Here is a 72,089-nt window from a genome sequence, read left to right as displayed (position 1 = left end):
CAATTCACCTAGACTTATCCCTAAATCGTTTTACTGGTTCTCTTCCCATGGAAGTTGGAAATCTTAAGAATCTAGGTAAATTAGATATCTCAGAGAACATTTTATCTGGTGAGATTCCAAGCAGTCTTGGCAGTTGCATTAAGCTGGAGATTCTATTCATGGGAGCAAACTTCTTCCAAGGAATTATTCCGCCAAGTTTTGGCTCTTTAAATGGACTTCAAGAATTAAATCTTTCTTGGAACAATTTATCAGGAAAAATTCCCGACCTTCTTGTGGACATGAGGTCCTTCCAGATTTTAGATATATCATACAACAATTTTGAGGGGTCAGTGCGAACAGATGGCGTTTTCAAGAATTCTAGTTTAGCTTCAGTTGAAGGGAATGTTCAATTATGTGGGGGAATTTCTGAGATGCACTTGCCTAAATGCAACTTCAAAGAGCCTGGGAATACAAAATTGACCTTAATATCTACGAAGTTAATATTATCTATAGTTTTGGGGATACTAGGAGTAACTTCAGTGCTATACTTTTTGTTTGTTTCTTGGTTGAGAAAGAAATGAAATGTGTCAATAGCAAGTTCTTCAGAAAATTTGCTTTTGAATATATCCTACCAAAGTCTCCTAAAAGCCACTAATGGATTTTATTAAGCAAATATGCTTGGTGTGGGTGGTTTTGGATCAGTCTAAAAAGGAGTTCTTGATCAGAGTGGAACTATAATTGTTGTCAAGGTCCTCAACCTTCTACCCCATAGAGCCTTAAGAAGCTTTCTTGTTGAGTGTGAAACCTTGAGAAACATCAGGCATAAAAAATCTTGTAAAGGTTCTTACAGTTTGTTCAAGTGTTGATTACCATGGCAATGATTTCAAGGCTCTAGTCTATGAGTTCATGGTCAACAGAAACCTTGAAGAATGGTTGCATCCAACTACTACAGAAGATGAAAGGCATCAGGACCAAAGAAATCTAGATCTTTTTCAGAGGTTGGATATCGCCATTGATGTTGTGAACACATTGGAATATCTACATTATCATTGCCAAACACAAATAATTCATTGTGACCTAAAGCCGAGCAATGTTCTTCTCGACATTGAAATGATTGGACGCGTGGGTGATTTTGGGATAGCAAGATTCTCTCCTGGAAGCAACCATAACTCTTCTACCACTAACTTTAGCACTATTGGATTAAGGGGAATTGTTGGCTATGCTGCTCCTAGTGAAAAAACATTTCAATCCTTTCTTTCTTAACATAAATACTCCTTTTTTAGAACTAATGTTGCATTATAATGTATTGTATGGTTCAAATTGCAGAGTATGGTATGGGAAATGAGGTGTCAACCCATGGTGATATGTACAGTTATGGGATCCTTTTATTAGAATTGTTAACAGGAAAGAGACCCACTATGACATTTTTCAAGGCACTCTAAGCCTACATTCCTTTGTCAAGATAGCCTTGCCTTAAGGAGTAATAGAGATTGTTGATCCAAATATTTTTCAGGAAAGGGAAGAAGAGACAACTAGAAACACTGGCCAAGACAACAACATTACAAGAAGAAACAAAGGTCAAGAGTGCTTGGTTTCGATTTTTCAGATTGGAGCCACATGTTTAGTTGAACAGCCAGAAGAACGAATGAACATGAGAGATATTGTAGTTGAGCTTAATTTAATCAGAAAAAAATTTCTTCAGAGTGGAACCAACAGAGTCAATTGAAGAATAAATGGACCATAATCTTAGTAGCTAGTATTGGTGTCTTTGTGATATTTATTGTTTGGCTAGTATAGGTTGATGTGGCTTGTAACAATAAAGTTTTGTTTTTGTTGAGGCTCCTCATCTTTTGTTATGACTTTTCTAATAAAGAAACAATCTTTGTCGTATTGTGAGTTTGTTACTATTGACTACTCATTACGTACTTACACTTTTCACTTCCCCTCCACTTAACTCTTTTATGGAACTCTCTATATTCTTACCACTTAATGTTGATCTTCTACGAAATATGAAAATGATCATTTCTCTTATTATGTGAAGTAGTTTTAAACATATATGACTGCAATGTAAAAATGCATTTTAGATGTGTCACTTTACGTCTTTCATGTTTTTGGAAAAAGAAGATTACAAGAAGATTAGATGTGTCATTGATTTCTGAAGTTTGCAAAACTCCTACTAAGCTGAAAACAAGATGAGATACTCGGGCTTAGAAGCATAACTGAAATGGACTTTTTACTTCTTTATTGGCTTGGGAGCTATTAAGGCCTCACCATTCTATGTTCCCTTGGCATGAGTTTATTTGAAAATCCATTTTGCCCTTGAAAAGAAAACTAGTGTCTTCATCTTGAAGTTGTGGCATACTAGGATCCCTAAGGATTCTAATATTTAAAGGCGTGGACTTTAAGGCTAGGTTTAGTTACAAAGATGGTTTTAGATCATCTCAACTCATCTTATCTCATCATTATAATTTTTCCAAATTCCTATACAAAATATAATAAATAATTCAACTTTTTCAAATCCTAAAACGTTAATAATATTAAAAATAATATTATAATAATATTTTATTCAACTTTCATCTAAAACCATATCATCTCATCTTAATATCCAAACCTCACCTAAATGGTCCCTAAATGCAGCAAATGTGTTGTTGGAGATATTGAATCGATCTGATTCTCATCTCTTGTAAAAATGTTCTGTTTCAGGAGCAGTTTGGCATCACTTCTCATGTCTCTTTGAAGCCTTGCATAGCTTATCCATGCTTTAATTGTTTGGGAGCTTTGGCTAACATATAATGCTACTACATATAACAATTCCTTAAAACCTGTTGTTATGAATTGTTTAATCCTTTAGTGAAGTCTCTTTGGACTTTACAGAGAAAAGGTAAAGACATTATTTAAGCCTTGTAATTGAACTTACTACTTAGTTAAAGTGCAAAACCTTTGTTGGTCTAATGGTTGTTACCTCCTTAAGGGAAGTTGAGAATAAATATTGATCTAGAGGGGCTCTTAGATCTTATGAGGGCCGTTTTCATGCTTTTTGAATCATGGGACAAATGTGCTAAACTTTCAGCCTTACATACTAGTCTTCTTAAATTAATAACCATGATTTATGTCGGCTGAGTTGAGATAGAGACTCTTACATACATACATACATACATACATTCATACATTCATACATAAAGACATATATCAACACGAAAAGTACTTATTTGTTGTCAATTATTCTTACCAAAATAAGTATATTCTCATCACAAATAGTTATTTTTGTCACAAACAACTCGTTATGACTCTTTTTTCTTGAAGAATTAGTTAATGTAACATAATTCAAAATATTTTTTCTAAAGATAGCTCATAATACGACTTCCTCATTGAATTTTTCTTGAAATCTTTTAATCTTTTGTTGAAGAAGTTTTATCAGGTAGTTGTTCTTCAATTCTTTTGTATTTAATTTCTTCCTTTAAATAATTTAAATGTTTCTTCTTGTTTTCAACAATGTCTAACCTTTTGGATTCGTTGATAATGAACATAATCAACCTCCTTTGTTTATGTTCGATGCGAGTGATGATCAAAACATTGGAGGTTTGGGGGAGTGTTTGTTGCATGTTTATAGAGAATACGGCAGAACATCATGAGTGCCCATAACTGCCAAATTGTGATTTTTCATTTGTCGAGGAATTTGAGGAAATTACGATGTTCACAATTCCTGAAGATATGTAATTAGTATAGTAGAAAAACCATTTATCCAATACCTATTTGTTCAACTTAAAACTTGTAATATTTAAGATATGATCAGTTTTATTTAATTTGTATGTACTTTTCAAATTGTGACACCCTAACTCTCACATACAGAAACACGGGAATCAAGGCATCGGGATGATAACAACACCGGTCACGCACCCTAACGACAATTACTAAGTATGTGCGCATGCAACACGTATAAAATAAAAGACGCAGTGAATAAGTTAAAGTCAATCAACTAAATACTAGAAATTTAAATACAAATTTACTTAAATACAAGCGTTTCAAAAGTAATACAATTATCTGATTAAAACATAAATAAACCAAAATATAATAACCAAAAGCGGAACATAAATCCAGTCTCACGAGAAATTGATCCCTGATCACTCTTTCAGTGGAGCCGCATCCTCAGGCTCTGCATCCTCAGGCTCTACATCCTCATTTGCATCAAAAGTTGTGACACAAAGAAACGGTACTGCAGATAAATAATAGACCAAACAGCTCAAGAGATAAAAATACATTAATGCAACAACAAACATGTGTGCATATGATGAAATATGCATGAGACGGCAAAACCTCATTTTTCCAAAAAATGATTATTTGCCAATGCATTCCAAAATCTCATTTTTGCCCAAAACAAATCCATTAAACATATCCACCATTTTCCTAGAAAACAGCCTATGTGGAAATTCACTATTTTCCTAGAAAATGGTCCACATGAATCCTTTTATCATAGCTCACCATTTTTCTAGAAAATTGCCCATTATCCAATTATCCCGTATGCACCATGATCTTCCCTAGGGACCATTTGCACACCCTAGTTCCCTATGTCACACCACGGATACGACTGTGCATGTGTCTTCGTAACGAGCGATGCCCAATTCTGCACCCAGCGCGTACATGGCCAAGCATCCTCTAGCCTCCGCCAGCAAATGAGCCATGGAGTCGGCACGAGAGCATTACCATCTCATCCAATCCCATTGTTGCCTAGCGACAATTTAGGAGACGTCACTCAGTATATTACGCTCACGAGTGACCATATGAGTTTCACCGAGATAATACCCCACCTCGGCTTAGGGTCATAATACACAAGCACCCAAAAATTCTTTTATACATGAAAACCTAGTTTTCAAGTATACACATGAATATGCATGCAATTATGTGAAAACCCAATTTTCATTTACAAACATGAACATGCGTGCAATTATGCAATGTACATGACACGACACAAATAATCAACAGCCAACAAATCCTAACATAATCCAATCACACAACTAACTCCATCCTCCAATCCAACCGACCCCCAAACTCCGCGGACTCAGTCCGGCACAACCAACCAGATCACAAAGATTTGTTAATGCAAAATATATTTAAATCTTAAAAGGTTATTTGGAAAATACTTATAGCATTTAAAAGTCAAATTCTAAAAGATCAAAGGGCACGTCAAAAGTGGCAAAGCAATTGTAGACAGCGGTTTCCAAGCAACAGCTGTGGGTCTCAAAGTGGGAATTTTGAAGGGGAGCTACGGGAGGCTTGGGTTGGCCATGAAGGGGCTTATGAAGGTCGGTAGAGTTTATGGTAGTGGTTGGTGGCCGTGGGACACGGTGCATGGTGGAGATCGGCCATGAAAGGTGGAGAAAGGTCGTTGGAGAGTGAGGGAGAGTGTGTCGGCTAGGGGTCACGGTGGGGCATGAGATTGGCTAGGAGAGGTCACTGATGGATGGGAAAGCTGTTGGGAGTGATACGGTAGTCAAGGGGTTGCAAACGGTGGTGCTGGGTTGTTAAACTCGTGCGTGTGAAACCCATTTTGAGATGAGAGGGAGCGGCGTGTGGGTGCCTGAATGTGGCTAGGGTTCATGGAGGTGGTCGAGGATGGTCCGACGGGGCATGGGTGGCTATTGGCGGTGGCGTTGGGGCTGCGTTTTGGAGGAAACGAATGGGAGGACCCATTTGGGTGGGGCTCACATGAGGGTGAAGGGGAATTGCGTGGGGACTGAGATCGGTCGGGTTGAGTCGCCAACGTGAGAGGGAGCGGTTGAGCTATGTGGTGAGGCCAGACGGTAGTGGGTTGGGGGAAGAGGCGCATAGAGAGAAATAGGGGGAGGGGCAGTGGCTCGCCTGGGTTGGGAGGCAGGAGGGAAAATGTGATTGAGCTGAAATATTGCATGTTTTAGCTATTTAAAACCAATGTATTTTAAATTCTTCATGACACTATTATTGGTTTTAAATGAAAAAAATAGTTAATAAGCATAAATACGAGTTGCGATTTTTAATTGATTAATATCATGTTTATGCTTAATTTTATAACTATGATTTAATGGGACAATATTTCCTCACATATATAGTTTATTTGTGATAATCTATTTTTCTTTTAATTTATTTTTGAGTGTTATTTTTATTGTTTGTGAACAAGTGACAACCATATGTGCATGATGCAGTGTAGGTGGTGATATTGAGTTGGAAGAAAGAGAGCTAGAGGATGATGGTGAAGAAAGTATGGGCCCTAAGATTGATGGAGAAGGATTGAGTTGGCTCAAAGCTGGATTGAGAATAGGCTAGGGAACGTGAGTGGGTTCGAGTGGCTCAAAGATGGGCTGAGACAAATGTGCAAAAGGAAAATGTTTTTCATTGTGCTTGATGTCTTTTGAAATGTAAATGTGGGCAGTGGGTACATGGTAACAAATAGATCCTTTATGGGCTGGACTAAAACCAAAATAAACAAACTAAATGGCCCTATATTCAAACTTGTGCTTATTAAAGGGCCTAGTAAGTGGCCAACAGGCCGAACCAAAACATGAAGTGTTTTGAAGTCAGGTTCGGTTTTATGCAAGGAAACTCACATGGACAACACACATGCAGACATGCAGTGGACGCACACATGCACACATGCAGAAAGCACATTGACAGCAAAAGAAATGCACATGCGGACAGCAGCAAAGCAAAACCATGCATGGGACCAACCTGAACGTGCAGCAACCTCATTCGGACAGCACACAGCAACCAACTCACACCAGCTCACACAAGCAGAACACTCATTCGGGCAACACACATGCAGAAAGAAATTCACACGAACTTGCAGCAGATCGGCAGAAGAATAAAGCAGCGCCTGGCCTTCAACTTTGACAGAACAGAACCATGCACATGCAGCAGCAGATTTGTTCTCTCTTTTCCGAGTAGCTGGACGTGCAGTGGTAGCCTTTAGCATCTGGGGCAGCAGGAGAACACATGGGTTAGCTGGAGCAGCTGGACGTGCAGCTATTTATAGCTGGTAGCAGCAGCAGCAAAAGGGGGAGTTCGATAGCTTAGCTTAAAGCTTTCTTTCATGCTTTTCGTTCAGACATAGAAGAAGCACGGCAGTTGCAGTTTCAGTTCTTTACTTATTTTCTTTTCTGTTTAGAAGAAGCAGTTTTCAGTTTTAGAGTTCAGTTTTTGGACTTGTTTTATTTTCTGTTTAGAAGCTAGTAGCAGCACCACGTAAAGTTTTAGTTTTTGTTTACTTGTTTCACTTTCATTTAGAAGCTAGCAGCAGCAGCACGTTAGTTTTAGTTTTTTCATTTATTGTATTGCTTTTACTTTGAGACCTCATGAACTAGGCGGTTGGAAATTATTTTCTTGTATTCAATTTTGTTTAGTTCAGTTCTATAGTTTTACTTCTCATATTTAGTTTTTATTCTTTTCGGTTGTAGCGTTGAGCATTTCTTTTTCCTTTCTCTCGTTTGTGTTCATCGTTTGGAGTTTGCAAGTTTATTTTTCTTCATGCCATTTTCTTTTTTTTAAGCTTGGGTTGTTTTAGATTTTTAATTTATTGCAAGAAGGATTTGGTAGAGAGCTTCTGTTTTTGTTTAAAGTTGGGTAATTTAATTGTTGTGTACTTATTTCATGTTATGTATTTTTATTGTTTCATTAAACTTTCATTTTAATAGTGATTACAATTGTTATGGTTTAAATTGAGAATTTGTGATACAATGATAAACCCTAGAATATTGGTTTTATGCATTTTCAATTTTCAATGCATGTTTTGTCAATTATTTTCTAATCTAGTTTAGTTCTTAATTTAGTTTTATTAATCTCTGAATTTAATTTGTTAGTCATTTACATTTCAATCCGACAATCAAACATCTAAAAATATGAATCCAGTCCATGACTAGTAACCTCTTCCATCCATTGTACATGTCATCCTATTGTTTTATCTTTGTGAAGTTTTTCACATTTTTTCAACAAGTTTAATTTTAAGCAACTTTCCCTGTGGATTCGATCCTGTAAGATACTACAACGCTTGTATACTTGCAGGTAAAACTGCACTAGATTTTTTATTCATTAATTTGAGTCAAAGTTTAGTCGCAACAAAAAGGAAAGAAAAGAAAGAAGAAAAAGAGAAAAAGAGAAAAAAGAAAAAAGAAGGGAAAAAAGTTGAGATCCAACCTTTTCAAGTTGGGTCTAAAAATTGATCTAACGAAAATGATTTAAAACGATAACTCAAATTAAAATACAGTAACTAAATAAAATAAAATAGTAAATCCAACAATAAAGTAATTTAAATTAAAGAGTAATTTAAATAATAAACATTAATTAATATTAAGAATGCACATTTAAATAAATTTCACAACTTAAAAATATAGAATAGTCCAACGATTCACACATTAAATTTAAAACAAGAAATCCACTAATTATAATAATTTAAATAATCATTCAATAAAAAAACAAGTACAGGATATCACACAAATTATGTATAATTTTTTACCTTTCTTGTAATGTTCCAGGAGGAAGTTATTATGCTTGATGTACCATATACATATATGTATATATGTATATATATTATACATATATATACATATACTCGGCGTATTACATTATAATGACAAATATTCTATGTTAATAACAAATTAAAAGATATCATTGGTTCCAAAATATATATCTACCGAAGAAATATTAAATGTTAGAAACAACCAGATAAAAGCCGGTTTAGATTGCGTCATTTTAATAGGTCCCATCGGATTTTTGGGTCATATGCACAACCCTACAAGAGAGTATCTTTGTTTCCAACTCCCATTCCAGTCCAAATTGAAAGTTACCCAAACAGTCTTTTTCATTTTTCTTGGCCACACTTCAAATACCTTTTCCAAATCAAATCAGCTTGCAACTTCTTTGATCAGTACATACATGGTCTTGTAAACCAAAAGTAAAACCTATGACTCCTGCGTGCAAGGCTTCATTTTTCTACCTAACTTAAAGTTTGTCTTGCTTTGTCTATCTTCAGGTTAAAAAATGTGCAACTCTCACCTATAAGAGCGTTCATCTGAAAATTGAGAATTGAGAAAAGAGAGCATAGATCTCAAGATATATTTCTTCTATATATAAAAAGTGTGTATCAAACGGAATTTCTTGTTTTAACAGAAAATGGTGTTTTACTGTTAGTTTTCTCCTTCCCGTTAAGCAGCAGTTAAGCCACCGTTTGTGGCTATTTGTGTAACTTTATTATCTAATTATAACTTAAAACAAGATATAATATAAATGGAAAGAGGAAGAAGCAGCAGCAACAACGAAACGAATGCGATTCCATCCCCCTAATCAGAAAAGCACGTCCTCAGAAAATCTGCAGCGGCAAGATTCATCTTTGCTTTGCAAAACCACAAGCTCCGAATCCAAACGTTCAAGAAATGAGCATACGACATGAAGTGCTTGGTGGTGTTGTTACGTTCCTCCTCGAATACGATGCAATTAATCAAGAAACTAACCATGAAATCATCGATACTTATGCTGGGCATCTCAATCACTTTGCGTTTGAATCTCACCGATAAGAAGCTGCTCTCTTTGACTAGATTGACCTTAATTCCCGAGCGGAGGAGCTTTCGAGATGCAGAGAATAATTTGGAGGTCTCGTCCGCTACCCTTCTTCCGTTGCTGCTCTTGTTTGCGTGGGAGATAACTTAACCGAACCAAGTCCAGTAAATGCAAGCAGCTCTCTTTGTAATTGCAAAATCCATCTACAACTTCCTAAGGCCGGCGCATTACATTGTTGAAGAATTGCATAGCGAGAAAGGGCAACGGCTCGCGGTTCTTGCTGTAAACGAAAGTGTTGTACAACTTCTCTAGAACGAAGAAGGGGATCTGATTGTGGAGCAGAAGAAGATCCCGTAGAGATCTGGAGATGTCCATAACATCCTGGAAAGAGGGTCATCGGCCTCGAATTGTTTCAAAGAATTAACCCTAAGAAACAATTCTATTATAAAACATTAGATTGGGAAAATGAGGTTGCAGAAGGACGCATATTTGTAAGGATAGGGAGAGAATAAAAGAAAACAGAGGAAGAAGAAGAAGAAGAAAGAGGAAGCAGCAGCGCCAGCAGAAGGAAAGAAAGAAAAAACGAAGCCCTAAGGGCTGGACCGCAAATGGCATTGTTTTGAGGGAAAAAGGGGGCCAAGCTTAAGGCATATGGGCTAGGCTCGAAAACTGAAGGAATTTGGTCCAAAAACAAAGAAAAATCTACTAGAACAAAACCTATCCGAAATTAGAAATTCAATAAGGTAAAAAGGCACAATAAAAATCAAGAAAAATTAAATAAAAATATTACAATTAAATTTTAATAAAATAAAATAATCAAAACCCACCAACAATAAAATAATTTAAACTAGAGTGTAATTCAAATGTAAAAATAATTATTAATATCAAGAAAGTACATTATTTAAATTTTATAATTTAAAAATCACAAAATAATATCTTAAAAATCACATTTGATATAACTAGACAAACGTGCTTTACACGTTATTTTGATCTAGTGAATAGTTAATGTGGTGTTTTCTCTTTAATGAGATTGTGAGACTTTGGTGTATTGAATTCTTAAAGAACAAAACAACTTAGATAATATATATATAAGAAATGGAAATAAGAAATACCAATCCACTTTATAAAGTAGACCAATTATTTTTACGTAGTTTATATAAATGAAGAAATTGTATATCCACCATGCAAAGGTCTAACCATCCTAATAAATAGGACGGCTAGAATTCATACACGATTCGTAACTCTTTTTATGAAAGATGGGCCTTGGGCCCTAATCCTAGGCCCTAGTTTGGATCAAATCAATATTGACTCCTCAAGCACTTTCTTTTTTTATAATATTTGTTCTCAGACTTTAGCACTTTGCAAAACCCAAAATTAATATGACTGACCGAAAGACTAAAGACATAATCGTCGTTCGAATGTGAATGGAATACAAACTCCTTGGGCCGAACAAGTAATAATAGCAGATTTTTGGACATCCGCCCGTTCATCAAGTTTATGTTTTTTTTTTTTATTTTTTAATTGAAATAATAGATCGAGAGCTTAAATAAATTGCGGTGGATTTCATTAATCCACATCTCAACAAATTAATAGAAAAGTTTATGGAAGGGTCTAATTCGTCAAACCTTGTGGATTTTTGAATATTTGACTCAAGAGCCTTCTTTCCCCACTGCTCACGTACAAGACCAGACTTCACCTCTAACCCATTTTAAGGTCAAAATCAAACATGCATGTGTAGTCTTCACGCGTTGGAACATCTAAGCAAAAGGATACTGATCATGCCTAATAAAAAGAAAAAAGGAAAACAGAAACAACTTAATTATCGATATATATATATAATTTAATTTAAAAATAAATATTACCAATAAAACAAAAGAATAGCCCAATAGCGGTCAAATTCTATCGAAGTTGATCCAAATTATAATCTATTATTTTTCATTCTTGTTTTCCTTATTGTATAATAAAAATAAAAAATGAGTTCGTCTTTTGGACGATTATGTCTGTAATGGTTAAGTCCTTTATTTTTATGAGGGGTGAGATTGAGTTTTTATTTAGGTCGAGTGTTATCTCTTAGACGTTTATTTATAGAGAGTACAAGTAACAGTGAAGTCCAAGCCAGTCTAATAGTGTACTGGTGGTGGAGCTATAAATGATTCATATAAAAATATTTCTACGTCTATCTAATTATGGATGTAAGTTTTTCTTAATGAATGAATGAATAATGACATTTTGCTTAGAAAAAAATACTAATAGATAGTTTTAGCAATTAATCTATCACAAGAAAATGAGTTTTAATATATAAAAGAATGATCAAATGAGAGAGAATAGTAAAACCCACGTTACATTTCCCCTGCTTTGTCCCACCTGACAATCCAACGTTAACTGAATGCTAAAAAGTTGGGTAAGACTCGTAAGAGTCTTCAGCCTTGACGGCCAAGTTGAGCCCATCTAATATATTCAGATAAGAAATAACTTGGTTAATATATATATTTTTTTGAGTTAACCACATTTCACAAACATGACCTATTGAGGGGGGAGTAACAGATCCGCTGGCCTAATTTGTTTTAATTAATCTTGTCCTTCCATTTCAAATAGAACATAAATTAAGGAATGGTTACGATGTTGTCAAGTTTTCGTTAGAAAAAAAATTTAATTTAAAAATAAAGATTAGCAATAAAGCAAAAGAATAGCCCGATGACTCCAATCGGGTTTCGGGTGGGTGGCCAGACTAGTATTGCCTCTCTCATCTTTTTTTTTTTTTTTCAAATCTCTTCAATAAAGGGTGGTCGTTCGCCTTTTACCCTACGCAATGGTTAGAGTCATCGTTGATCGGCTAGTTTTTTAGAAAGCTCTTACGGATTGGACCAATTGACTATAACCGAAAGCCATATCTAAAAGAGTACACAAAGAACAAAGAGAAAGTTTGAACTATAAATATTTTTAAATATAAATTTATAAATTGACGTGATTTAATATATTTCGTTTTATTTGATCACGTGAGTATATAAACTTGTTACTAATAGAGACCTAAAACTTATCAAAACTCAAAATCAACATGACTGACCAAAAGACTAAAGACATAATCGTCGTTAGACCGTGAATGGAATACAAACTCCTTAGGCCAAACAAGTAATAGCAGTTATTTGAATGTGGATTGTTGACTTGATAAGGACATTAAGATCTACATTTTCTCAGCTCAACTCCATCACACATTGTTCTCTTCCCTCTAACTCAGTCGCCGCCATCGACTCCACTGCAGATTGCTCTCTCGGGCTCCATCGTCGTCAACCCCAGTTGCACCTCCGTCGATCTCCACCTAGATCCACTGCCACGCCCAACCCCTCATCGGTGAGCAGCTGCCCGAATCCCTCTCTCTCTCTCTCTCTCTCTCTCTCTCTCTCTCTCTCTCTCTCTCTCTCTCTCTCTCTCTCTCTCTCTCTCTCTCTCTCTCTCATGTTCATCTTAAATGGTTGTGGGAATATGATGTTGTGCATCCGCATTATAGTTGTGGTGGGAAGTCGACGTGTCACTTAACCATTGACGGGCTATTAATTGGGAATGGTTGGACGGACTTGTGCTAAGGTTTTTCATAAGCAAAAGAATCGGCAATGGATAATAAATACAATTAAAACAGCCACTAACAATTAATGTTGATTCAAAGAGCACTAAATTAAGCCGGAACCAAAAAGAAATAAATTGTTTATAAATTTCAGGATTGAAGCATGTAAACGAACTCTCCAATCTTAATAAATGAATTTCAAATGTTATCATAATACATGAGTAATGATTTTTACAGTTTTAGAATGTATAAATCTATATTTCTTTTAAAAAAATGTTATTAAATCTGGAACCTACCTAAATAAATTAACCAAATTATATTTTTAATAATGAACCTTGTTGGGAGCTAGTCGGACACAGAGATGATTCTAAATAAAGGAGGGACGAAATTTAACGTGGTTTGACAATTGCCTACATCCACAGCTACTGTAATTTCACTATGAAATAATTTTTACAAAAACCTCTCTTGTAAACTCTCTCTGCTCACCCACTCTGTTTCTCTCCCACACTTTACACAATTCTGCACATTTAACTTCTATTTATAGGAGAGCAGGCCACTTACGGTGCAGCAATCTGCTGCAGAAACTAAGGGGTGAGTGCCTAATAAAACAAAGAGAGAAACGGTGCTGGGGTGCCTAGTATGCCAAAGGAGCAAATGGTGCATGACTCACCGTTCACCGTTTTGTCTCCACTCATAACAATCTCCTACTTGGAGACAAATGAGTCTACATATCTTCATAGCAACCATCACAGCAACTTCAAGTCATGCCTTTTAAGTACGGAGGCCAACTGAAGCTACACACAACTTCAGTTTGTCAGCAGTAACTACTTTTGTGAACATGTCTGCTGGGTTCTCTGCTCCTCGAATCTTCTCAAGTATCAGCTGTCCACTATCGAGAAGAGATCGGATAAAATGGTATCGCAACTGTATGTGTTTTGTTCTGGAATGAAAGGCTGGATTCTTTGCAAGAAAATTAGCACTCTGACTATCACTGTGCAGAATACCTTTTTCATTCTTCTTTTCCAATTCCTCCAAGAATGACTGCAACCAAACCATTTCCTTCCCTGCTTCAGTTATAGCAACGTATTCCGCTTCTGTAGTTGAGAGAGCAACAATCTTCTAGAAGCCCACGATACAGCTGTACCACCTAGCGTATACACAAATCCAGTAGTACTTTTCCTGCTGTCAACGTCACCTACTAAATCAGCATCTACATATTCCTGTAGTTTTAAACCTGCTTTTGTAAAGCATAGTGATGTATCTGAAGAGCCTTATAGATATCTTAAAATCCACTTGACTGCTTCCCAGTACTGCTTTCCTGGATTACTCATGTACCTACTCACAGCTCCCACTGCTTGTGCAATATCTGGTCTTGTACAGACCATGGCATACATAAGACTACCAATAACAGATGCATAGGGTATTCTGTTCATGCATTCTTGCTCTTCCTCCGTCTTTGGCAACTGATCCTTAGTTAGTCGAAAGTGACTAGCTAAGGGTGTGCTCACTGGTTTCGCCTTGTCCATGTTAAACCTTCTGAGCACTTTCTTCACATACTCCTCTTGCGAGAGCTTAAGAGTATCATTAGACCTGTCTCTAATAATTCTCATACCAAGGATTTGTTTTGCAGCACCCAAATCCTTCATCTCAAACCTTTTTGACAACTGCTTCTTTAGTTTATTGATCTCCTCGATGCTTGACCCTATAACCAGCATATCATCCACATACAAAAGTAGGATAATATAAGAGTTGTCAAAGTTCTTCATATAGCAACAATGGTCAGCCTGCAGTCTTGTAAATCCATTACTGCACATGAAGTTGTCAAACTTTCGGTACCATTGTCGTGGAGCTTGTTTTAGGCCATACAAGCTCTTCTTCAATTTGCAAACTAGATTCTCTTTTCCCTTTACTGAGAATCCTTGTGGCTGGTGCATATAGATGTCTTCCTCCAAATCACCATGAAGGAATGCAGTCTTCACATCTAACTGCTCAAGATGTAGATTCTCTGCAGCCACAATTGCCAACACTAGCCTGATCGTGGTCAATTTTACAACTGGGGAGAAAATGTCTGTGTAGTCAACACCTTCCTTTTGTTGAAACCCCTTCACGACCATTCTGGCTTTGTAGCGTTTGCTACCATTGTGTTCTTCCTTAATTTTGTACACCCATTTGTTGTGCAAGGCCTTCTTGCTTTTTGGAAGCTTAGTTAGCTCCCATGTCTGATTTGACATTAGTGACTCCATCTCATCTTGCATGGCTTTCTCCCACTTAATCGAATCTTCAATTCGTAGAGCTTCATCATAACTTTTCGGTTCACCACTATCTGTTAGCAAGATGTAGTGTAGAGATGGTGAGAACCGCTGTGGTGGCCTGATTGTCCTTGAAGATCTTCGAATAACAGTGAGTGGTGTACGTTTTTTGATCTGTGTATCATCATTTTCTTGATCCTCATTCTGATCAGTGTTGACTCGAGTAACATCAAAGTCAACAACCTCAGGTTTCTTTGGCTACTCCTCAGTTTCAGCTTGTAACTTAGCTTTGTACATAATCTGCTCATTAAATATCACATTTCTACTTCTGATGATTTTGCGATTTTTATCATCCCAAAATCGATAGCCAAATTCTTCATCACCATAACCGATGAAAAAATATTTTCTAGATTTGGCCTCTAACTTGTTACGATCAGTAGAATCTATGTGAACATATGATAAACAGCCAAAAACTTTCAAATGGGAAAAATTTACCTTCTTTCCACTCCAGACTTCCTCTGGTAGATCGAACTTTAAGGGAACTGAAGGTCCCCGGTTAATCAAATATGCTGCAGTGTTAACTGCATCAGCCCAAAAACATTCAGGCAATCCTGAATTCAGCCTCATGCTTCTTGCACGTTCGTTGAGAGTTATGCGTTCAGCTATACCATTCTGCTGTGGTGTCCTGTGAATAGTCTTCTGAAATCTAATCCCATTTGCAGCACAGAATTCTTTGAACCCTCCGTCGATGTACTCTCCGCCATTGTCTGACCTCAGACATTTTAACTTCAAGCCTGTTTCATTTTCAACCATGGCTCTCTACTTCTTGAAAGTATCAAATGTGTCAGATTTATTTTTCAAAAAATAAACCCATATTTTCCTGCTTGAGTCATCAATAAAGGAAACATAGTACCGCGATCCTCCAAGAGAAGCGACTGGGGATGGCCCCCACAAATCTGTGTGTACCAACTCCAACTTTGTAGACTTTGGAGTTCTAACATTTTTCAGGAAATTAACCTTTTTCTGCTTCCCAAAAATGTAACTTTCACACATGTCGAAATCAGTTGATTCCAACTTTGGTAACTTCCTCTTGGATAATAGTATTTTCATTCATTTCTCACTCATATGACCAAGCCTTTGATGCCATAGGTTGGCATTTGCGTCAGCAATTGCAACAGTGTCTCTAATGCTTGAAGTCATGTATAGAGTACCTGTTTTTGTGCCTCGAGCTACTACCATAGCTCTCTTGTTATCTTCCACGTGCCACTGGTAAATAGTACCGAATGCCCATCAGCGTCAAGTTGTCCTACAGAAATCAGGTTCCTCATGAGTTTGGGAACATGTCGCACCTTCTGTAGCAACCATGCACTTCCATTGGGCAGATTGATTAGTACATCTCCCATGCCTTCGATTTCCAACGCTTCACCATCTGCTAAGTACACCTTCCCGAAATCACCAGTGACATAATTCTGCATGATTTCTCGGTGTGCTGTAGTGTGGAATAAGGCTCCTGAATCTAACACCCAAGTTTCAATTTGGTTGTCGACTGAAAGGAGTAAGGCATCTTGGAGATCTTCTGTTATGGCATTAGCAGAGTCATGCTCATTCTTCTTCTTTGCTTCCTTGGAATTATTTTTGAAGTGGCCAATCTTGCCACAATTCCAGCACTGTACTTGTTTTCTGGACCTAGATTTACTTCTGCCTCTTTGAGATTTTGACCTGCCCCGATTTGAACTTCTACTAGCTCCTCTACCTCTCGTCTCGAGGTTTAAGCAGAACTGGAAGTTAATGCTTCTCCTGTATCTCTTCTGCGAAGTTCCTGGCTAAGAATATGGTCCCGGATATCTTGATACTTCATCTTTGTTTTGCCATAAGAATTGCTAACAGCTGTTCTCATAGCCTCCCAGCTTTTTGGCAATTGAGCTAGAGCAATCAGTGCATGTACTTCATCATCAAATTCAATCTCCATTGAAGCTAATTGACTGATGATGGTGTTGAATTCATTCAGATGTTGAATAACTAGAGTTCCGTCTACCATTCTCAAGTAGAATAGCTTGTACATCAAATGCACTTTGTTATTGGCTGATGGCTGTTCGTACATGTCTGATAGACCTTTCATCAAATCCTCTGTGGTCTTTTCCTTTTCCATATTGTGTACAATTGATCTTGACAGTGTTAGTCGAATGACTCCCAACACTTGTCTATCAAGGAAATTCCAATATTCATTACTCGTGTCATCTGGCTTTCTTCCTAGGAGTGGAAGATGTAGTTTCTTCCCATAGAGATAATCCTCTATCTGCATTCTCCAGTAGGCAAAGTCTGTACTGTCAAATTTCTCGATACCAACACCTTTAACTTCTTCTCCAGCCATAACTTTACAAATGAGTTCAAATTTAAACAAACAAAGATCATTGTTGCCTCCGAAATAGTCGAATTAGCTAGAAACGAGTCCGGAATGATCCAAATAGTTTGTCAGCACTATTTGATCATCGCGATGGAACTCCAACTGGCGTGATCTAGCCCAAAATGATCTGCAACACGTGGATGGTTCAGATCAAATGTATTGATGGTGAATCTCAAAATTTTTACCGTACGGATGAGTCCGGAATGATCCAAATAGTTGGAAAGCACCATTTGATCGTTGAAATCGAACTCCGAATGGCTTAGATCTAGCCCAAAAAAGATCTAAAAAACTAACGGTTCTGATCTGTCTGGCCGTGGGATGCACGTGCTGCACAGTGCGAGTGGGCGGCAAGTGGGCGCGTGTATTACACTCGCTACAGCACTGTGTGCGCTTGGGGGAGAGTGAGGAGCGTGTAGTACATGCGCTGAACCTCTGTAGGGCACGTGGGGGCGCGTAGGCGCATGTCCTTCACGCGTCTTCAACCTCTGGAGCGCGTGGGGGTGCGTGGCGCATGTGGATCACTCGTCTTCAACCTCCGATGCGTGTAGGGGTGCGTGGGTTGCAGCAGATGCACGTGTCGATCTTCTAGGGGCGCGTGTGGGCCCGTCTGACCTTTGTTTTTGATTCTGTTTATGGCAACGGATTCGTCTCAACGCGAGGAACACCCTGGAGTTGTCAAAAATTGATTTTGACCAACTTGAATTTTCGGACAGCTCGAACCAGAGCTTTGATACCAGTTGTTGAGAGCTGGTCGGAGACAGAGATGATTCTAAATAAAGGAGGGACGAAATTTAACGTGGTTCGGCAATTGCCTACGTCCACAGCTGCTGTAATTTCACTATGAAATAATTTTTACAAAAACCTCTCTTGTAAACTCTCTCTGCTCACCCACTCTCTTTCTCTCTTCTTTCTCTCCCACACTTTACACAATTCTGCACATTTAAGCTCTTCTATTTATAGGAGAGCAGGCCACTTACGGTGCAGCAATCTACTGCAGAAACTAAGGGGTGAGTGCCTAATAAAACAAAGAGAGAAACGGTGCTGGGGTGCCTAGTATGCCAAAGGAGCAAACAGTGCATGACTCACCGTTCACCATTTTGTCTCCACTCATAACAAACCTCACATTTTTTAAGAGAGTGTGCGAATTTGCACACCTTAAGATTATAGTTAGCATTATTTGTTTTTTCTATGAAATATCTAGTATTACTTAATCCTATATTAAAAAACCTTACAATTTATAAATATTATAATATACTCACAAATATAGAGCTCTACAAACTGACAATTTGACAGAAATGATCTCTCCTTCCGAAACCCTCTCTCTTTAAAATAAGCCTTCAGATCTGATTTAAGCTGAGGAGGAGGCCTCAGCTTCTCCTTCTCCTTCTCCTTTCTTCTCATTCTTCTCCCTCTCATTCCCTCATTTCTTAGTTTATTTTTCTTCCTTTAAGGCTAAGAAAGTCAGATTTATAATTTTTCGGCAACTTTCGAGAAACACACGTAGCACAAGAATACTCTCATGCTACAAATCATTCAGAGGATAGTGGCAATTTTGTATAAATCACTGCGCGTGGTCCTAATGTGCCATCCCTTATGGTAGCCTTCCTCACCACATGCGCCGAATCACCAGAATAGCTACCATCAAATCTTTCATATCTAACTTTTATGGTTGAAAAGAGAAACATTTGTTGCCTTCACACTCTGTCAAAGTCTATCGGAGTTAGTCCAAACTGTAATCCATCATTTTTCGTTCATGTTTTCCTTATTCTATAGTAAAAATAAAAAATGAGTTCGTCTCTTGGATGGTTATGTCCATAGAAGTTAAGTCCTTCCTTTCTATGAAGGGTAAGGTTGAGTCTCTGTTGAGGTAAAGTGCTATCTCTTGGACATTTGTTTGTAGAGAGTATTAGCAGTAGTGAAGTCCAAACTAGTCTAGCGGTGTACTTGTGGAATTCCAAATGGTTCATATATAAATATCTCTGCGTGTATCTGATTATAGATATAAGTTTCTCTTAATTAATGAATGAATTATGATATTTTGCTTTTAAAAAAAAAAATACTTACAGATAGTTTTAGCAATTCACCAACCATAAGAAGATGACTTTTAATATATAGAAGAATTATCAAAGGAGAGAGAAAAGTAAAACCCACGTTACATTTCACTTGCTTTGTCCCACTTTAGAATCCAACATTAACTGAAGGCTAGAAACTTGGGTAGAGTCTTCAGCCTCGATGGGCCAAGTTTAGCCTATCTAATGTATTCAGATAAAAAATAACTTGGTTAAAATATATTTTCTAGTTAATTACCACATTCCATAAGCATGACCTATTGAGGGGGAAGTACTAGGATCCTAGGCCTACTTTGTTTTAATTAATCTTGTCCTTCCGTTTCAAATAGAACATAAATGAATGGTTATGATGTTGCCCAGTTTTCGTTAGGAAAACAAATGCTAATCAAGTAAGCAGAAGGATACCGATCATTCCTAATAGAAAGGGGAAAAAAAAAAGAAGAAAAAACTTAATTATTGATATCCATAAAATTTAATTTAAAGATAAGATTAGCCATAAAACAAAAGAATAGCTCGACAACTCCAAGATCGGGGCTGGGGTGGGGGGTCGGACCATTGCCCCTCTTATCTTTTTTCTTTTCAAATCTCTTCAATAAAGGGCGGTCGTTCGCCTTTTACCCTAGCTACGCAATGGTTGGAGTCGTAGATCAACTATTTGTTTATATATTTTTTTTAGAAATCTCTTACAGATTGGACCAATTGACCATAACCGAAAGCTATCTAAAAGATCGCACCCCAACAACAAGTGTTAAGCGTGTGTACATACAAAAAGTATATAACAAAGGTCACAGCAGATAAAGGTTAGTGAACTAAGTACCAGAATTTTAAATACATATTTTCCAACATAAAATGCTTTCAAAAAGTTATACAGTTATCTATTAAAAACATAATACAAACCAAAATACATAACAAAACTAGGAAAAAAATCCCAATACATGAAAAGCGACCCTAAGTCACTCCTTCAGCGAAGCCAAAGCCTCAGGCTCAACGTCCTCATCTATATCAAAATCCACAATTCCATAAAACGAAACCATAGGGTAGGAATACCACGTGAGATTATGAATTTCAATAAGTAGCCAACCAAACAACTCAAGAGATAAATATACATTAATGCAACTAACATATATGCATTCATGTGCTAAAATATGCATGAGACCCAAAACTATCGTTTCCCCAAAAATGATTATTTTTCTAACGCACACCAAAATTTCCATTTGGCCTAAAATCAATCTATTAAAATAAACAATCGCCATTTTCCCATAAATAACTCACACATATCCATTTAATTATGAATGCACTATGGTCTCCCCTATGGACCATCCACACACCCTAGCTCCCTTCTTCACACCAGGAGTAATGACCGTGTGTATGATTTTGTAACAATCGATGTCCAACTCCGCACCCAGTGCGTTAGTGACCCAGCATCCTCTAACCCTTGCCTGCAGAGGGGCCAAAGAGTTGGCACGAGAGCGTTACCATCTCGTCCGATCCCATTGTCACCCAGTGATAACCCAGAGGACGTCACTCAGTATATTACACTCCGGATTGACTAGATGAGCTCTACCGAGATAATACCTCATCCCAGCTAGGGGTCGTGATATGCACGCACCAAAAATCTTTTCTCATGTGAAAATCCAGTTTTCATTTTTTTAACATATGAAAATGCATGAACATAATGATGAATGTCATGACACCAAACACAACATATAAAAATCGAAACATAATCCAAGTTCCACAAACAATCCCATCCTCCTATCCGACCCAACCTCCATACTCCTCGGACCTAAGGCCCGACACAACCAAACATACTGCAGAAAATATATTAGTGTAAAAAAAATTTAAATCTCAAGAAAATTCTTTGAAAAATTACCTACAATGATGGAATAAAAATTTGGAGGATCAAAGGTGGTGTTAAAGGTAGCGTTGTAGTGACGGAACTGTGTTTTTCTAAATATGGCCGTGGGTCACAAAATGGAAAAATTTTGAAGGGGAACTAAGGAGAGATTGGGCTTGCCATGGAATAGCTAAGGGAGGTCGGAGGATCTAAAGGTGGTGGCTGGTGGTCGTGGATGGTGGTGTGGGCGGCAATTGGAGGACAAAGTGGTGAAATTCGAAAGAGAGAGAGTGGCTTCGAAGGGTGCAGATCAAGACTAAGGGTGGTTAGGTTAGGTGGCTGGATGGTCACCGGTGGTGGAGTGAAGAGCTGGCGGCATGAGGTGGCTCCACGTCAGTGTTGGAGCAAAAAGAGGCTGTGGCTTGGAGGTGGGCGTGGGGGAAGGTGGTGGCGAGGCAGGGGCTGAGATTGGAGGGGTGGGTCGCTGGCAAGTGGGGAAGACGATGGGCTGGGTGGTGACAAACGTTGGTGGTGCACGGCAGGGCTGGGGGAGAGGGCTGAACCCATGGGGAGAAGCAGAGAGGAAGCTCGCATGCGAGCGGGAGGAAAAAGGAAGGAAGAAAAAAAAAAAAAGAGGAAGAAAAAAAAAAAGAGAAAAATGAAAGGAAAAGGGTAAAAAGAAAAAGGAAAAAGAAAAAAGAAGGAAAAGTAGATTCAATCTTTTCATCTTGGCGTCTCAAAAATGATTCAACGAAAATGATTTCAAAATTGTAATTTAAATAAAATAATTTAAACACAGTAACTAAGTAAAATAAAATAGTAAAATCTACCAATAAAATAATTTAATTTAAAGAGCAATTTAAATAATGAACAATAATTAATAACAAGAAGATACATTTAATTAAATTTCACATTTATAAATCATAAAATAATTCTATGAATTTCATATAAAATTTAAAATAAAAAAGTCCATAATAATAAAAAATTAAATAATTATTTAATTAAAATATAAGAAAAAATACTGGGTATGACATAATATTTGTGTATAGACCTACAACTTATCAAAACTCAAAATCAATATGACTGACCGAAAGAGTAAAGACAATCTTCGAGATTGTGAATGGAATACGGAGTACATACTCCTTGGGCCACATATTTGGACGTGGATACTTGACTTTATAAGTACATCCAGCCCGTACGTCATGTTTATGTTTTTTTTTTTTTTTTTTGTTAATGGAGGGTCTTAAGTTCTTTTTAATTGGAATAATAGATCGAGAACTGAAATAAATTGGGATGGATTCATTAATCCACACCTCAACAAATTAATAGAAAAGTTTATGGAAGGGTCTAATCCATCAAACCTTGTGAATTTTTGAATATTGACTCAAGAGACTTCTTTCCCCACTGCTCACGTACAAGACCAGACTTCACCTCTAACCCATTTTAAGGGCAAGATTACTTCTACCTAATGGTGATTGGTCTCCCCTAACGGCATTAAAAAATGAGCAAGACGTGACCAGCACACGCCGGTCAAAATCAAACATATGTAGTCTTCACGCGTTGGTGACCGGCCAACTATATATTGACTCAAGTACATGGTCCATGTTTAATTATTTCATATTCTGTCCTTTATCAACTGCCATATATAATTGAACAAGATGCATTCAAGATGGTAAGATTGAGAGCAGGTGTCCATTTTCGTTTCTGGGAATCTGTTTCTCATCCCTTGAGCTGCAAAACATCTAGTTTAGGCTTCTTCATTTCATCTCCTTAGATTTTTCCCAGCATCATGGTGCTAATTCCCACCTTGAGTACTTCACAATTGTATTGGTTTGCTTTTTTCATTCTTGTTGCTTCTGTCTTGTCCTTTGGTTCTTGCAGTACCTATGCCGTGGTCGGGAATGAGACTGACCGACTAGCCTTGCTTGAATTCAAGGCCAAAATAAGCCTTGATCCTTTCATGGTTTTCAACTCATGGAATGAAAGCACCCACTTTTGCCTGTGGTACGGTGTTACATGCAGTCAACAGAAACAGAGGGTCATTGAGTTGCGCCTACCATCTTTGAAGCTCGTGGGCTCTATATCTCCTTTCATTGGAAATATGAGCTTTCTAAGGATTCTACTTCTCCAAAACAATAGCTTTGGTCATGAAATCCCTCCACAAATAGGTCGTTTGCATCAATTACAGATATTATTTTTGCAAAACAATTCAATGGTTGGCAGAATCCCTTCCAGTTTATCCAATTGCTCTAACATCGTAAGTATGGAACTTTCTAATAACCAATTTGTTGGAGCTATTCCAACTGAGTTTGGCTTCTTGTCAAAGCTTCGAGGAATTTTTGCACCCAATAACAGACTGACGGGAAGTATTCCTCCATCTCTTGGGAATTTATCTTCACTTGAAGATCTTGTTCTATTATCAAATAATTTGGTTGGGAGTATTCCGAATGCACTAGGCCAACTCAGGAATCTTACAACTATTGTACTTTCTCGAAATAAGCTTTCAGGTACCATCCCTCCATCAATCTTCAATCTCTCTTCTACTAGAGATTTTTATGTGCATGGTAATCAATTGCGAGGTCGTCTTCCTTTGGAGTTGGGCATAACTACTCTTCCTAATCTCCGAGCCTTTTCCATTGCCTCTAACCAATTCACTGGTTCCATTCCTCCTTCAATATCCAATGCCTCAAATTTGGAGTTACTTCAAATTGCATCAAACAAATTTACTGGAAATGTGCCTTCTTTGGAAAAGCTGCATAGGCTCAAAAGATTTGTTGCGTATAATAACAGCTTGGGTGGGAGTGGAAAAGTTGATCATGACTTGAGTTTTATATGCTCTTTGACCAATGCTACCATGTTAGAGACTTTGGCAATAGGTATCAACAATTTCGGTGGTGTATTACCCGAATGCATCGGTAACTTGTCACTGACCCTAAGAATATTTGCAACAGGTCTAAACAAAATAACTGGAAGAATTCCAAGTGGAATTTTTGATCTTGTCAACTTAGAAGTATTCTTCTTGTCAGGGAACCGAGTGTCAGGTAACATTCCAGCTGCCATCAGTAGGCTTCATAGATTAAAGATTCTTGATCTATCGCAAAACAATCTCTCAGGCGGCATCCCACACTCTCTTGGAAACTTAGCCTTCTTACTTCAACTGGTTTTAAGTAAAAATAACCTTGGCGGAAACATCCCACCAAGTCTAGCCAATTGCACATCTTTGATTGGAATAGACCTTTCTAGTAACAATCTCAATGGTTCCATACCCAAACAGATATTTGGTCTCTCTTCTTTATCAATTCTCCTATCATTGTCCTTAAATCGTCTTACTGGTTCTCTTCCCATGGAAGTTGGAAATCTTAAGAACCTAGGTCATTTATATATAGCAGGGAACATGTTATCTGGTGAAATTCCGATTAGCCTTGGTAGTTGTATTAAGCTTGAGACTCTATCCATTGCAGAAAACTTCTTCCAAGGACATGTTCCGTCAAGTTTTCGCTTTTTAAGAGGACTTCAAAATTTATATCTTTCTGGGAACAATTTATCAGGAAGAATCCCTGACTTTCTTGTGTCTATGACCTCATTGCAACTTTTAAATATATCATACAACAATTTTGAGGGGCCGGTGCCAACAGATGGCATTTTCAAAAATTTAAATTCAAATTTAGTTGTAGGGAACAACCAACTATGTGGGGGAATCCCTGAGATCCACTTGCCTAAATGCAACTTTAAAGAGCCTGGGAGTACAAAATTGACCTTAACCTTGAAGTTAATCATATCTATAGTTTTGGGGCTACTTGGAGTAACATCGGTGCTGTACTTTTTATTTGTTTCTTGGTTGAGAAAGAAACGAAAAGTGTCAATATCAAGTTCTTCAGAAAATTTGCTTTTGAATATGTCCTACCAAAGTCTCCTAGAAGCCACCAATGGATTCTCTTCAGCAAATTTGCTCGGTGTGGGTGGTTTTGGATCAGTCTATAAAGGAGTTCTTGATGAGAGTGGAACTATAATTGCTATCAAGGTCCTCAACCTTCTGCGCCATGGAGCTTTCAGAAGCTTTCTTGTTGAGTGTGAAGTCTTGAGAAACATCAGACACCGAAATCTTGTAAAGGTTCTTACAGTTTGTTCAAGTGTTGATTACCATGGTAATGATTTCAGGGCTCTAGTTTATGAGTTCATGGTCAATGGAAGCCTTGAAAAATGGTTGCATCCGACTACTACAGAAGATGAAAGGCATCAGGATCAAAGAAATCTAGATCTTTTTCAGAGGTTGAACGTCGCCATTGATGTTGCAAACGCATTGGAATATCTACATTATCATTGCCAAACACAAATCATTCATTGTGACCTAAAGCCAAGCAATGTTCTTCTCAACAATGAAATGATTGGACGCGTGGGTGATTTTGGGATAGCAAGATTCTCTCCTGGAAGCAACGATAACTCTTCTACCACTAACTCTAGCACTATTGGATTAAGGGGAACTGTTGGTTATGTCGCGCCTGGTGAAAAAACCTTCCTATCCTTTCTTTCTTAACATAAACGCTCTTTTTGTTGCATTCTAATGTAGTGTATGGTTCAAATTGCAGAGTATGGTATGGGAAATGAGGTGTCAACCCATGGTGATGTCTACAGTTATGGGATCCTTCTATTAGAGTTGTTTACAGGAAAAAGACCCACTGATGACATTTTTCAGGGCACTCTAAGCCTACATTCCTTTGTCAAGACATCCTTGCCTGAAGGTGTAGTAGAGATTGCCGATCCAAATCTTTTTCAGGAAAGGGAAGAAGAGACAACTAGAAACACTGGCCAAGATAACAACATTACAAGAAGAAACGAAACTCAAGAGTGCTTGGTTTCGATTTTTCAAATTGGAGTCGCATGTTCAGTTGAACAACCAGAAGAACGAATGAACATGAGAGATGTTGTAGCTGAGCTTAATTTAATTAGAAAAAATTTTCTTCAAAGTGGAACAAACAGAAGCAATCGAAGAATAAATGGACCATAGTCTTAGTAGCTAGTATTGGTGTCTTTTTGATATTTATTGTTTGGCTAGTATAGGTTGATGTGGCTTGTAATAATGAAGTTTTGTTTTTGTTATTACTTTTCTAATAAAGAAACAATCTTTGTCGTATTGTGAGTTTGTTACCATTGACTACTCATTACGTAGTTACACTTTTCGCTTCCCCTGCACTTAGTCTTTTATGAAACTTTTTATGTCCTTGCCACTTAATGTTGATGTTCTTTGAAATATGAAATTTATCATTCCCCTTATTTTGTGAAGTAGTTTTAAAGACATATGACTCCAATGTGAAAATGCATTTTCGATGTGTCTTGTTACGTCTTTCATGCTTTTAGAAAAAGAAGATTAGATGCAGTGTTATTGATTTCTAAAGTTTGAAAAATTCCTATTAAGCTGAAAGCAGGATGAGATACTCGGGCTTTGATGCATAAGTCGAATGGCATTTTTACTTCTTCATCGGCTCGGGAGCTATTACGGCCTCACCATTTCTAGGCATGAGTTTATTTGCAACTCCATTCTGCCCTTGAAAGCTAGTGTCTTCATCTTGAGGTTGTGGCATAATGGGATCCCTCTGGATTTTAATATTTAAAGGCGTGGAGTATAAATGGTCCCTAAATGCAGCAAATGTGTTGTTGGGCATATTGAATCTGATACTTATCTCTTGTATCAATGTTCCCTTTCAAGAGCTATTTGGCATCACTTCTCAAGTCTCTTTGGTGTAGACTCACTGCTGTGTTGGGTTTCCTCCTATATGGAGGATGGCCCATATGGACCATTAAACCCACATGAAGATAAAGCCCATCTTAATCAGGTCTAACCTTAAGTATGCTGCTGTGTAAAAAAGAAGTGAAAGAAGAGAGAGAGCCGTGTGAGAGGAGGAGAGAGAGGCTTTTAAAATCAGAGTAGTCCGTACAATTTCCATTAAACGTTTCGATCAGCTTCGTCTGTGGTCCGATCAAAATGAAATTTTGTAGACACGTACATGACTCAAGACGCTACAATCTGAATGGTGGAGATCAAATTTACAGTACTCTTTCTAGTATTCAAAGCTGTGAACAGTAATACATCTCTCTAGTGAGATCTCTTCTATTGCTCTGTGTGATTGTCAAGAAAGTATTTTCTTAGAATTATTGTTGGTTGTAAGCCTCTAGTATTATTTAGAGAGAACACTTATGTACACATCATTGTTAATAGTGAAAAGTTTAACTGGATTAGGTCCTGTGGTTTTTTTCTTTGCATTGAAGGATTTTCTACATAAAATTTTTTTGGCTCTTTGTGTGTGTGTGATTTTGTTTTAGTGCATGTTTGGTATTATGGTGGGAAATATAGCTTATAATTTTATAACTTATAACTTATAACTTAAGTAATAAGTTATACTGTTAAAAAATTATTTACTGTTTGGTAACCATGTATTTAAAACACTTTTAAACATGTTACATTTGTTGGAAACAAATTTAAAAAGTACTTTCTGAGGTAGAAATAACGATTATTTGAATTTTTAAAAATTATGATCATATCCTTGAAAGTTTGAAAGTTGTAATTATCTTAAAGTTGTATGGATATTTTTATCCATTGACAGTCTTTTTTAAATTCGAATTACGTTCCGCATTATCCAGAAAAGTACTTTTGAGAAAAAAGCATCAAAATGATGTTTCTCCTCAAAAGTACTTTTTAGCTTATTTATGATTAAAAGTGCTTTAATATGTAACACCCAAACAATCTAATTTTTTCATTAAAGAGCTTTTAATAATATTTAAGCACTTTTTAAGACTCCTAACATAATCCCAAACAGGCCCTTAGATTATTCTATATTAAATTACTTCCTAACAGATTCACACAAAGTGAGAGATAATTATTTCTGCTATTTGGTAATTGATTTGGTTATTTCACGCTAGTGGCTGTTTAGATTTCTCCCTACACTTTCAGCCTTACATACTGGTCTGCTGCTATGTTACCAACAAAGATATACAAGAGCTGATTATTGAAATGGACTGTTTTAATAGTAAACTGGTTCAAATAGTGAACCTCGTTCAAAAGTTTTTGAACAATGGCATGATATCCTCACCGTTCATTCACTCATGCATTTTGAAATTGTTCATAAACTAGCTAACCTGGGACAGCTGTGCACAAATTTATCCTTTTGATCATCCATAAACAGCTAACCTCATATATGGCTGTTGGGCATATACAACTTGGATAGGATAGGAATGCCTTGATTACGTTTGCTGGTGGGCATATAAAAGGTTATGCTGTTGTGGATATTGAGTCCAGCTTTCTGTTTTGGACTATTCAGATTTACACCATATACGCACAATTAAGATGTAGTCTTTGCGGACTACCAAGTTGACTTAGTCAAATTAATTAATGTGACATATTTCAAATAATTTTATATGTCATTTAAGAAAAAGCTAGTTAAAATGTGATACACAATGGCATATCCAAGATCTTAATTCGATGGACGCGAAAATAAATTGGTGGTGCTATGCTTTTAAAAGGAAAATTTTAATTTAATATATAGCTAGTAAATTTTTTCTTCAATATTTTTAGAAAAAAAATAAACTATATATTATTTAAACTAGAATGAATAATAAAATCCAAGGTACTATAGAGAAGCCAAAACGCTTTGGCATAAGGTTTTCAAAAATGTAATGCTGCTTTAATCCTTTGGGAGCTCTCAATTTGGAAAGCATCTCAACTCATTTTATCTCATTCAATCTTATTATTATAATTTTTTTAAATTTTCACATAAAATATAATAAACAATCCAACATTTTCAAATTTTAATTTAATTTTTTCAAATACCAAAGTAATAATAATGTTAAAAAATAATATTTTATTTAACTTTCATCTTTTATTTAAAACTATTTTATCTTATCTCTAAATCTAGACCAAGCGTGTACACTGCTAGATTTCACAATTCCTTAAAACTTGTTTTTACGATTTGTCGGAGGAAACGACCTTGTGGTTATTGGAATTTAATCCTTTAGTGAAGCCTCTTTCCACTTTATCGAGAAAGACATTATTGCAGCCTGGCAAGTTTACTACTAGTTAAAATGCAAAAAGCTTTGTTGGTCTAATGGTTGTAACTTTTTGGAAACATTTTTAAAATAATTATATATTATATTATTATTAATAATATTTTAGGATTTATTTTGAAAGTTATGAATAATTTTGGAAATAGAAAAATTATGAAAAGTTTATAAGCTATATGGGTTATGGTTATAATAAATTGAGCCTATACAAAATGAGGCAATGATCAAATGGAAACAAGACGACTATATTTGCAAGTGAGATATTTGCAATGTTTGACACATTGTTTGATGCTTACCAGAACAAAGCAACTGCTAAGGATCTATGGGATGCACTTGAGGCTAAGTATTTTTTAGAAGATGTTACAAGAACGATATTTTTGGCTACCAAATGTTTTAGTTATAAAATGATAGACTTTAGGCCTATTGTTGGACAATTCAATGAAATTATGTATATTCTTGATCAATTCACTCGTATGAAAATGGAAATAGGTGATTCTATATCGGTTTCATCCGTTATCGATAAACTTCCAACATCATGAAAAGACTACAAAAGAAACTTAAAGCATAGAAAGGAGGAACTTTCTCTGGAATATCTAGGCCAACATTTTCGTATAGAAGAAGAAATCATGCTTAGTGACAGTAAGGAAGAACGTGAGTACTCTTTGACCTCTAATATGTACATGGTAGAGGAAGGGAAGAGCCACTATCTAGATGTGAAAATCGGAAGGGAAAGAAAAAAATAAGTCACTTTCAAGGCAAGAATCAGAAGAAACTAAGAGTAAGTTGCTTTCATTGTGCCAAACCGGGTCATTACAAAAGTGGTTTTTCATTTTTTTTTTTTTTATAAAGAAACAACAAAACTATGACTCCAAAGAGAGTTTTGTGGTCATAATTTATGAGGTCAATAGTCTTAAAGGAGCCAACTATTGGTGGATTGACTCAGGAGCAACAAGAGATATTTGCAAAGACAATAGTTTGTTCAAAAGATACGAGTTAGAGGAAGATGGATGTGTTATCTACATGATAAACTCATCCACAGCTACAATTAAAGGCAAAGCCATAATAGATTTGGAGCTCACCTCTGAAAAATTGCTTACTCTCAAGCATGTGAATTATAAACCGGAAGTTAGGAAAAATCTTGTATATGATAGTTTTCTAAATAAGTATAGGTTCGAATTAGTCTTTAAGTTAGATAAATTTGTGTTGACTAAAGAGGAGAATTTTGTGGGGAAGGAATAATAAAGTCAATGTTTTTGCTTATGTGCTTGATTATTTTCTTCATGGCATTGTTGTTCGGACATATTCATGCTAGGAGACTTGATGACATGGCTAGTTTAAATTTAATTTCTAAATATGCTAATGATATGATAGATATATGTCAAATATGAATGCAAACAAAAATTACAAGAAAACAACTTTCTGGAGTAGATATAACTTCTTCTTTATTGCAATTAATACAAAGCGATGTATGTGACATGGATAATATGCCTACTAGGGGAGGTAAAAATATTTTATGACTTTTATAGATGACTTCTCCAGATATTGCTATATTTATTTAATGCATTCAAATGACCACATTAATTAGACAATTGTACAAAGAATTTTATAGTATTGGGGAATACTATGAATTATGGTATTAAGCACAATGGGTTCCTTTGGTTATAGAAGGTTTTCTCTGGTTGTAGAAAGAGCATAGATGCCAGTTGGATAATTGAGCATGATGAATACAAATCAGCCTCTGAGTGGATATTCACCCTTGGTGGATGAGCAATCTCCTAGGGAGAAAAAAAAAGTCAACATGTGTGACGCCCCCAAATTCCGTTTGGGATCGGACGGACATTTGAAGCGTCGAGACATGCAACACAAGGTTACCTGCCCCCGTTCATGACATATAAGATGCAATGTTCCTAACATGCATCTAACATTATGCAATATTCGCAGCGGATAATTTTTTTCTTTAGCAATACTATGCACCAAATTGAAAATATCCCAAATGCTTAAAACATACTTCATACATAAAGACCCATTGAGTAGATCACAACACTAGTTCAAAATGGTTATGATCCAAAAAATACTAAAGATGCAACTCCATTGTACAAGTAGTAATTTACGTTAACTACTATATTAACATTGACGTCGCACCATCGCTTAGTCAATTGTGTATAGTTGATCAGCTCCTGATTCTCCTTCAGGTCCTGTAACAAGATCTACCATTCGGGGGGAATGGTAGTTGGGACTACCAAAGTGAGATTTGATTACAAATCTCAGTAAGTTAACAAAAAAACTTCCACACAAGCTAATGATGCATGCATGACAGTAAAAGCATAAATGCATAATCAAATTCATAAGTAATTAAAGCATAACTTGGCGTACAACATAGCATAATTGACATAACTTAAATTGAAACATGAACTGAACTTGACTTGACATGAACTTGATCTGAAACTTGACTTAACATGAAAAATACATACTCCACAGTTGTTGTGGCCCCATGTATTCTACGTGTAATTACATACTCCACAGTTGTTGTGGCCCCATGTATTCTACACAAACTTGACTTAACATGAAAAATACATACTCCACAGTTGTTGTGGCCCCATGTATTCTACGTGTAAATACATACTCCACAGTTGTTGTGGCCCCATGTATTCTACACAAACTTGACTTAACATGAAAAATACATACTCCACAGTTGTTGTGGCCCCATGTATTCTACGTGTAAATACCTACTCCACAGTTGTTGTGGCCCCATGTATTCTACACAAACTTAACTTAACATGAAAAATACATACTCCACAGTTGTTGTGGCCCCATGTATTCTACGTGTAAATACATACTCCACAGTTGTTGTGGCCCCATATATTCTACACAAACTTGACTTAACATGAAAAATATATACTCCACAGTTGTTGTGGCCCCATGTATTCTACGTGTAAATACATACTCCACAGTTGTTGTGGCCCCATGTATTCTACACAAACTTGACTTAACATGAAAAATACATACTCCACAGTTGTTGTGGCCCCATGTATTCTATGTGTAAATACATACTCCACAGTTGTTGTGGCCCCATGTATTCTACACAAACTGAATGTACTCAAGATGAAACGTGACTGGAAAACGAAAGGACTGGAGCCCTGACGTAACATAACGTGATTTGAACATAACTTGAAATACATGACCAACTTGAGATAGAAACATTTCGTAACATGGCATAACATATAATAGACAACATATTTAACATGACATACTTGTAATGTACAGTAATACATGACAGAATATATTATGTAACAGATAAAAATTGATGACAGAATAAATTCTGTATAATAGACAATTACGTGATAACTTGGCATGGCATGACATGTATGATAACATACATACATACATTGTAGTTCCTTTACTTAGCACACATACACAGTAGACTGCTAGTAAGTTAAAAGCTAACTTACCTCGATCTTCGCGTTTCTTATAAAACTTCAAGTGCGATCATGAGGAACTGTAATTAGTGATTCTAAAAGTTAGAACTAAATCACTAATAATTTGAAATATGGAAAATACTAACTTAAAGAGTAAAATTTTCATTTTACTCTCTACATGTGGGAAAATGACCGTTTTACCCATAACTTAAGGATTTTGCATACTAACTCCAAAAGTTTCCAAAATTTACATTTCTCATGTAAATTTTGTCCTAAACTTAAATATCAACTCAGAAAAATTTAAAACAAAATACAACTATGAAGAACACATTATGGCCGAAACATCCATAGGCCATTTCCCTTGATTTTTGTTGCAATTCCTTCCAATTTCAAAACTCATGCTTAAACCAAAATTTTACAACAAACATCTTCCAATCCTAAGTTCAAAATCATACTTAAAACATCCATTTAGAAAAAGCTAATAATTAACACCAAACTTTTTTGTAAAAAGATCCAAGCACTTGAATCACAAGTTTTGACCTTAAATCAAAACATCTCTAAGAATTTCAAAAATCAAATCTTACTTCTAACATATTCATAATATCATCCTAACATCAAACATGCTTTAAATCATCAAACTAAAGTTACCAAAATCACAAAATAACATTTGGAGTTTTTGGTTTTACACTTAGTCCAAAAACAGAAACTTTTTCCTCAACTAGTTTTGATAAATCTCTTGATCTATGACTTATAAATATATGATCTTCAAACCAAACCATCACATGGTTTAAAAAGATGTCCTAAAACATATATAAGTTTCTAATTCAAGATCACATGGTTAGAAATTAACCAAAACATAAATTTAGCTAAGAATATCCACACTTTGGCTTATTTGAATATCTCTTTGCATAAAATTTCATATCTTTGAAACTAACATCAAATATCTTCAAAATAATAATATAACATGTATATAAGATACTTAGGATCCTCCAATAAAATTATTAAAGTCATTAGAATAGGTTTAGACCACCAAAGAGTTAAACTTTCTCAAAACAGAAACTGTTTTTCCTCTTCCAGTTTCTAAGTTTCTAAATCTAAGAAAATCTTTCATCAAAACCTTTAATCATGCAAAACTCCTCAACCAATAGTCATATATACATGTTAACAATACTCCATAAAAATTTCGGACCAATATCTATCCATTAGCTTGGTCAAAAACTCCAAACTATAACATATTCTCCAGTTTATCTCCCAGAATGACCTTTCTATAGTTTACACAATATTTAACTGACCAAATGATCTTCAAATGGGGTAAATAAGATATCCATGTAAACTAGACTCAAAAAGGAACAACTTATATGAAGGAGATTTTATGATAAAACACTTACAACAGCTTCGAAATGGGCGTGCAAAAGACCTCCTAAAAGCTATCCGAGAGAGAGTGTTTGATAATCTTTTATTGGAATGTGTAATTGAAGATAATTTCGTGGAGAGAGGTGGCTGGAGATAATTATGGATGAGATATGGAAGAGATGAGGCTGGAGTTGAGAGTTGAGTGTAGTTTTCTCCTACCCAAAATATCTATAAAAGATTATCTCATAATATTCTATTCAATAGTATCTACAAAAAATCAACTTAAGATATTTTTATCTAATAATATCTATAAAAATCAACTCAAAATATTTTTACCCAATAATATTCATGAAAATTACCTCAAGATATTTCTTTTTATCCAATAATATCTACAGTTTTAAACAGACGTTTTGTCCGAAAATATGAAAAAAATGTTATTATGCCATAAGACTTTAAATAGCCCTCCGAGTCTAATGGCACAAACCATAATACATTTTGATACTTCTAACTATCTCCAATAATCAAAAACACATTTCTGATACTATAGTAAATAATAACACTAACTATGTAGTTAGACAAAAACCTATACGATTAATAGATTCGTGAAAACTTATGGGGTTTTCACGAGGTTCCTAAAGTTAATAGAAATTTCACAATTGAATTTCTAGCGGGCTGTTACAACATGCATAACTAACTCAACCATGGCAGGTGAGCTTATTGCATTGGCTTCTTGTATCAAAGAGACAAAGTGGTTAAGAAATTTATTGATAGAGATATCAATTTCACCAAAACTAATGTCACCAATATTTTTGCATTGTGATAGTCAAGCTACATTATCGTGGACCTATAGCCATATATATATATGATAAGTCTAGGCATATTGGATTAAGATATAGTATGTAAGGAAAATAACTCACAAATGGAGTAATTACAACTAATTTTATGAGATATTGTCGGAACTAACATATCCATTAACTAAAGAACTTGCAAGGGAATTGATGTGGGAGACATCAAAGGGGAGGGGTTTAAATCCTATATAATAAAATCACCAATAATGGAAACTTGAATCAACGCTTAAATAATATCAAGACTTGAGTTCAATGAGAAAAGTATATTATATGTTCATGGTTTGCAAGCACTGTGATATTAAGATTAGTTTTCAAACTAATTTATCTTCCCAAGGTTTGAAATGCTTGGTACTGTAATAAAAATGATAGGCTAAGTGATAAGACCTTAATAGCTTTATAACAAATTTCTGTTAAAGTGTTTAGTTACAGAACACTTTTGATAACTGCACCTATATGAGTGTTGGGAGTTGTGCCGCCTCCTATGTGAATTAGGCTTTGCCTCTAGAGCACTATGGAAATCAAGATATGGACATAAGGCCAATCCATGTGTCAGCTTTCTTGAACTACCCAAAGAGAAGATAATTTTTATGTTAGATATATTCGGCTAACATATAGGCTCACTAGGTTACAAGAATTGTTGGCAAAGAGATTCATTAGACCCAGTTCATTGCCTTGGAGAGCACCGATATTATTCTTGAAAAAAAAAAGATAAGACTTTTAGGATTTGTATTGACTACTCAGAGTTAAACAAGGGGAAGATAAAGAATAAATATCCCTTGCCAAAATAGATGACCTGTTCCCTTGGTTCCAAGGAGCATCGCATTTTTCAAAATTGATCTTAGGTCCAAGTATCACCAATTGAGGATTAGAGAGTGTGATGTGTCAAAAACAACCTTTATGTCAAGCTAAGGATACTTTGAATTTACAGTTATTCTATTCAGTTTAGCTAATGCCCCCGCAACACTCATGGATATCATGAATAGGGCTTTTAGACCACTCTTGGACACGTTCATTGTAGTGCTTGTCAATGTTTGGTCTCCTTCAAGGATGTGGAAGACCACATAAACCACTTGAGGTTATTATTGGGAAAGCCAAAGGAATATCAATTGCTCACCAAGCTCAGTAAATGCAAGTTCTGGTTAGAGGAGGTTAAGTTTCTCGAGCATGTAATATCCAAGGAAGAAGTCATAGTGGACTTGGGAAAAGTCAAAGCAATCATAGATTAGCAACACCCCAAGACAATCCATGAGGTTAGGAGTTTCATGGGACTTGTTAGATGTTATAGAAGGTTCATGGAAGGATTTTCTAAACTTTTGAACACACAAGCACTAACTAGGAAGAATGCCAAATTTATATAGGCCAAACAGTGCAAACGTAGTTTCGAGGAATTTAAGAGAATGTTAGTCACAACTGCTATGTTGGCATTGTCAAAGCCTCACAAGCAAATAGTAGTGCTAAATGATGCATCTATGTACAAACTAGGGTGTGTCTTGATACAAGAATAAAGGGTAGTGTCCTATGCCTTGCGATAATTGAAAGATCACGAGAATAACTACCAAACCATGAATTGGAATTGGTAGCAGTCTTTGCATTGAAAATTTGGTGAAATTATCTTTATGGAGAAGCTTGCGAGATATACATGGACTAGAAAAGTTTGAAAAATCCCTTCACCTAGAAGAAGCTTAATATGAGATAGAGGAGATGGTTGGAGACCAATAGCGATTACCCGTGCAAGATCAAGTACCACCCAGGAAAAGCCAATTTGGTCACTGATGCCCTAAGTCGAAAGTCTCAGTAGAGGAAATGATTGGATCAACGGATGTGGACTACCTCATCGATGGGATGAGGAAACTGCTAGTGGAAACTTCAAGATGAAATCCTCACCTCTATTCGAGAGATGAGAGTCATGGATTCTAATGAATTGATGGAATACAAAGGGAAGACCCAAAATTTGTAGAAAGGCACCTTGGTGTACAAAGGCCAAGGGGTAATCCCTATGAATGTGGAGATCAAAGGAGTAGAGGCTCATTCATCACCTTACTCAGTACACCTAAGAAGTACGAAGATGTACCAAAGTTTGAAGAAAGGCTTTTGGTGGGAAGGAATGAAGCAGGATATCTCCCACTTTGTTGAAAGATGTCTCATGTGTAGGCAGGTGAAGTTTGGACACCAAAGACCTGCCTGAGGGTTACAACCTCTACCAATCCCAGAGTGGAAATGGGCATTGGCCCTTTAGTCAGGTTACCAAGGATTCCATGCAGAAAGAATACAGTAGAAAGAATACAGTATGGGTGATTGTGGATAGATTTACCAAGAGTGTCCATTTTCTCCATGTAATAGCTATTAGGTGAGTATCCAAATGGATCCTTATGAATCTGTGTATAGAAGGAAATGTAGGTCCCCTTATGTTAGAATGAAATCAGAGAGGGCAAGCTCATTGGGCCAGAGCTGACTAAAGAGATTAGAGGTCAAGTCAAAATTACACGAGATTGGATGGCGACTGCTCAGAGTCGACAAAAGGGTTATGTTCACAAGGATAAGAGACTTGACCTTTGAAAAGAGTGATTGTGTGTTATCTATGTGTAACAGATGGACATTGTGAATAGGCTTGGAAAGAAGGGAAAATTAAGCCGTAGATATGTTGGGCCTTATCAAATAATGGAAAGGATAGGCTCAATAGTGTATATAGTCACATTACTAGCCGAATACTACGAGGTACATGACATATTCCGCTTATTCTTGAGGAAAAGTTTCGGGAACCAATAATCCAGGATAATTAGCCCCTAAAGGATTCGAACCTTAGACCTTGGAGGGAGTATACCATCAAGACCATGGCCTTTACCACTTGAGCCAATCCCTAGGAGTTGTCCAAAACCAAATCTTACTTACGAGGAAAGTGCTCGAGCCCATGCGCCATAGCCATGACAACCTTAGGAGTTTTAGAAACACCACCATAGTGAGAGAAAAGAAGACTACTTGAAAGGTGGCCAGGAAGATCATAGAAGAGAAATGCAAGACAGAAAGGAAGTGCATCGGAGGGAAAATGCCTTAATTGACAAAATGTTGACCCATGGTGACAACTTTGTGAATTTAAAAGGAATAAGATGTTCAGTTCAAGACATGAGTTTTAGGAAGGGGATGAAGGTGTGATCTTGTTGATATCAAGTGTTGTCGAATCTAGTGTAGAAGATAGTGCACTAGACATTAGTAAAGATGGATGCTACAGAAACAACTGACGAAGGATACAAGGGGAGGAGACTCTTGATCCAGCGATGAGAGACAAGGATTTGGGGTAGATGAAAGGTGATGGGCACCAAGGTGAACCAAATATTAAAGATCTTTTGTAAGTTTCAGATGGACCAATTATGAGATCAAGAGCTAAGAAGATCAATAAAGCAATGCCATGATTGGTGCAATCCACTTGGGATGAAGCTAACAAGAGCCTAACACTCAAGATGGGCTTGAAAGAAGGAGAAACAATTTTGATCCATGTCAACAAGCTATGGAAGAGGGCAACATGATTTAGGGTTTATTATTATGTTTATGAGGTTGAGGTTTTGGACCTTGATTAATTTATTAAAATGGCTTATTTTATTAATTATAGAAAATAGTCTAGAATAATAGGGATTGATGATATTTGGCCCACATATGTTTTATGTTTTATAAACTAGGGTTTCAAGAGAAGTTTTTAAGGGTAGTTTAGGGATTGGTTTAATTTTCAACTAGGGTTTGTTTTGGGAAGGCCTTGTATTTTGCCCAGGAGTATTTTGGGGAATATATTTTTAGTCTAGGATTAAGTTTAGGGGAAGGTACTGTAGCCGCACTATTCAAGGGTATTTTGGGAGAATGTTTTAAATTTTAGTCTAGGATTTATTTTGTTGGGAAAGGGTATTTAAACCCCATGTAGCCACATTTTAAAAAGTTAATGAAATTTGATTAATTATTTTTATTGCGAGTTGAGTTTATCTTCTCTTTTTCTTCAATGAACATTTAAACTTATCAAAGGCAAATCACAACCTTTGTGGTGTTCTTCCTTATAATTTAGGTTCTTCAGACAGATTCTTCAACGAGTCTAAATTTCCTTATAATCTAAGTTCTTGAAACGAGTTTCTCAACGGATCTAGATTTTCCATCCATAGGCTTGATTTTGGCTTTCTTAGGCGAGTTTTCAAATTGATTGTGAGTTCAAGGGATTCCATTCCTTCTGGTTCATATCATTTGGTATTCAGATCTCGATTTCCAATCAGGTCTAATTCTATCTTTGAATTCTTGCATATTTAAATTTAATTATAGGGCTTCATTGTTCTCTAGGGTTGCCAAAAATAAATAAACAAACAAACAAACAAGGGGTTGCCGAGATTCCATCTTATTAGGGCTACCGCGTTCTTCATCATCTAGGGTTTCAAAATTTTAGAGTTTCTTACATCTCTAAGTTTGTAAAATACTTGGAGTGCCATTTCATTGATTCTCTTCTACTTCCTTGTCACTTTTTGTGTGTTTGAATTCAATTATTTGATTTTCACAATTAAATATTGTTGTTTGTGATTGAATTAAAGAAAAGAAAAGAAAAATTTGAAAAAAAATAAGAAAATAAGAAAAGAAAATAAAGAATGTAGCATATTCATAGGTTGCTATATAGTTACAACAAAAGAGAAAGAAAGAAATTTGGGGATTAAGCCTCATCTTCAAATGGGCCAAATCACTCTTGTTGCATCATTCTAGTGGTATCTTGTTTTGCAAATATTCTTTCCCTCATTCAAATTCCTTGAATTTCATGTCATTTTATTCTTTCATTGTTTCTTGGATCTATATTAGTGGTTGGAATAATACAAAGTTGTATTGTCTTGAGTTAATTCAACTAATTCTTAAAGAACTTAAGCGGGAAAACTATTGAAGTAAAATACAAGAGAGTGTGAGATTATTATTGGAAAAAAGCCAATTAAGAGTAAAACACGAATAGAGTGTCACTATTTGAGTGTAAACACGTAAGGGAGGGAGTGGGGTTTTTACCACTAACATTGTTTTTGTGAAGCAGATTACGATGTCTCGTAAGAGTGACTCATCACCGAAAGGGGTGGTAGGTAATTCATTCTTTGTGTGGCAGGCCATGCAACAACAATTTGAACTGTTAAATTTGGCTTTGGGGGAAATGAAAGATAAGATGGATCAATGAGATGCAGTGAGTAAAAAACTACAAGGTGGGAGAGATAGGAGGAGGCGTGAGCCTAGTATTGAACATAAGTCTAATAATGAAGAGTATGATGAGTCTCTTGTCGCCAGGCGTGTTCACAATATACAAATTAAGTTGGATGATACAGAGTAGCAGAGCAAGAACACTTTTCATACTAGATGTCACATCAACAAGAAGGTTTGTAGTATGATCATTGATGGTAGGCATTGTACTAATTTGGCTAGCACTACTTTAGTTGAGAAATTGAATTTACCTACCTTGAAACACCCTAGACCATACAAGTTGCAATGACTGAATGATTGTGTGGAGGTCAGAGTAAATAAGTAAGTATTAGTTTCTTTTTCAATTGGAAAGTACAAGGATGAGGTGCTTTGTGATGTAGTACCTATGCATGCTGGCCATATTTTATTTGGGAGGCTGTGACAGTATGATAGAAGAATGATCCATGATGGGTTAAGGAACATGTACAATTTTGAAAATGGTAGAAAAATAATCAAACTTGATTTTTTAACTCCAACACAAGTCCATGAGGACCAGAGGCCAAATGTGTTTTTTAGTGATTTTGAGGTAACCGACAGTGCTCCGTATTTCTTGGAGTTTCCTTACTAGCATCCTTTTCACTTTTAGTGACTAGTGCACATCCATGGCAGCACACCCAACCCCTCCGGTGTCCTCTACACCGTTGGGGCACTCTGCTGGGGGAGAGGTTGATAGAAAGACTTTCGTGCAACCGGTGTCGCGATAGGAACTGTCAACTTTCCAACTAGCTATGAAGTATTCAGTGGATGTAAATGGTGAACTAGGCTTTGTGTTTACAGATTCTAAGATGATGAAGGCTGTGGATGTCAAGGCCTTACATTGATAAGATTCGGCTGCGTGTGATTAAATCCTGGGGTCTCATGGAGGTACCCACGATTAGTTTTATTAATGACTTCCATGTTCTCATTAAATTGCATTCTAAGAGGGACTTCATGCATGCCTGGGCATGAGAGGGTAGAGTGGTTGATGGTTGCGTTTTCAAACTCTTTAGGTGGACAAAGGATTTTGATCTTTATGTGGAATTGTTGTTGGCACCACAATGGATTTTTCTACCAGGTCTTCTGATGCATATGTATAGAACTGATTGTCTTCAGATACTTGCTACACAGTTTGGTCGGTACCTGGGCACAGACAATGCAACCTTACACAAAAAAAGAGCCTCAGGTGCACGTTTGTGTGTTGAGATGGATCTGAAGGATGAACTAGTCCAAGGTTTTCTTATTGTAGTGTCTTTGAATAGGACAATATGGCAGGGGGTCCGATATGAAAAATTGGGGTTCTATTGTACTAAATGTTGTAGGCAAAGTCACAAGAAGGTGGTTTATCGAATGGGGGAGTTTCGATGTCCTGCAAGGGAAACAGGATATTGCAAGCCTCAAAAGAAAATATGGAAAGGAAAAATTATCGATAAGAAGGGAGAGAAGGTGTTTGAAGTGACTTGATCTGGATATGAAAAACCTTCCTATACTCACTCTTTGGATGATCCTCTAATTCGGGATGAAGAGGATGGAAAAACTTTGGCTTGACAGTTGCGAAGAGGGATGTGGCGTTACAGAACAAGGAGCAGTCCATTGCTTTGCCAAATTTGAGTACTGCTGTTGATAACAAGCCTACTGAAGAAGAACACAGGCATGCTTTGTCTCAAGATGAACTAGTCACAGAGGGGGATGTGGCGCTATAGAACAAGGGGTAGTCCGTTATTTTGCAAAGTTTGAGTACTATTGTTGATACTAGGCCTACCGAAGATGAAAACAGGATTTCTTTGTCTCATGATGGACCAGTTGCAGGTCCTGATCCTCTTGGGACTTTGCAGGAGTGTTTTGTTCTTTCTGAAACAAAAGGAGGGTGGAGTGCAGTCTATGGTTTTGTGGGGAGTCCAATGGTTGATTTTTTCCAATTTGAAGATGCTTCTACTAGGACTACTTTCAAGGGGGGCAAACTACACTTATATCTGAGATATTGGCGTTGGAATGCAGGTCCAATATGGTAGTTGCCGATGCGCATGTTGTAGGGGATGATGATTTTGCAGCTACTTCTCTTTCAGATTCTGAAGATGGAGGTAAACCGTTAGTTCTTGCTCTGGAAAAGAATTATGAATCGGATCCTGAGCTACAGGAGCTGAGAGGCATGAATTCTGCAACCAAGAAACACATGGTGAGACAATCACAACTGGTTTTATCCCTCCCCGCTAAATTGAATTTATGATTGATAATATTTTGATGTGGAACTTGAGAGGGTTAGGTAGTTCCAGAGCTAGATTAAAGAGGTTGGTGAAGCAGCATGGTGTGAATATCGTAAGGATTTAGGATCCTTTTGCTGATGTTGAAAAAATGCCTCGCTTGGCTTGCTCGTTGGGGCTTCCCCATTATTATAGTAATGATGCTATGGAAGGGAAATTGTGGATTTTTTGGAGTGTTAATTGTGAATGGGAGGTGCTGGATATAACTAATCGGATGATCACTGGATGGCTTCGGATTGCTGAGGAAAGGATCATTATTACGTTTATTTATGCTAAATGCAACCTTTTAGAGTCTACAGAGTCATGTCAAAGTTTAGAAGGTGTTGACCCTAATGAGTCGTCATGGCTTGTAATAGGGGATTTCAATATCATCAGGGATGATGGTGAAAGAATTGGTGGTAATCCAAGGCCTATTTCTTCTATGGAGGAGTTCAATACTTGTATTGATAACCTATAACCTTCTAGACCTACAGGTCGTGGGTCACTGTTACTCGTGGTATAATGGTCATGAGGCCCATTCTAGAAGTTGGGCTCAGCTGGATCGAGCTCTCATTAATATCCCATACGCAACTCATTTTTCTTCTACCTTCTTTGAATATCTTGCTAGGAAGTCTTCAAATCATTGCTCGATTCTCATTCACTTTCAAAAACAGGTGTTAAGCTACGGTCCTCCTCCTTTTCATTTTCAAAAAATGTGGTGCTCTCACGTAGATTTTAAACGTTGGGTGGAAGACATTTGGAAGGTTCCTACTTAAGCAAGGGGCTTGCTACGGTTGGCGAAAAAATTGAAGAAGACCAAAGTGGCCCTCCGGGCATGGAATAGAAGGGTTTTCAGGCATGTTGGTCAGACCATTAAAGACTTGGAAGAGAGATTGGAGGTCTTAGAAAGTCATTTACAAGAGAGGTATGATCCTGAGGTGGAATGTATTTTTGGGTCACGAAAATTGAGTTTGATACTTGGGAACAATAAAGAAACTTGACTCGCGTAGCTAGTGAAGAAAAAATGGCTTATGGAAGGGGATCGAAATGCCAAATCTTTTCATGCTCTTGTTAATCAACGGCAGAAAAATGAAGTTATTTCCAACATGAGGCTAGAGGATGGTACCCTCGTGGAATCTCCGAAATAGGTTCACTAAGGCCCTATCACTTATTTTCAGAATTTTCTTTCTACTCACTCTTCTGTTGAATAGGTGGATATTTTGCCTCTGATCCAGAGTTCTATCTCTGAGGAGGATAATTTTTTGCTTGGTCTTGCTCCCACTGCGGAAGGAATTTTTGCCACTTTGAAGTCGATCTCGAAAGAGAGTTCACTTGGATCGGATAGGTTTGACTCAGGTTTCTATCTAAATTGTTGGGATATTATTAAAGATGATGTGGCCGAGGCGGCACAGGATTTCTTTTCAGGTTTTCCTTTACCTTGTTTCTACACTACCTCTTATATTGTCTTGATCTTGAAGGTGGAGGATGCTAAGAGTTTTGACAAATTTCGCCCTATCAGCCCTTGTTCAATTGCTTATAAAAAATTTTCTAAGATGCTTGTGCAACATATGACTTATCTTTTACCTCAATTGATTTCTCATGAGCAAGAAGCTTTTATTTCGAGCCGCAATATATTTGAGAATATTACTTTAGCACAAGAAATGGTTTCATTCTTTGAACAAGAAGACGAAGGGTGGTAATATTATGGTAAAGGTTGATATGGCCAAAGCCTACGGTCGTTTGGATTGGTCTTTCTTGTTACAGGTGCTAGAATGTTTTGGTTTTTTGGCTCTTTTTTGCAAATTAGTGAGGCATTGTGTTCAGTCTCCATGGTTCTCCATTATGATGAATGGGACTGTTAAGGGTTTCTTCCAACCAGCCCGGGGACGTCGGCAAGGTGATCCTCCCTCACCTTATTTGTTTATTATAATGGAGGAGGTTTTATACAGATTACTCCATAAGAATTTTGAGGAGGATCATATTGTTTGTTTTTATCATCCCTGGGCGCATCGTTAGTCTCTCATTTACTCTATGATGATGATCTCTTAGTTTTTGTGAACGTGAGAAAGCACTCAATACATAGGTTTATTAAAATGCTAGAGGTTTATGCGAGATGGTCCGGCCAATTGATTAACATGGAGAAATTAGCTTTTCTTTTTTCAAAATCCATTTCCTCTTCTCGGCGTCAAAATTTGATGCATTTAACTGGTTTTGTTGAAGGTAAGATGGCAGTCCCTCTCATCTCCGGTTGGCTCACATCTAGAGATAAGATGGCAGTTTTGAACGTTCCACTGAAGGTGTTCTAAAAAATCAATTCGATCTTGTCTACATTTTTTTGGGGCAAGATTAATGGGAAGACAAGGATAAAATGGTGTGCTTGGGATAAAATGTATAAACTAGTCAAGGAAGGGGGTATCGGCCTAAGGAATTTTCATGAGGTACAGAGGTCTCTACATATGAAATTTGCATGGAGATTGTTATCAGTAGACAATCTATGGACCCATTTCTTTCGAGCTAAATATGTGAAGCAGCAGGGTCACATTTTAAATTTGGAAGTACGTCGTACTGCATCCAAATTTTGGAGATCGATCATGACTATCCTCCCTGATGTGGCTGAAAATATAAAAGTGAAGGTGAGAGAAGGGGGGCTCTTCATTTTGGTTTGATTGTTGGTTGGAAAGTGGGCCACTTGGTGTTGATGGGAATGATGAGCCAACTGATCTTAGAATACAAGATATCTGGGTGGATGGCGCCTGGGATGAAAACCACCTTGTTCAATTGGTTGGCATAGAAAAGGCTAGAGAGATTATGCTAGAAATTGTGGCAGGTAGAGATAGTAAGGATATTATAATCTGGAAACCGGTAGGGGATGGATGCTTTACGTCTGCCACAGCTTGGGATATTATCCGTATAAAAGGGACTGATCAAAGGGGTATGGATTGGATCTGGCATCATTTCCTTCCGAAAAAGATGGCAGTGTGTATTTGGAAAGCCAGATTTAATGGTCTAGCTGTTGATTCTCAGGTGCATTCACTAGGTATTTCATTAGCCTCTCGTTGTGATTGTTGTGCACTTGGTAAAGCTGAAACATTAGATCATGTGTTGCATGGTGGTTGCTGTAGCGCTAGGTATTCCGCAATTTGCTGGGCTTTCATGGTGGGTGACAGTGATGCATTGGTTCAGCCTAGATAGGAAATTGAGTCACAGAGGTACTCTATTTGGCCTCCTTCCTTCTATCATCCATGGCATTTATGGATGCAACATTGTAAGGCCCGAATGGAGAACCACCATGAATCTATGGTGGCGGTTTGGTTAGCAGTTAAGGTGTGGATTTGGAAGATTTCTTCTCTTTTGGTAACACATTGGCAACTCTCTACAAGGGATGAGGGGGTTCTTCATACACTTGATGTCCCTTGTATTGATCATGCAAGGAATAATTTGAAGCTTATTTCCGGAGGAAACCTGTTGAGGGGTGGATCAAACTGAATGTAGATGGGAGTTTCTGGGGTAACTAGGGCACATGTGGTTGAGGAAGCGTCATTCGGGACCATTGGGAAAATTTTAAAGGTGCTTTCTCCTCCTACTTTGGTAACAGAATGAATAATGAGGCCAAACTGAGGGCATTAATCTTCGCATCAGATTATGGAAAGAGATGGGTTTCAATCATATTTGTATCGAAAGTGATTCCATGTTGGAGGTTAACTGGTTGGCTAATCATAAGTGCATGGCTTGGTACTTATGGGACTTTTGAGAGGATCTTTTGCTACTTCTGAGGGATGTGAACTTCACTATTGAGCATCAATTTCGAGAGGGAAACAATGCAATAGATTTCCTAGCTCGTCTGGGAGAGGAAGGCCTTGACAGAATTTTTGTTGAATTTGATTCTTTGCCACGTATTTTGAAGGGGACCCTTTGGTTGGATAAGGTTGGACTACCTCATGTTAGAGTTTAATGGTGGTGTTGGCTCTTTTTTGTTTACTAGGAATGTTTAGATTGTTTTATCTTGTTTTGGCATATTTAGTTTAGTTTTCTTTGTGTGTTTTGTCTTGGTTTTGTGTTTGGTTTTGATGCCTGGGACTGCTTGTTTCTATGGTTTTCCTCCTCCATAAGTGAGGGGTTATTAATAAAATTGGGGAGGAGTTACTCTTGGACATGTGACCCTAACCAAGAGTGACCCTAACTCTTCTTAAAAAAAAAAAAATGTACATGAGGACCAACTAAAGCTAAAAAGTGAAAGTGAGCCAAAAAAAAAAAAGACTAAAAGTGAGATTGAGCTAAAAAGGAAGAGTGAAGTGAGATTAAAAAAAGAAAAAAAAGAAATAGTGAGGCCGAAAAGGGGGGGGGGGGGGAGAGAGAGAGAGAAGATGAGAGTAAGATTGAAACTTCAAGAAAAAAAGAGAATGACTTGAAAAACAATTGTGAGGCTGGGAGTTCAAAAAAAGATAATGAAAAAGATAGTGAAAGAAAAAAGAGAGTGAAAATAAAAAAGAGAGTGAAGAAAAAAAAGAGAGTGAAAAGAACAAAGAGAGTGAAGAAAATGAGAGAAAAATGAGTTTTTATGGTAAGGCGAGTTTTAATACTAACGAACTTGACAAATTTTTGCCTAGTGTTGTTGTCTATTTGTTGCAAAGATACGAGGTAATGATTCCTAATAGTGTATTTGGTGGATTGCCACTTATTAGAGGACTAGAGCATCAAATTGATTTTATGTCAGGTGTGATAATTCCAAACCGACCTTTCCTTGAAAAGCACGAGTCTTTGAAGTACTTGAAGGGACAAGGTAATTTGACTAGAATATATGCCAAGTAGGTAGAATTTATTGAGACCTTTTCTCATGTAATCAAATACACACAAGGTAAAGAAACTTTTGTGGTTGATTCTTTAGCAAGAAAGTATGTCCTCGTCTTCATTTTAGATGCAAAGTTATTGAGATTTGAATATAATAAGGAATTGCATGCTAATGATGATAACTTTGCTAGTATGTATGGAGCGTGTGAGAAGGCATCGCTTGGTAAGTGCTATAAACTAGATTGGTATTTGTTTAGAGAGAATAAACTTTATGGGCCTACTAGTCTTATGCGTGAGTTGCTACTACATGGATGTAGTTTTTTAGGTCATTTTGGTGTAAAATGGATTTTAAACTTAATGCATGACCATTGGTGGGAGTATTGCTTGCCATTCATTGAGTTTGCATATAATTGGAATGGTCAATTTGGTATAAGGAAAGCTTTAGATGTGTTTCATGAATGTTTGTGGGAGTATCACTTGCTATTCATTGACTTGTTACATGAACATTTGCGGGAGTATTATTTGCCCTTATTAGGATTTGCATATAATAGGACTATGCATACTACTATTTCTTATTGTCATTTTGAAATTGTTTATGGTTTTAATCCACTTACTCTTTTAACTTTGATGTTTTTGCTTGTTGATGACAGGAGTAACTTGGATAGATCTTTTCAAATTCTTGATAAAATTAATGATTATGCATATAAAGTGGATCTGCCAAGTGAGTATCATCTTTATACTACTTTTAATGTTCTTGATCATTCTCCTTTTGATGTAGGTAAAGATTCGAGGTCAAATCCTTTTAAGAAGAGGGGGAATGATGGGCATAGGCCAATTATAAGATCAAGAACTAAGAAGATCAAGGAAGCAATGCAATAATTGATGCAATCCACTTGAGATGAAGCTAGCAAGATTCCAACACTTAAGATGGGTTTGAAAGGAGGAGAAACAATTTTGATCCATGTCATACAAGTTATAGAAGAGGGCAACATGATTTAGGGCTTATTATTTTGTTTATGAGGTTGAGGTTTTGGACCTTGTTTAATTTATTAAAAGTGCTTATTTTATTAGTTATAGGAATTAGTCTAGAATAATGGGGCTTGAGGATGTTTGGCCCACATATGTTTTATGTTTTAAGGACTAGGGTTTCAAGAGAAGTTTTTAATGATAGTTTAGGGATTGCTTTAATTTTCAGTTAGGGTTTGTTTTGGGAAGGCCTTGTATTTTGCCTATGGGTATTTTGGAGAATATATTTTCAGCCTAGAGTTTTGTTTAAGGGAAGGTATTGTAGCCATACTGTTCAAGGGTAGTTTTGGGAGAATGTTTTAAATTTTAGTCTAGGGTTTATTTTGTTGGGAAAGAGTATTTAAACCCTTATAGTCTCATTTTAAAAAGTTAATAAAATTTGACGAATTATTTTCATTGTGAGTTGAGTTTATCTCCTTAATGAACTTTTGAACTTATCAAAGGCAAAACACAACCTTTATAGCATTCTTCCTTATAATTTAGGTTCTTGAGACAAGTTCTTCAACGAGCCTAGAATTTCATATAATCTAAGTTCTTGAAACTAGTTCCTCAACGGATCTAGATTTTCCATCCATTGGCTTAATTTTAGCTTTCATAGGTGAGTTTTCAAATTGATTTTGGATTCAAGGGATTCCATTCTTGCGTGTTCATATCATTGGGTATTCAGAACTTGGTTTCCAATTAAGTCTAGTTTTATCTTTGAATTCTTGTATATTTAAATTTAATTATAGAGCTTCATTGTTCTCGAGTACCCAAAAAAAATAAAACAAAACAAAACAAACAAATAAACAAAAAAGGGGCTATAGAAATTCCATCTTATTAGGGCTGCCATGTTCTTCATCATCTAGGGTTTCAAAATTTTAGGGTTTCTTAGATCCCTAAGTTTGCCAATTACTTGAAGTGCCATTTCATTGGTTTGCCTCACTGCCGATACTTGAACTTCCTTCCAAAACTATAATTACATGTCTTTGACTATGTATTTCGTTGATTATGATTAGATTTTTCACAAAAAGATTATTAAATTTTGTTAAATAACTGATCACAAGAATGGGACGATTGGGAAGGCTTTGGAGGCCGCAATAAAGGAGTTTGGGTTAGCAATGGTTTTGACAGTTTCGATTGATAATGCCCCATCTAATGATGTTGCATTGGGATATCTGAAGACTTATCTTAAAGAGATGAATAAGACAGTCTTGGGTCATGAATATTTTCATGTTAGATCTATTATACATATCTTGAATTTAATTGTGCCTGAGGAATTGAAAGATGTTGATGACTCAATTGCACAAGTTAGAATGGCTGTGAAATTTGTGGGATCTTCTCCTGCTAGATTGGAGAAATTCAAGGTTGCCGTGAAAAATGCGAGCATAACATCGAATAAGGGTCTTTGTACTAATGTTCCTACCAAATGGAACTCAATCTTCTTGATGTTGGAGGCGGCCCAAGAAGCCCAAGAATATAAAGAAACCTTTCAATTATTGGATGATGAAGACATTCAATATATCAAATACTTTGATAAGCACAGGAAATTAGGAAAGCCTGATGATGATGATTGGGAGGGATTTTCTACTTTTGTTAATTTTCTCAAGCTTTTTTATGAGGTCATATTGAAGTTATCTAGTTTTTTGTACTCTATCCCATGAGTTTTGTTAACAAATACGTAGGATAAAAGAAGAATTAGATGACATATGTAGGGGTGACAATCTACGGATGAGGGAGATGGTAATGACCATGAGGGTCAAATATGACAAGTATTGGAGAGATTTGAGTAGGCTAAATATTTTGTTATATGTGGCTCTTATTCTTGATCTCCGTTTGAAGATTGATGGCATGGTATATAATTTGGGACTTACACACAGCCAGGCATGGGCTGATCTTATTGGTGATATGGCTCGAAATACCTTGGCTAAATTGTATGATAAATTTACTGCGATTAAGGGTGGTACTATATCTACTACACCTACACCTACCCCAACGCCTCCTCCAGAATCTGGTGCAGCAAAGAAGCGTAGATTGGCTTGGAGTAAAACCCTCTCGCAGAATCCCTATCTAGTCCGTCAATCTACGGAGGAGAAATTCGGAGTTAGACAAATATTTGATAGGGGATCTTATTTCACATGTTGATAATTTCGATATATTAGGATGGTGAAAGGCGGTTGCCATAAAATATCCCATCCTTGCTAAGATAGCCCGCTATATTTTAGTCATCCCTATTAGCACCGTTGCCTCAGAGTTGGCCTTTAGGACCATCAGGTGCATATTGGTTCCTTTCTTAGTTCATTGTCTTCTACCACTGTAGAGGTATTGATATGCACACAGAGTTGGAAGATGGGAAAGGAAATTCATATTCCAGATGTTCTAGATTTTATAGAGATCGACAAGGAGGAGGGTGGTGATCAGCCTGAATCTGGACCACCTTGTAATTGTTGTTTTTATTTTATTATTTTGATTTATTTATATTCATTCTAATTTTATCAGCATTAATTGTTGGAGCAAAACATGAAATGACTCAAACAACATGTACCTCCGCTGCAGTATGACTTCATGTTAAAAGACCCACCATTGCCAATTTGTCATTTGCCATAGACCATAGTTTTATACAATTTGATAATTTTTAATTTGTATGCCATTATTTGATTTTGTTGTATTTATATAATTTTTTTATTGTACAATATGATTATGTGCAATTCAAACCTCAAATCTCAATGAGTTAATCCTAATTCCCGATTCCCTATGTTTCATCTTGATCCCCATCTCATCACGGTTAATCAAATTTTAGGTTTTAATATTTTCATTTCTAATATATGTTTGTAATTTTAATTTTTATTTCTTCTTTGTAATTCTAATTTATTTTCCTATTAAATTTTTAATGTTGTTTATGATCTCACACAGCCACACTCACAGTCACAATATACAGCACTAATTACAACTTTTTCCACCCTTGACTACCTGCCCAGGCCGCCCCAAATGTCACAGTCAAAGACTCAAACAGCTCTCTTAGTATCTTTAGAATATTGAAATTTGAATTATTTGTACTTATTATGTATTCAATGATTTGTAATGTTGATACAATGTCCCTTAAGCGCTTTTATGTTTATAATTTTGTAATTGTTTAGCCTCAAATTTTGCAATAGGTTAGTTATTATTATTATTTGATTAGGTAATAGACTAGTAGTCTATAGTAGTACTTTATTAGTTCATTTGCTCTAAATTTGTATTATGTATATATTATTTTTATTCATGTAACTTTTTTTTTTAATTTGGTTTTTAAATTTTGTCCTTTTACATCTAATTTTATGCACCCAAAAGTTGTTTCTAGGCCAAAAAAATAGCCCAAAAACCGCTTCTGGGCCTTCGCAGAGGTAGCCCCCCAGGGGGGGATGGATTGACCCCCCATCATCACCCCCTTATTCGAGATGGGATACCTCACCCCCGCACTCTGGGGTGGGGGATTGGGAGAAAATCAGCACCCCCACCTATGCAGGGGCGAGGAGGGGCCTACCCCACCCCATGAGATACGAGTAGCACCCCGACATACAATGAACCAAAAAACATTCACTACACTAGAAAATCTATGTAAATCATGTAAAGTTTTTAATATTTTTAAAAATATTCTAAACTCGAGTATTGTACTTGTAGCAACACCCAGGTATAGGCAAGTAAGGAAATCCGGTTATACTAGGGTGGATAATTGCCCGTGTGAACCCAGTTACATTGTCACATTGCAACTGTTGTGTGTTGGGTGCTGTAGAAACTATTGATCCCGAGTTGAGAATGAGTAGTATCGCCATTCAGGTACAAAACATGGCATCCGTAGCTCTGGGCATCAATCGTATGAAGCGTCGCACTTCGTGGGAAATGGTGGAGGGGTGGTATGGTTATGCCAAAAAATCCAGCCATAAAGGCACGCTTCTTGGTTTGTTACCATCCATCATCACTTGGAGACTATGGTTTAGGCGGTATAAAGCTAGGATGGAAGGGGTGCCGGAGTTGGCACATGATGTGTGGATTGCCATAAAGGTATGGCTTCGAAATTTATCATCACTTTTGGCTCAAAGATGGGAGCTTTCCGTCACTGACCAGGTCATTCTAATGGCTCTTGAGGTGCCTTTTATTAACACACTAAGGAGGTCTCCGCATTTAATTAGTTGGAAGAAACCAGCAAATGGATGGGTAAAGCTGAACATTGATGGTAGTTGTCATGGAAACCCGGGAAATTGTGGTGAAGGGGGTCTCATTCGGGATTTGAATGGGAATTTTATGTCAGCCTCCTCATCTCATTTTGGCCATGGGACTAATAACGAAGTGAAACTTCATCCCTTAATTGTGGGAGTGGGTGTTTGCAAGGAAATAGGCTTTACACATGTAGTGTTAGAATGCGATTCCAGTTTGGTGGTTAATTGTTTAAAATGTCAAAAGTGCTCGGTACGGTATTTATGAGATTTTTGGAAAGAATTGCTAAATAATTTAAGAGGTTTACAATTTACCATTGAGCATCAATTTTGAGAAGGTAACTCTCCGACAGATGCCTTGAAGCATTTAGGTGAGCAAGGTCTTAACAAGAGATATACTTCTTTTATTTCTCTACCTCAGCAATTAAGAGGCATGATTCGGTTAGACAAGGTAGGGCTTCCAAACATTCGTATCTAGTTCTTTCTTAGGCTTGTTTAGTTTGTTACGTTTAAGTCACTAGGCATGTTTAGTTTGGTTCTTGGCATGTTTAGGTTTTTCTGGTAATAAAATTTATTTTAGAAGTATCAGCGCACCGACCACCAAAAGGTACTCTTAGAAAAATATTATCAAATAACAATATTCAAACACCAAAAAATTATTTATTTATTTTTATAAATTAATTCATAAAACTGATTTTTCCCAAAACTTTGGTATTGTTATCCATCAAGAAAAAAGAATCATGAGAAAATTAAGGATTCAGGGAAGAAGAGCTGAAGAAATTAGGAGAAGAAGGTCCATATGGCAGAGATGCCTAAAGCTAATTAAACTTAAAAGAGTTAAAAGCTAAACTCTGGACTGGATGACATATTTAAATCGATGACCAGCTATCCCTTTGAATGGTCCAACCACCTTAATACCAATCATGCGGGGTATTTGTTTATTAGTAATAAGTAGTATTCTTCATTTTTTTTTTTTAACATCAATAAATATTAAATAGTCAAATGTATCTGTTTGTCTGATCACCTTAATATCCTAATTAATATAACTAGTTTGGTACGAATTAAGTAAATTGTTCACTGGACAACATCTCATGAACTCGTTTAGTTTTATACAAAATGGAATTAGCTGATCAAGATTAATATATATATATATATATAATTTCCTTAACATGATGGGATTGCATATATATAGATCTACTTTATTGTGCTGATTTTGTCCAATTTAATTTTAAAGATATTCTAATGCAATGCAACAAAAAACAAAAAACAAGAACATGATCCATTGAATAAAAGGTTGGCGACCGGCCTACGTACGTACTGTTGATTCAACATATGTGGTCAATTATTGAAGATCAAGTTTACAAGCACATGCATAATTATAATCAAATGCAGAGAACGATATGGCTATATAATCTTATGCCGGGAAAAGTATTGAGAGGATGTTTCCAATTTCTTTCATTGGAATTTGTGCCGGGAATGAGATTGACTGACCAGTCTTGTTTGAATTCAAGGCCCAAATAAGCCATGATCCTTTCATGGTTTTCAGTACATGGAATGAAACCACCCACTTTTGCTTATGGTATGGTGTTCATGCGGTCATCGGCACAAGAGGGTCATTGAGTTGCACTGGGCATTTCGTAAACTTGCAGGCTCTATATCCCCTTTCATTAGAAATTTGAGCTTTCTAATGATTCTTCATCTCCAAAACAATAGCTCCAGTCATGAAATCCCTCCTCAAATAGGTCGTTTACAGCAAGTAAAGATATTATTTTTGCGCAATAGCTCGATGGTAGGTTTAATCCCTTCCAATTTATCCAATTGCTCAAACATCAAAAGCATAAAAACTTTCTTATAACCAATTTGTTGGAGCTATTCCAATTGAGTTTAGCTTCTTTTCAAAGCTTCAATGATTTTATACAAACAACAACAAGCTAACTGGAAGTATTCCTCCATCTCTTGGAAACTTATCTTCACTTGAAGTACTTTTTGTATCCTTAAATAATTAGGGTGGGAGTATTCCAAATTCACTAGGCCAACTCAAAAATCTTACAACTATTGTACTTTCTGAAAATAAGCTTCCAGGTACCATCCCTCCATCAATCTTCAATCTCTCTTCTACTAGAGTTTTTCATGTAGAATTTAATCAATTGCGAGGGTGTCTTCCTTTGGAGTTGGGCATTACTACTCTTCCTAATCTCTGGGACTTTTCCATTGCCTCTAACTTATCTACTGGATCCATTCCTCCTTCAATATCCAATTCCTCAAAATTGGAAGTGATTCAGTTTGCAAAAAACAAATTTACTGGAAATGTGCCTTCTTTGAAAAAGCTGCTTAGGCTCAAAATATTAACTACTTTTGAAAACAACTTGGGAAGTGGCGAAGCTGATAACTTGAGTTTTATATGCTCTTTGACCAATGCCACCATGTTAGAGATTTTGGTAATAGACAAAAACAATTTTGGGGATCTCTTAACCGAATGTATTGGTAACTTGTCATTGACCCTAACAAAGTTCACAATAGGTATAAACAAAATAGATGGAACTACTTTGAGTGTGATTTTGAATCTTGTCAACTTAGAAGAATTCCACTTGAACGAGAACCGACTGTCAGGTAACATTCCAATTACCATTGGAAGGCTTCATAGATTAAAGATACTCTATATGGAAAGAATATCTCAGGCGACATCCCACACTCTCTTGGAAACTTAACGTTGTTACTTTAACTCTCTTTCAGTAGAAATAACCTTGGTGGAAGCATCCCATCAAGTCTAGGCAATTGAAAATCTTTGATCTTACTAAACCTTTTTGGTAACAATCTCAATGGTTCCATACCCCCACACATCTTTGGTCTCTCATCTCTATCAATTGGCCTAGCCTTGTCTCAAAATGGTCTTAAGGGTCCTCTTCCCATAGAAGTTGGAAACCTTAAGAATTTAGGTGAATTATATATCTCAGGCAACATGTTATCTGGTGAAATTCTAAGCAGTCTTGAAACTTGCTTTAAGTTGGAGATGCTTGGGATGGGAGGAAACTTCTTCCAAGGAACTGTTCTGCTAGGTTTTGGCTATTTGAGAGGACTTCAAGAATTAGATCTTTCTCAGAACAATTTGTCGGGAAAAATCCATGCATTTCTTGTGGATAGGAACTCATTGTAGTTTTTAAATATATCATACAACAATTTTGAAGGACCAATGCCAACAAATGGCGTTTTCAAGAATTTAAGTTCAGCTTTAATTGTAGGAAATAGTCAACTATGTGGGTAATTCCTGAGATGCACTTGCCTAAATGCAACTTCAAAGAGCTTGAGAATACAAAATTGACCTTAACCTTGAAGTTAATAATATCTACAATTTTGGGGCTACTAGGAGTAACTTTAGTGCTGTACTTTTTGTATGCTTCTTAGTTGAGAAAGAAAAGAAAAGTGTCAATATCAAGTTCTTCAGGAAATTTGCTTTTGAATATCTTACCAAAGTCTCCTAAAAGCCACTCATGGATTCTCTTCAGCAAATTTGCTTGGTGTGGGTGGTTTTGAATTAGTCTATAAAGGAATTTTTTTTATGAAAGTGGAACTCTAATTCCTGTCAAGGTCCTCAACCTCCTATGCCATGGAGGCTTCAGAAGCTTTCTTCTTGAGTGTGAAGCCTTGAGAAACATCAAACATTGAAATCTTGTAAAAGTTCTTACAGTTTGTTCAAGTGTTGATTACCATGGTAATGATTTCAAGGTATGAGTTCATGGTCAACGGAAGCCTTGAGGAATGGTTGCATCCACCTACTACAGAAGATGAAGTGGATCAGGGCCAAAGAAATCTAGATCTTTTTCAGAGGTTGGATATTGCCATTGATGTTGCGAACACATTGGAATATCTACATTATCATCGCCAAACACAAATTATTTATTGTGACCTAAAGCCAAGCAATTTTCTTCTCTACAATGAAATGATTGGACTTGTGGGTGATTTAAGGATGGCAAGATTTTCTCCTGGAAGCAACCATAGCTCTTCTATTGCTTAGTCCAACACTATTGGATTAAGGGAAACTATTGGTTATGCCTCTCCTGGTGAAAAAACCTTTCTATCATTTCTTTCTTAACATAAATGCTCCTCTTTTGAGAAACTAATCTTGCATTATAATGTAGTGTATGCTTCAAATTGCAGAGTATGGTGTGGGAAATCAGGTGTCAACCCATGGTGATATGTACAGTTATGAAATCCCTCTATTAGAAATGTTCACAGGAATGAGACCTACTAATGACTTTTTCAGGGCATTCTAAGCATACATTTGTTTGTCAAGATAGCCCTGCCACAAGGAGCGTTGAATCAACCCAAGTATGAAGGGCTGCACATGCACCGTTTTCTCTCTTGGTTTATTAGGCACCGTTTGGTGCTTTGTTTTGTTAGGCACCTCCCCAAGCATCATGCAGCAAATTCCTACAACGTAGTGATCTGCTCTCTTATAAATAGGAGAGCTTAAGTGTGCAGAAAAACTCATCCTCACTGCGGTGAGAGATCAAGGGCAGTGGGAGAAGAGAAAGAAAGAGGGACGTGAGGGAGAGAATTGAGAATTTGTAAATTTTCATAAATCTTGTACAAATTCTATAAAAGAGGCTCCAGTGGACGTAGGCAATTTGCTGAACCACTTTAAAATTGTTTTGTGTGATTTTCGGACAGGTTAGAGGCACAACAAATGGTATCAGAGCTCTGGTTCGATCTGTTCGAAAATTCAAGTTGCTCAAAATCAATTTTTGACACCTCCAGGGTGTTCGTCGCGTCGAGACGAATCCGTTGCCGCAAACGGAATCGGAAACGGAAGTCAGAGGAGCCTACACGCGCCCCTAGAAGATCGGTGCGTGCATCTGCTGTAATCCACGCGCCCCCACACGCATCGGAGGTTGAAGACGACTGGACCTCACGCGCCACGCGCCCCCACGCGCTCCAGAGGAAGAAGACACATGAAAGACACGCTCCCACGCGCCCCCAAGCGCCCTACAGCGGTCCAGCGCGTGAAAGACACGAGCCTCACGCGTCCCCCACGCGCACATTGCACTGCAGCGCCTGTATTCCACGTGCCAATGCGCCCCCAGACGCCCTACACCGGCGCGTGCATCCCACGCGCCAGACAGATCTGAACCGTCTGTTTTTCAGATCTTTGTTGGGCTAGATCTAAGCCATTCGGAGTCCGATTTCAACGATCAAATAGTGCTTTCTAACTATTTGGATCATTCGGGACTCATCCGTACGGTGGGAATGTGGAGATTCACCATCAGTACTGTTGATCTGAACTGTCGAGGTGTTGCAGATCATTTTTGGGCTAGATCTACGCCAGTTGGAGTTCCATTGCGATGATCAAATAGTGGTGGCAAACTATTTGGATCATTCCGAACTCATCTGTACGGTGGGAATGTGGAGATTCGCCATCAGTACTATTGATCTGAACTGTCGAGGTGTTGCAGATCATTTTTGGGCTAGATCTACGCCAGTTGGAGTTCCATTGCGATGATCAAATAGTGGTGGCAAACTATTTGGATCATTCAGGACTCATCGGTACGGTGGGAATGTTGAGATTCGTCATCGGTACATTCGATCTGAACCGTCCACGTGTTGCAGATCAGTTGTAGGCTTGATCGTAGCCAGTTGGAGTCATGATGGACTCATTGGTTTTGGGCTTAATTTAAGCCAGTTGGGATCGTGAAATTTGATAGAGCAAATTTCAGATCATTGGACGATGCTGATTAACTTGTTATATCAGCAGGTTTTTTGCAGTCATACAACTCATGGAGCATAATGTTATTAAGAGGAGAACCGCAACGGATCTCATTGTGGCTTTATTTGAAAAGCCAGTTGCAAATAACAAAGTGCAGATGAAGTTTTGGTGTGGTAGTCTGGATACGTACAGTCTAAGGAGGTTCTGTCTAGGAGATTGGAAATTTTAAGTGTGTCCATTGTGACCCTCCAATCTTTCCTGGGAACTGTCTTAGTGAGGTACTATTCATTTCTACGGTAAATTCATTAAAGCAATGTCATGAAGAAACAGTTCAATTTCAGAAAAGGCAGAAGGTACTATTGTTACCCAATAGCATTTGGCATTGTGGTCAAAAGGTTGGGAAGTCATGAGAATGGCTATGAGTAATTCTGCAAAGAAGTCGAAGTTGAAGTTTCTCAATGTAAGAGATCTTATCCTAGATGAGGAGGTGCGCAGAAGAGATTCTGGCAAGATCTCGAGTTGTTGGTCCTGAACGTTGATAGTAAGGACAGAGGCAAGTCAAGATCTGGACAACAGATGACTCGCTAGAAATTGTGGCAAGACAGGCCACAAAAGACTGCTAAAATCAGGAGAAAATTGAGAATGATACTGTGAATATGGTGACTGAAGAAATACATGGCGTTGCATTTCTTGTAGTGCACAATGCTGTTAAAGATAGCTTGAAGACAGCAGTCATTCAGTAGTGTTTTCTCAAAGGCGTTGAAGGGCAAATCAATCCCTGAAGTCAACAGTGATACTAGCGACTGGTGAAACGGCTAGTACAAGGAGCAGTTTCGGCAAGTGGCTCCAAGTCAGTAAATGGAGATACTGGTATTGATGCTAATGTTGTGTCTCTCTCCATGAAAAAATAGACATGTATATCCTCATAGCATGCCGCTAATTCCCAGAGTTGCCATGATAGAGGATGTGTTAATGTTAGCAGGTCCACAAGTTTACACACAGGCATTGGTTTGGCATTAATGCAGGGTGTGTGGTGGAAATTCATGTCAATGGCTGATGAACTTCCAAGAGAGCCAAACGTGGAAGTTACACCATAGTTTTCAGCAAGGTTATTTTCGACATAGGCCGAAGCGAAATGCTTGGAATTGGTTTATTCTAAGTGGATATGTTTTTATGGTGAAGCATGATAGCGGGAGTTATGAAGATCTTCATTGAGGTGGAGATTGTTGCTATTGTTGCCCAATAGCATTTGGCGTTGGAAGGTCACAAAGGATTCATTGGTCTTGGCTCGTGGTAATTGTCGTGTGAATTAGATGAGAAAGTAAAAGGAACCCAGTTTTACTTTTCTAAAGAAATCTCCCTAGACCACGACATGAAGTACAGGTGTGAGAGATAGGAACAAAACGTCAGATGTTCCAGGGATATCTACACCTAAAGAACTGTCAAGACGATCAGACCTCCATGGTGGTTACTACCTTAAAATGTATCCTGCTGAATGAAGGTAGTGAACTACGGTATGAAGAAAAAAAAAATCTTGCAAGATGGGAGATTATGCAAGTCGGAGACCGCACACAAGATGGGCACATGCGACTGAAGATAGCAGCAGGATGAGGGGTCAGTCACCCGGATCAGAGATGGAGACCTTAGCAACAGGTTCTCTGATATGTGTCAAGGTCTGTGCAAGACCATTGATTTCCAGTGCAGTGGGAGATGTGTTGTCCTATATATAGATGTGTTGATTAAGGGCACTGTACGTGATGAACTAAAGTTATGCATCACTTTAGTTAGTCTTCTAAGTTGAAGACATGAGCTGTAAAATTGTAAAGATGATAAGGGATCATGCTGGAGATAGAGCTCGACATGTTGAAAATCAGTCTCCAAGTTGGAGATTGGTGTGATTGTAGGATTATGAAGCCTGGTTTGAAAGCTGTAAAGGCACCAGGCAGATTGTTCGCTCGGATGTGGCTAGAGCGAAGCTCAGTTTACTCAAGGTGTACATGAGTGTGGACTCATGGACTCGAGCAAAAGAAAGAATCCTAAAGAGTTGAGATTGTGCAGTTAAGCACTAGTAAATCTCCTCTGAAAAAAATCCCTTGCAAGCTCCGTGGATGTAGACGATGCTAATGCATTTGAAGATGCATTTGGAGAAGCATTTGGACATCCATTTGAAGACGTACCTGCAGATGCATTAGAGCATATTCGATAGCAGAAATCTCTCATGTCAAAGAAAGAGGTGCATTCATTTGAAGAATGAATCAATTTGCAAGCAGCCTAATATGGCATACTTGGGTGGAGGGGGTGATTGTTGAATCAACCCAAGTATGAAGGGCTGCACATGCACCGTTTTCTCTTTTGGTTTATTAGGCACCGTTTGGTGCTTTGTTTTGTTAGGCACCTCCAAGGCACCTCCCCAAGCATCATGCAGCAAATTCCTGCAACGTAGTGATCTGCTCTCCTATAAATAGGAGAGCTTAAGTGTGCAGAAAAACTCATCCTCACTGCGGTGAGAGATCAAGGGCAGTGGGAGAAGAGAAAGAAAGAGGGACGTGAGGGAGAGAATTGAGAATTTGTAGATTTTCATAAATCTTGTACAAATTCTATAAAAGAGGCTCCAGTGGACGTAGGCAATTTGCTGAACCACTTTAAAATTGTTTTGTGTGATTTTCGAACAGGTTAGAGGCACAACAAGGAGTAGTAGAGATTGCGGATCCAATTCTTTTTTAGGAAAGGGAAGAAGAGACAACTAGAAACAATGGCCAAAATAACAACATTCCAAGAAGAAACAAAACTCAAGAGTGCTTTGTTTCTATTTTTTTGGGTTGGAGTTGCATGTTCGGCTGAACAACTAGAAAAACGAATGAACATGAGAGATGTGGTATGTAGCTGAGCTTAATTTAATCAGAAAAAAATTTCTTCAGAGTGGAACAAATAGAGGCACTTGAAGAATAAGGACCATAATCTTAGTAGCTAGTATTGGTGTCTTTATGATATTTATTGTTTGGTTAGTATAGGTTGATGTGGCTTGTAGCAATATATATATATTGAGACTCTTTGTTGAGACTCCTCATCTTTTGTTAGTACTTTTCTAATAAAGAAATATTCTTTGTCGTATTTGGAGTTTATTACTATTGACTACTAATTACGTACGTACTTACACTTTTTGCTTCCCCCCTCCCCCCCGAAAAAAAAAAACTTAACTCTTTTATCGAAGTCTTTATTTCTTGCCACTTAATTTTGATGTTCTATGAGATATGAAAAGTATTATTCCTCTTATTCTATGAATTAGTTTTAAACATATATGCCTCCAACATGCAAATGCTTTTTAGATGTGTCATTTTATGTTTTCCATGTTTTTGAAAAAGAAGATTTCTGTAATTTTCAAAACTCCTATAAGCTGAAAACAAGATCAGATACTTGGGTTTAGATGCATTCTATCTTCCCTCGGCATGAGTTTATTTGGAACTCCATTCTGCCCTTGAAAGGTAGTTTCTTTATCAAGAAGTTGTGGTAGAATGGGATTGGATTCTAATATTTAAGGGCATGGAGTTTAAATGGCCCCTAAAGGCAGCAATTCATGTGTTATTGGGGATATTGAATCTGATGCTCATCGCTTGTATCAATGTTCTGTTTGATGTAGACTCACTAATTTCTCATTCGTGGAGAGCTAAATGCACTTCATGGTGGACTACTTTCTTCTCCTGTTCAAACCAACTACATCTCATTGCACAGCTGACTCTTGCTTTAATTCTCTATGAGCTCTAGCTAACATGTAATGCTGCTAGATTTAACAATTCCTTTAAACCTACTGTTATGGCTTGTTGGAAACCTACCTTGTGGTTATTGGACTTAAATTTTTTAGTGAAGCCTCTTATGAGGATCATTTTCTTCAATTCAAACCATTTAAAATCTAATTAGCTCTAAATTCTATCAAAATCTTTTCTCAAGGACCTTCCTCTGCTTCTACCTCCTTACTCAAGATAACTAGTGATATGACTTCCTCCTTGATTTCTTCTTGAAATCTTTCAATCTTTTGTTGAAAAATTTTATCAGTTAGTTGTTCTTCAATTCTTTTGTATTTAACTTTTTCCTTTAAATAAATTAAATATTTCGTCTTATTTTCAACAATGCCCGACCTTTTGGATTGTTGATCATGAACATCATCAACCGCCTTTGGTTATGTTCGATGTGAGTGATGATCAGAACATTGGAGGTTTGGGGGAGTGTTTGTGGCATGTTTTCAGAGAATACGGCAGAACATCTTGAGTTCCCAAAACTGACAAATTGTGATTTTCCATTTGTAGAGTAATTTGAGGGAATTGCGATGTTCCAATTCTTGAAGAAATTGCGAATTTGAGGAAATTTTTAGTTTGTTTTAGTCTTTAGCTAATTGAATTCTTCTACTTATCATCCATACACTATATATTTGATTAGAAAAAAAAATTAAAAAATTATGTATGGTGTGTGGTGTGTGAAGACGATGATTAGAATTTTACTTTAAGATATGATCAATTTTATTTAATTTGTATGTACTTTTCAAATTATGTATAAATTTTTTACCTTTCCTGTAATATTCCAGGAGGAAGTTACTTTGCTTGATGTACCCGTATACATATATATATATATATATATATTATACATGTATATATACACAGCTTAGTACATTATAATGACGAATATTCTATATCAACAACAAATTAATAGATATAGTTGGTTCCAAAATATATAGCTACCAAAGAAAGATTAAATGTTGTAAACAACCCGATAAAAGCCGGTCCGGGTCGGGTCATTTTAATCGCATCCAACGGATTTTCGGGTCACATGCACAGACGTACAAGAGAGTATATATCTTTGTTTCCAACTACCATTCCAATCCAAATTTTAAAGTTACCCAAGCAGTCTTTTACTTTTTTCCTGGCCACACTTCAAAATCTCTTCCGGATCAGAGCTAGCAACTTCTCTTAGTACATACGTGGTCTTGTAAAGCAAAAGTGAAACCTATGACTCCTACGTGCAAGGCTTGATTTTTCTACCTAACTTAAAGTTTGTCCTGCTTTGTCTATCTTCAGGTTCAAAAATGTGCAACTCTCTCCTCCTCTTTCATCTGAAAATTGAGAATCGAGAGAAGAGAGCATAGAGCTCAAGATATATACAAATAGTCAATTAATTTGGTGTTTTCTCTTTAATGAGATTGTGGGACTTTGGTGTATTGGGGCTTTGGGTTTGAGTGATTTAATTGTTACCACTCTAATGTACTCTATTTTGATTAGTGAATTCCTTTGAGATCTTCTCCGTCTGTGAATGTAGACTTTTCTTCAATTCGAACCATTTATTAAATCTTGGTATCTTGTGTGATTGCTGAAATTTATTGATTATCGTTTTCTACTTCTTAAAAATCCTAAAATCTCCATTAATTAACACTACAATACCAATCATGGGGCTGGTGGTCCGACCACTTTTCTTTTATTAGTTATAAGAAGTAGTACTATTCTTTTTCTTTATTCTGTTTATTTGTCTTGACATCAATAAATATTAAATAATCAAATAAATAAATATTAAATAATCAAATGTGTCTGATCAACGAAATTATTAAGTACTAGACAACATCTGATCAATTAATCCTAGTTGGTTTATATGTTTATTTAAAATGGAATATTAGGTCAAAATTTATATAGAGAACAACTAAATTATTGGGCTGACTTTGTCGTGAGTGCATGGGGATTGAATCGAGTAAAATGTAATCTAATTTTAAAGGAATTCTGATGCGATGCAACAAAAAACAAAAGGCAAGATGATCAACATCCATCGAATAAGATAGTGATCAACTGATATAAAATGTTGGCGAGCGACCGGCCTACTAATGATTAAACGTGTTCATTGATTATTATTCCATACTCAGTCCTTTACCACTACATGTCATACTTAATTGAAGAAGATGCACTGAATATGGAATGGTTATATAATCTGATATATATTGAGAGGAGGTGTTCATTTTCTTTTCTTGCAATTTGTTTCTGATCCCTTGATCAGATGCCCAAACAACTAGTTTAGCCTTCTTCATTTCATCTCCTTGAGGTCTTTCCCAGCATAATGGGGAAAATTCCCACCTTGAGTACTTCTCTATTCTATTGGATTTCTTTTTGTATCCTTCTTGTTGCTTATGTCTATTCTATTCCCACCTTTTTGTATCCTTGTTTTGTATCCTTTTTGTATCCTTGCTTATCTCTTGCAGTACCTATGCCATGGCCGGGCATGAGACGGACCGACTAGCCTTGCTTGAATTGAAGGCCAAAATAAGCCATGATCCTTTCTTTGTTTTCAGGTCATGGAATGAAACCACCCACTTTTGCCTATGGTATGGTGTTACATGCGGTCATCGGCACCAGAGAGTCATTGAGTTGCGCCTACCATCTCTGAAGCTCACAAGCTCTATATCTCCTTTCATTGGAAATTTGAGCTTTCTAAGGATTCTACTTCTCCAAAACAATAGCTTCGATCATGAAATCCCCCCACAATTAGGTCGTTTGCATCGACTGGAGATATTACTTTTGCACAATAATTCAATGGTTGGCAGAATCCCTTCCAATTTATCCAATTGTTCTAACATTGAACATATCAGAGTTTCTTATAACCAATTGGTTGGAGCTATTCCAACTGCATTTGGCAAGTTGTCAAAGCTTCAAGGATTTTATGCACACAACAACAGACTAACAAGAAGTATTCCTCCATCATTTGGGAACTTATCTTCACTTCAAAAACTTGTATTCTCAAATAATTTGGGTGGAAGTATTCCAAATGAAGTAGGCCAACTCAGAAATCTTATAGGTATAGGACTTTCTGAAAATAAGCTTTCAGGTACCATCCCTCCATCAATCTTCAATCTCTCTTCTATTAGATTTTTTCATGTAGTATTTAATCAATTTCAAGGTAGTCTTCCATCGGATTTGGGCATAAATACTCTTCCTAATCTCCTAGACTTCTCCATTGCCTATAACCAATTTACTGGTTCCATTCCTCCTTCAATATCCAATGCCTCAAATTTGCAGAGACTTCAAATTGCAGCAAACAAACTTAGTGGAAATGTGCCTTCTTTGGAAAAGCTGCATAAGCTGAACTTCTTTACTACTTTTGAAAACACGTTGGGGGGAAGTGAAGAAGCTGATCATGACGTGAATTTTATCTGCTCTTTGACCAATACAACCATGTTAGAGCTTTTTCAAATACATTCCAACAATTTTGGGGGTGTCTTACCCGAATGCATTGGTAACTTGTCATTGACCCTAAAAAAGTTTGTAATTGGTTACAACAGAATAGCTGGAATGATACCGAGTGGGATCTTGAATCTTGTCAACTTAGAAGTACTCAACTTGGCACAGAACCAAGTGCCGGGCAACATTCCAGCTGCTATCGGTAGGCTTCATAGGTTAAAGAGATTGGATCTATCAGAAAACAATCTCTCAGGCAACATCCCGCACTCTCTTGGAAATTTAACTTTGTTACTTGAACTTTTTTTATTTGAAAATAACCTTGGCGGAAGAATCCCATCAAGTCTAGGCAATTGCAAATCTTTGATCTCACTCCACCTTTCTCGTAATAATCTCAATGGTTCCATACCCAAACAGATCTTTGGTCTCTCATCTTTATCAATTCGCCTAGTATTGTCCCTAAATAGTCTTACTGGTTCTCTTCCCATGGAAGTTGGAAATCTTAAGAATCTAGGTATATTATATATAGCAGGGAATATGTTATCTGGTGAAATTCCGAGCAGTCTTGGTAGTTGCATTAAGCTGGAGGCTCTATCCATGGCAGAAAACTTCTTCCAAGGACCTATCCCGCCAAGTTTTGGCTCTTTGAGAGGACTTCAAACTTTATATCTTTCTCGGAACAATTTAACGGGCAGAATCCCTGACTTTCTCGCGGATATGAACTTATTGCAGCATTTAAACATATCACACAACAATTTTGAGGGGCCGGTGCCAGCAGATGGCATTTTCAAGAATTTAAGTTCAGATTTAGTTGCAGGGAACAATCAACTATGTGGGGGAATTCTTGAGATCAACTTGCCTAAATGCAACTTCAAAGAGTCTAGGAATACAAAATCGACCTCAACCTTGAAGTTGATAATATCTACAGTTTTGGGACTACTAGGAGTAACTTCAATTCTATACTTTTTGTATGTTTCTTGTTTGAGAAAGAAACAAAAAGTGTCCACATCAAGTTCTTTAGGAAATTTGCTTTTGAATATATCTTACCAGAGTCTCCTAAAAGCCACTGATGGATTCTCTTCATCAAATTTGCTTGGTGTGGGCGGTTTTGGATTAGTCTATAAAGGAGTTCTTGATGAGGGTGGAACTATAATTGCTGTCAAGATCCTCAACCTTCTGCTTCATGGATCCTTCAGAAGCTTTCTTGTTGAGTGTGAAGCCTTGAGAAACATCAGACACCGAAATCTTGTAAAGGTTCTTACAGTTTGTTCAAGTGTTGATTACCATGGTAATGATTTCAAGGCTCTAGTTTACGAGTTCATGACCAGTCAACTGAAGCCTTGAAGAATGGTTGCATCCAACTACTACAAAAGATGAAAGGCATAAGGACCAAAGAAATCTAGATCTTTTTCAAAGGTTGGATATCGCCATTGATGTTGCGAATGCATTGGAATATCTACCTTACCATTGCCAAACACAAATCCTTCATTGTGACCTAAAGCCGAGCAATGTTCTTCTCGACAATGAAATGATTGGACATGTGGGTGATTTTGGGATAGCAAGATTCTCTTCTGGAAGCAACCATAGCTCTTCAGCCACTCACTCCAGTTCTATTGTATTAAAGGGAACAATCGGTTGTGCTGCTCCAGGTGAAAAAAACCTTTCTATCATTTCTTTCTTAACATAAATGCTCTTTTTTTTTTAGAAACTAATGTTGCATTCTAATATAGTATTTGTTTCAAATTGCAGAGTATGGTGTGGGAAATGAAGCTTCGACCCATGGTGATGTGTACAGTTATGGGATCCTTCTATTAGAAATGTTCATAGGAAAGAGACCCATTGATGACATTTTTCAGGGCACTCTAAGCCTACATTCATTTGTCAAGATAGCCTTGTCTCAAGGAGTAGTAGAGATTGCCGATCCAAATCTTTTTCAAGAAAGGGAAGAAGAGACAACTAGAAATACTGGCCAAAATAACAGCATTTCAAGAAGAAATGAAAGTCAAGAGTGCTTGGTTTCGATTTTCCGGATTGGAGTTGCATGTTTAGCCGAACGGCCAGTAGAACGAATGAACATGAGAGATGTTGTAGATGAGCTTCATTTAGTCAGAAAAAAGTTTCATCAGAGTGGAACAAACAGAGGCAATCAAAGAATAAATGGACCGTAATATTAGACGTAGCTAGTATTGGTGTCTTTGTGATATTTATTGTTTCGTTAGTATAGGTTGATGTGGCTAGCTTGTACCAATAAAGTTTTGTTTTTGTTGAGACTCGTCAGCTTTTGTCATTACTTTTTAATAAAGAAATAATCTTAGTCGTATTGTGAATTTGATGTTATATGCAATATGAAATTTATCATACCTCTTATTCTGTGAAGTAGTTTTAAACATATATAACTCCAACGTGCAAATGCCTTTTAGATGTGTCATTTTACATTTTTCATGTTTTTTGAAAAAGAAGATTACAAGAAGGTGCTTGCAGAATTTGGGGATCAAGCATTGATTTCTGAAGTTTGCAAAACTAAGGTTTAGAAGCATAACTCAAATGGCATTTTTCACCTAATTATTACAACTTTCTCAAATTTTTACATAAAATACAATGAACAATTAAACTTTTTCAAATCCTAAAATAATAATAATATTAAAAATAACACTCTAATAATATTTTATTCATGAAGAGTTGTTTTGCATCATTTCTCATGTCTCTTTGATGTAGACTCATTGATTTCTCATTCTTGGAGAGCTAAATGCACTTCATGGTGGACCACTTTCTTCTCTGGTTCAAACCCACTTCATCTCATGCAGAACTGAGTCCTGCTTTAATTCTCTGGGAGCTCTGGCTAACATGTAATGCTGCTAGATTTAACAATTCATTAAAACTTGATGTACTTTATGGTTTGTTGGAAACTTACCTTGTGGCTATTGGAATTAAATCCTTTAGTGAAGACTCTTTGCAGTTTACAGAGAAAAGATAAAGACATCATTGAAGATGAACACATGATGGGTGACAATAAGGTTGTTTTCTTTAGGGATTTCCATGTTAACATTGGACAAATGCTCTAAACTTTCAGCCTTACATACTGGTCTGCTGCAATGTTACCAATTAGATATCCAAGAGCTTATTATTGAAACCGACTTTGTTTTTAGTAGTAAACTGTTTCAAATTTGGAAGAAACCTCTTTCAATAAAGTTTTGTTTTTGTTGAGACTCTGCATATTTTTTTATTACTTTTCTAATAAAGATACAATCTTCATCGTATTGTGAGTTTGTTACTATTGACTACTCATTACGTACTTACTCCTTTTGTGTACCCTCCACTTAACTCTGTTATGGAACTCTTTATATTCTTGCCACTTTATTTTGATGTCCTATGAGATATGTAAATTATCATTCCTCTTATTTTGTGACGTAGTTTTAATCAAATTATGATTCCAACGTTCATGCAAATGCATTTTAGATGTGCGTGCAGAATTTGTGGATCAAGCATTGATTTCTGGAGTTTTCAAAACTCCTACCAAGCTGAAAACAAGATCAGATACTCGGGTTTAGAAGCATAACTCAAACAGCATTTTTACTTCTTCACAAGCTTGGTAGCTATTAAGGCGTAATCACCATTCTATCTTCCCTTGGCTTGAGTTTATTTGGAACTCCATTATGCCCTTGAAAGCTAGTCATGTCTTCGTCAGCAGCTGTTTAGCATCACTTCTCAAGTCTCTTTGGTATAAAATCACTGATTTCTCGTTCTTGGAGAGCTAAATGCACTTCATGGTAGACTTTCTTCTCTGGTTCAAACCAACTTCATCTCATTGCACAGCTGACAAAAAAGTAACCGTTGGACTAAGTCCAACCTTTGTGTTACTTGGTAACTGATGCAGTATATATGTGTACCTATTTGGAATCAATTTCAGCAAAACGAAAAGTCACATCTTTTGGTCATCTATAAATTACCTCATTGGTTTGCAAATATTTATAATCTCATAATCCAATTTCGAAATTCTCTATCCCAAAAATACTTCACTTCTCTAAAATCTTGTCATTAGAATCTATTTATTCTGCAAAGAACATATTTATAATCTCTTGGCTGAACAACAAAATCTAAGATATTCAGGTTTAAAGGCACCAACCACCAAAAAGATCTTTTAGAAAAATATTATCAAATGACAATCAAACACCAAAAAAATAGATATTTTTCTACAAACTAATTTGTAAAAGTTATTTTCGTAATATATTTATTTTACCTGATTCGAATGAAGAACCTCCCAAAACTTTGGCATTGTTCAGCTCCATTAAGGAAAAAGGATCAGAAAATTAGGGAAAGAAAGGAGAAGTTCCATGCAGTGGCAAAGATGCCTAGAGCTAATCAAACTTCGAACAAAGTTAAAATCTAAAATCTGGGCTGGATGACATATATTGATCCATGACGGCCACCTATCCCTTTGAAAGGTCCAACCACCCTAATACCAATCATGGGGTGCAGTCCTGCCACTTTTTTTTTTTTTTATCAGTAATAAATTGTATTATTTTTTTTATTATTATTAACATCAATAAATATTAAATAATCAAATGTGTCTGATCATCACCTTAATATCCTAATTAATATAATTAGTTTGGTATGTAGTATATTATTCACTGGACAATATATGAAGATTAATATATAAAATTTCCTTAACATGATGGGATTGCATATATATAGAACTACTTTATTGTGTTGATTTTGTCCATTAATCTAATTTTAAAGGAATTCTAATCCAATGCAACAAAAAACAAGAACATCCATTGAATAATAGGTTCGTGGCCGGCCTAGCTAGTACTATTGATTCAACATATACGGTCAATTCACTCTAAGAAAAAATAGTTTTTTGCGTCACCTAAATTCATCACAAAAACCATAAAAAGCGTTGGGGTAATTTTTTAGTTTCGCTTGAAAATCGACGCAAGGGAGTCGGTAATACGAAGTCCCAAAATGTTTTCTACATCAAAATGGAATATCAATGCAAAAACTAAACTTTTGCGACAATATTTATTGATGTTAAAGTATGGCAACTTTGATGCAAAAGAACCTCTGACGGTAGGAAAATGTCCTATTAGTGATCACAATCCAGTGTCATTTGTATCCCATATAGTGTCGTAAATTCAATTGTTGTAAATGGATTATTTTTTGCTTCACTCTATATTATCGCATAAACGCATCATAGGCGCGAATAGATAACCATTTCCATCCATATATTTAGTCGCAAAACCATTTGCTTGTCGTAAATGGAGTTTTTTGCATCGCACTATATTGTAGCAAAAGCACACTAGAGGCACGAATAACTAACCATTTCCATCCACATATTTAGTCGCAAAACCATTTGCTTGTCTTATATGGTTTTTTTGATAATTTCTCAGGAATACTTGACAATTTCTCAAAACAAATAAGGAAAAACATGGAATCAATTACCTACTTTCCAAGCCAATGTATCTTATTGCTTGCAAGAAGTGATTGTGGAGTAGGGAAGTCAGCCAAACCAACTTTGCCTTTTTAGAATCTAAAGAATATTTTCATCACCATGATCTTCCTTGTTGGAGTTTTTGGCCGGTGCACTTCTCTTGGGGCAGGAGCAGAAGGAGATTTGATGATTTGGGAGGGTTTTAGCAACGTTAGGTTTCAGAAAAATTTGGGGGAGAAATCTAGGATCCCTCATTATGAAAACCAATATATATAGTTTTTTTGCGTCGCTCTAAGTTAGCCGCAAGAACCATAGGTTTCAGAAAATTTTGGGAGAGAAATCTAGAATCCCTCGCGATAAAAATGAATATATATAGTTATTTTGTGTCGCTCTAAGTTAGCCACAAGAACCATTAATTCCGCCTCAAGAAGGATTCCATCTTTTCGTGTCCCTCGATTTGGACACAAAACATTAATAATTCATCGCAATAAACCAAGTTTTTTGCATCATTTTAATATAGACGCAAAAAATTAAAATTATGCCACAACTACTTGGCACCAGGTGCGTCCAAAATTAGCGACTACTATAAAACGACGCAAATATTTCTTTTTGTGTCGATATTCAGAATGACGAAAATAATTTGGATGTTGTAAGTTTTATTTATTTGCGTTGCTGAAATTTAGCCACAGAAACCATATTTTGCATCACAATAAGTTCTCTTCTTTTGCATCTCTAAAATTTTGTCTCAAAAAAATTCAAATTGCAATGCAATAAGTTCTATTTTTTGCATAGATTTAATTCCAACACAAAACTTAAAATTATGCCGCCATTAGTTGGCAGCCATTGCGTCAAGAATTAGCGACGACTCTAAACATGACGCAAATGTTTTATTTTGTGTCAATTTTCAAAAGGACGGAAATAGTTTGGACAAACTAACTCAGAATTAAGTTTTATGTTTTTGCATTTTTCAAATTTTGCTACAAAAATCATAAATTGCACTGCAATAAGTTTTCTTTTATTGTGTCTTGGATTTAGACGCTAA

The 72,089-nt window shown here is 36.7% G+C and overlaps 1 protein-coding gene, 1 long non-coding RNA gene and 2 pseudogenes across 2 annotated transcripts; 3 read left to right on the top strand and 1 right to left on the bottom strand.

Annotated features, from left to right (window-relative positions):
- The first annotated feature begins 23,257 nt into the window (after window positions 1-23,257).
- LOC122294011 (probable LRR receptor-like serine/threonine-protein kinase At3g47570) lies at window positions 23,258-26,774 on the top strand. Its single transcript, XM_043102478.1, has 2 exons — window positions 23,258-26,115; window positions 26,200-26,774. Exons 1-2 carry the CDS (start codon window positions 23,403-23,405, stop codon window positions 26,616-26,618), a joined length of 3,132 nt encoding a protein of 1,043 aa, XP_042958412.1. The 5' UTR covers window positions 23,258-23,402; the 3' UTR covers window positions 26,619-26,774.
- A 25,574-nt stretch (window positions 26,775-52,348) lies between these two features.
- On the top strand, window positions 52,349-56,987 carry LOC122293769 (annotated as a pseudogene).
- A 4,981-nt stretch (window positions 56,988-61,968) lies between these two features.
- Window positions 61,969-67,787, top strand: LOC122293768 (annotated as a pseudogene).
- A 1,295-nt stretch (window positions 67,788-69,082) lies between these two features.
- LOC122295008 lies at window positions 69,083-71,352 on the bottom strand. The gene is made up of 2 exons (XR_006237825.1): window positions 71,059-71,352; window positions 69,083-69,506 (listed from the first exon to the last, which is right to left on the bottom strand). It is a non-coding gene; the product is annotated as an uncharacterized LOC122295008 (long non-coding RNA).
- Window positions 71,353-72,089: the final 737 nt, after the last annotated feature.

Source organism: Carya illinoinensis, chromosome 14 (genome assembly GCF_018687715.1).
Source record: "Carya illinoinensis cultivar Pawnee chromosome 14, C.illinoinensisPawnee_v1, whole genome shotgun sequence".
NCBI lineage: Eukaryota > Viridiplantae > Streptophyta > Magnoliopsida > Fagales > Juglandaceae > Carya > Carya illinoinensis.
The sequence above is the reverse complement of the archived record's forward strand: the minus strand, read 5'-3'. Positions and strand labels throughout refer to the sequence as shown.

Excerpts from the sequence above, each read along its gene's own strand:
- LOC122294011 (XM_043102478.1), top strand. The coding sequence starts at position 23,403 with ATGGTGCTAATTCCCACCTTGAGTACTTCACAATTGTATTGGTTTGCT. Across the intron at positions 26,116-26,199 it reads TGTTGGTTATGTCGCGCCTG|AGTATGGTATGGGAAATGAG; the intron begins GTGAAAAAACCT and ends TTCAAATTGCAG.